The sequence below is a fragment of the Athene noctua genome, chromosome 4 (genome assembly GCF_965140245.1).
Source record: "Athene noctua chromosome 4, bAthNoc1.hap1.1, whole genome shotgun sequence".
Classification (NCBI taxonomy): domain Eukaryota; kingdom Metazoa; phylum Chordata; class Aves; order Strigiformes; family Strigidae; genus Athene; species Athene noctua.
The window spans coordinates 34,272,908-34,343,722 of NC_134040.1; the positions used below are offsets into that span (position 1 = coordinate 34,272,908).

General features: G+C 41.4%; 3 protein-coding genes across 6 annotated transcripts in view; 2 read left to right on the forward strand and 1 right to left on the reverse strand.

Annotated features, from left to right (window-relative positions):
* The first annotated feature begins 13,545 nt into the window (after positions 1-13,545).
* SPP1 (secreted phosphoprotein 1) lies at positions 13,546-17,998 on the forward strand. The gene is made up of 7 exons (XM_074903852.1): positions 13,546-13,665; positions 14,892-14,956; positions 15,055-15,105; positions 15,973-16,077; positions 16,225-16,269; positions 16,537-16,785; positions 17,266-17,998. The coding sequence occupies exons 2-7, from the start codon at positions 14,903-14,905 to the stop codon at positions 17,671-17,673; spliced, it is 912 nt and encodes a 303-aa protein (XP_074759953.1). The 5' UTR covers positions 13,546-13,665; positions 14,892-14,902; the 3' UTR covers positions 17,674-17,998.
* Positions 17,999-18,494: 496 nt separating this feature from the next.
* Positions 18,495-45,589, forward strand: PKD2 (polycystin 2, transient receptor potential cation channel). Of its 3 annotated transcripts, XM_074904974.1 has the most exons (15): positions 18,495-18,895; positions 25,574-25,687; positions 28,511-28,644; positions 28,999-29,249; positions 29,984-30,208; positions 30,763-30,991; positions 32,789-32,959; positions 34,111-34,292; positions 35,353-35,473; positions 37,895-37,993; positions 38,975-39,096; positions 39,914-40,031; positions 40,290-40,453; positions 41,215-41,362; positions 42,361-45,589. In XM_074904974.1, exons 1-15 carry the CDS (start codon positions 18,499-18,501, stop codon positions 42,592-42,594), a joined length of 2,709 nt encoding a protein of 902 aa, XP_074761075.1. In that variant the 5' UTR covers positions 18,495-18,498; the 3' UTR covers positions 42,595-45,589. The 3 variants fall into 3 exon arrangements, with proteins under 3 accessions (XP_074761075.1, XP_074761076.1, XP_074761077.1); XM_074904975.1 differs by lacking the exon at positions 25,574-25,687; XM_074904976.1 differs by lacking the exons at positions 18,495-18,895; positions 25,574-25,687 and adding an exon at positions 19,141-19,243.
* A 16,572-nt stretch (positions 45,590-62,161) lies between these two features.
* The window catches only part of ABCG2 (ATP binding cassette subfamily G member 2 (JR blood group)), a 16,753-nt gene continuing 8,099 nt past the window's right edge, over positions 62,162-70,815 (reverse strand). Inside the window, exons 9-15 of one of the 2 annotated variants that reach the window (XM_074903854.1) lie at positions 68,757-68,839; positions 67,600-67,689; positions 66,844-66,968; positions 65,538-65,692; positions 64,556-64,645; positions 63,836-63,881; positions 62,162-62,457 (exon numbers count right to left, since the gene is read on the reverse strand). In XM_074903854.1, coding sequence (XP_074759955.1) covers positions 62,270-62,457; positions 63,836-63,881; positions 64,556-64,645; positions 65,538-65,692; positions 66,844-66,968; positions 67,600-67,689; positions 68,757-68,839 — 777 coding nt within the window. In that variant the 3' untranslated portion in view covers positions 62,162-62,269. Of the gene's footprint in view, positions 62,458-63,783; positions 63,882-64,555; positions 64,646-65,537; positions 65,693-66,843; positions 66,969-67,599; positions 67,690-68,756; positions 68,840-70,815 lie in introns of both variants that reach the window. The other variant, XM_074903853.1, reaches the window with a different exon arrangement.

Sequence of the window (70,815 nt, forward strand, 5' to 3'; positions counted from 1 at the left end):
ATCCTGAAAACAGGTGGCAGGAAACTCTGCCTTTCTCCTGGGGAAAAAGTGATCTCTGTACCCCCTGGGTGCCCTCTGCTTTGTCACCAGCCATGGCTGTGGTGGGTACCAAATGCGTTTAAAGTGAGATGCTGTGATAAGTGTTCTCACCCTCTCCCAGCTCCCTGCTCAGGAGGATGTCTCCGCTCCCTGTTGCCACCCTGCACAGCCCCTCTCTGTGTAAACCCTGGATGCTTCCCCCTGCCCCCATGTTGTCCTGCCTGCCCTTACCCATGTGCCTTACAAAAGGGGCTTTTGTGGAGGTATGCTCGAGGGTGGTAGTTAATTTTTAGCTTCCTGTTCGCTGAGCCAGGAGTAAGATTTTAACAGGGACTGTGCTAGACCAGAGCTGTTTTGCTATTGCTTAACTAGTGCTGCCTGGCTCTGGGCCACTTAAAACAAAAGGCCAGACCCCAGAAAAGAGCAGAGCATGGCTACGGTCACTGGAAAACCAAAACAGGTCCTTTCTCCATGCAGCTCAAACATGCCCATGCCTGGGGTTTCAGAACTAGAGAAACCTCCCCCATAGTTGGTAGGTGGAGGCGTTTGTTTGGGGTGGGGGCTTGTGTTTCTCCACTCAGGGATGTGGAGGGGAACTGGGGGGCATCCGTGTCATCTGACAGAGTTTTGCAGTGAGGGAGAAGCTTTCTTCCTCTCTGCTGCAACCCACAGCCACAGCATCCGCTTCTCGGGTGGGTACGATGACCCCAGGGACTGAGCTCTGTGGGCAGGCACTGCCCTGGGCTGTGCTGTCTGGACAGTCTGCTCTGGCACACCTCAAGGGCAGGGAAGGTACTAGCTGGGTTTGGCAGCCCCAGGCTATGCACCACCCTTCATTCCTGAAAGTCCTGTTCCTTTAAAGGCATGAATGAAGTCTGAGAGTTCATGACTAACTAGAAAATGAGATTAAGTTAACAAGGTATGCATTAGGATACCAGTGAGATTAAATCTCTCGATTTTTAATGACAGCAATAAAATACTCCTGCCTCACCAACAGCTGCTGTTAGCCTCAGTTTCTCTCCTGCTCAAAGAGCACACTGTCAGGGACAAAATGACCAGTACACAACTTCATGTCAGGGTTTTATCCAGGGCACTGTAAAGGGGAAAGCGAAGGGACCCCTTCCCAGGGATGCCCAGGTGGCAGAGCTGTGCAGGGCTCTGGCATAGACTTGCTCTGTCAGGCTGTTTTCAAAACAGCTGTTCTGCTTCTCAGAGTTTGCAGAAGATGTCTGATAGCCATGAGGACCGTGGAGAAGGTTTTTAAGTGCTCAGAGATGTAGGAGGTGCAAGGGCACAGGTCAGAAGCTAACCTCTGAGACAAGGGCCCCTGGAGAGATAAAGCCCTGAGGCTGTAAACAACTCAATTTGGAACAGCTGGCTCTGTGTGCAGGTGACAACCCAAGTACCTAAAGCAGCTACTGTGATGTGCTTTTCCAGGAGATGAGAAACAGCTAAAAAAAAAAAAAAAAAAAAAAGGTATTTTATTTGTTTTCTTTCTCTTTGATCCTCCACTGTCACTAACCTATCCCTTGGTGTGACTTGTATCAGAAAGGCAATGGTCATGTTGTACACTTTCTGCATGTAGTATCTATATTTCCAGAGCCTGGTGCAGGCTCTGACCCTTAGCAAGGGCTGGTCACCAGTCAGCATGCCAGGCATGAGGGGAAGGTTTAGCTCAAGCTATGCGGCATGGCATGCTCTTCTTACACCCCCTTCTTGCAGAAACCATAAAGGAATTTATTTGCAGTGTTGGTAGCAAAGTGCTAGTATAATTAAATTCCGTTTATATATAAGTACCTACTGATAGCTACTAGTGTTTTCCTAACACTGCTGGATATTCAGTGTTTGTGTGCTTGAGAGAGACTTTTACTTGGGGTTGCTCTTTTCATGTAATGTCACGCTGTCATTAAAGACCCCCAGGAAGGCAAAGCTTGTACTGGAGAGATACTCATACCAGCCACACAACATCTTCCTCTTTCTTTCAAGAGAGTAAGACACCTCTCAGCCTGGGAGCCTGCTCTCATTAGTGTGAGCAAGGAAGAGCTTTAATCCCCTTTGCTGCAGGAATTGACACACCTTGCTGATGTGAAAGACAAAGCATAAACCACCAGCCTGGCACTGGAAGGCTGCTGGAAAATCCCAGATAAAAAGCCTTACATGTTACCGAAACAAAGCAGTCTGTCACATCTGTGGACCGCTCAGAATTGATTTGTATTTCTTTGTGGTTTTTATACACAAAAGAGCAATGCAGACCTCAGGTCCTCCTGACAGTCAGGGTTTTTTTCTCCAAGGCCTGCAGGTGCAGAGGTGTTTGGTCTGAGGGATGTGTACCTGCAATAGGCTTCAAGCAAGCGGAGCCTGCAGATGGGGTCTCCTGCAAGCAGAGCTCCTCATGTGCTGTGCACAAGGCAGAACCCTTCCAGTGGCAAACGCACGCAATGGTTGGCTTAAACCACCTCCCCACGGGTTGACTGGCTCCATGATTTGCCTAACAAAATTTCTGTGCCTTTCCCTCCTTTTTCGTTAAGAAGCCTCCAAGCCTTTTTGTACACCCTGACGGGCCACGGGGAGGCATGCTTGGGCTCATGACCCTGCGGCAATTGCAGAGATCATCATCAGCACTGGATGAATGCTAAATCCATGCTGTGCCCCACCCTCCTTGGACCTGTTTGACTGTGTTATCCCTTTGGCCAGGCAAGAACCAACCAGACCACCACAGCCCTGGGTGTTATGGGTGCATCCTCTGCTGTCAGTGCAAAATGCAGCAGGACCTTGAAGTCTTGCTGAGTAATGGGGCTGGTTTAGGATTTGATGCCTCGTTCGTGTGGCTAAGGAAGGAAGTGACTTATGTGCTTGTGACTGGATTTTCCTTGCAGGTTTGTGCTGGCGGGCAAGAGTGAAATGTGTCTGATGCCTCAGGCTGCACACAGGTCCATGGCACTTGCCCAGCCGTAGGCAGCCAGAGTTGGGGTGGGCAGGAGGGCACTGCTTGCAGCAGCACCCTGACGGTGTTTCGGGAGGGTAGGGGTGTGCTTTGACTGCAGAGGGAAACAGGCTCAGCTTCTCTGTCCTTGACATCTGCCCCCGAAACACAAGGCTAGACCTGTCACAGGCTCCACAAACAGACCTAGAAAAGTAATCTGGTGCTTGCTGGAAGTGTCAGGTCTCTGGGAAAACCCTTGCTGAGCCACAGCTGTCAATGTTGTGTTGTGACAAGTTGCCAGACCTAATGGGCCAAAAGATTGTAAAACACATGTGAGGGGACACCCTTCAGATTCCTGGCTTTCAGTATGAATTTGATTCAAAAAGCTCTTCAGGCTTTGTCCAGTGGCCTTTGTGGAACTACCTGGAAATCAAAATATTTAGTCTTTCCACCTTCCCTTCTTCCCTTCTTCCCTTCCCAGGCTCTGACAGCGCAGAGGGATGGCCAGACAGGCTCTGCAGAGAGAGGAGAGGGCCACAGCAGTGCACTCCTGTGTTCCAGTGCCAGGGGAGAGCAGCTCTCAGGCAAATGAGTATTGCTCCCATGTGGTCCCTGCCAGACCAGCCTTGTTCCACTTCACCTGATCTATATACAGTGCAAGGAGTTTGCTTGTGTGACATTGCCTGCTTTTGCCCAGCGGTTTACTCAGCCATGCCACTTGTGCTGCAGTGTCTTTTCTTATGGATGGAGGCCAGAGTATTCTAAATTCCTGCAGTGACTTAAGAAAATAAGATAAGAAACAGCTGTTTGGGGGTTTTTTAAGGTACATTGGCCCAGAAAGATTTATAGTAATACATTATAGTATTACATTATAGTAATACATTACATTATAGTAATACATTATAGTAATACATAGTAATACATAGTAAAACCATTCAGCCCAGATCTGAACAAATTCAGAAGTGTATTATACCTACACTAGTAAGGCTTTCCACTGACATTTTTGTTTAATGATTGACCTTGTTTGGAGATCAGGGGAAAGTAAATAATTTGTTATTTCAGTCCTCTATTTCCATCTTGGATTATACGTTTTTTGCATGTGGGAACACGTTGCAGGGAATTACCCATCTGGGTGAAATGACCTCTGGCCAGAAGGTGCCTTACCACTTGCTTTCCTAGGCTGCAACTGTGCAGCCACATTGTGCTGCACTCTGCTTCTCTCAAAAGCTCTAAGGGCTTGGTTGTGTATGTGTTTAAATGCTTCGCCACCTCAAGAGCAATTGCAAATACACAGTGAAATGTCGAAATGGTCCCATGTTTGGTCAAGTTCTTCCATGGTTAGGAAATGCTTTTGCAGAGGAAAGTTTGACTATTTGACTTTGAAGGAATATTCCACATCTTCATGTGAGCTGTGTATGAGAAAGTGTACGTATCAGGTTTGTCAGAACTGAGTATTTCTGTGTAAATTTTAATATTACTTGAGATCGGAACAGGTTTTGCCATGTCAAACAGGATCACAAAGCATGTGCATGTTGTGGCATATGTTCAATCTTTTGAAAACTGCATTTATAGATTGGGGGAAACAAGTTGCTTTCGGTGAGCTAACCATCATTATAGGTTAGGGCAGCCCTTCCCAGACTGCTGGCTTAAACAGGAAGGGAGAGAGACGTCTGCTCCGACTTCAGTTTGACAAACCAAACTTGTCACAGTATTTTGATGCACAAACCATCTCCCAAAATAACTCCATTCTTCTGCTTCAGTTTATATTTGCAATTATACTTTGCAACAGGAAGAAAACTACGTTAATTACATTTCACAGAAGAAACATTTCTCTTCTGCTTTCCTAGAACATTCTGTAGGGAGATTATTACGTGGAAATAAAAAAACAAGCAAATAAACCAATAGCTGTTTTCATTGGAGAGCCTGATTTCCACCTTGCTGCTCATTAGAGTAGGGCCTATGCTGAAGAGATTTCCTGAAGAGTAAGAGCTGGATAAACTGCATGAAGCATGACTAGTTGCTACCTATTCACATTTTCAGATGCCTTTTTAGGAACAGCTTTGGAAACTGAAGAAAAAAAAAAATATTTGAGAAACTTCCATATACATCTGTGGCCCACAAATCCTGTAGGCTGAACAGCCTCAGTCAGACCCCAGCTTTCACAGAGCCGAGTGGCCGCTCCTGCTACAGCATAAATACAGTCCAGCTGTCTGTAGCTTCCTAAAATGGAGCCCTACTGACGTTTTCTCCCTTGGCTTTTACAGCCAGCTAGAAAAAACAAAATTTCCAGATCTTTTTTTCCTGTTGAAATTCATGTATTTTAATACCGAAGGCCATGGAGCAGCAGCAGGAGGAATTCAACCAGCACAGAAACCTTATGCTTTTTTCAGGTCATCATAGTTACCAGTGTGAAGAGCAAAGCACCAGATATTCCAGTGCTGGTTTTGTGGCTGTGTTTCAGCTCTGAATTGACAGAAAAAGAATTGCATTTGTTTCAACTGGAAAATTTAATAGATAGTCTGAACTACTATTAGAAACAAAAGCAACTAGTGAAAGTATATGTGGTGTACATCATGTTTTCATGACCGTGCCATTTTGTGATGTATGCAATCCTCAAAAAGCAATTGTTTGAGAAAAGGAGGATCAGATTTTCAGCAACTCAATGGGAGCTGAGCTCAATCCGCTCTCTTAAGATGCTGGTTCTGAAGCCTGAACGCTGCTGCAGAGATAACACTCCAGGATCAAGCAAAGCACACAAAGTGCATGTGCTTAAATCACCTCACAGGAAAGCAACCATCAGTTTGCCAGCTCAGGGGTCATAGTCTGAGTACTGAGGAGAATTTGATGGTAGGAAATAGCTTTGCAGAAGATTGTTTTTTAGACAAGCATTGCAAAAACTTTGTGACAAGTAGTTTCCCTCCCTCCCGCCCTGCAATCTCAGTTCCCTGTTTCCTATCCTACTGCAAAATTTTGTCCTACCAGTGAGAAAGGACACATCTGAATGGAAACATCTGAATGGAAACATCTGAATATGCGGAATAGGCTTGGAAAGAACAGCATCTTCTTGCTCTGCATTGTGAAACTGCTGGAAAGTCACAAGATGCCTGTTCCACCTAGTGCAGGGACTTATGGCAGGGCACCACGGGAATGATTCTGCACATCCAGCACCCCTCGGCTTGCATCTTCACTAAGCTCCACTGGCGAAGCATGAAGAGCCACTCCTTCACTGTAAGAAGCAGAACTGATTACAGCACAGCGCGACAGAGAAGAGGTGGACAGGGAAGATGATGGGCCAACTCCTCCTCTGCAGTCACTTGTGCACCGCTTCTGTGTGTAACTGAGTGAAGCATTGCAACCCCGTACTGCACAACAGACAGAGAGCCTGAACTGTGCTCTGGTAATCCTTGTCACATAGCAGCCTTGATTTTGCATTCCACATATACCATGTCGAGCTCATGTCCTGTTTTCACACAAAACCACACCAGACTCACAGCATGAGGAACAGAGTCCAAAAAAAGGTTGTTACCAATCCCGGAGACAAACCTTTTACAAGGCACACTTTTCCCCGGAAGGGACCAGTACAAAACAATTTGGAGAAGTGCCGGGCATTACACAACGCAGGATTGCAGCCTGCATATCTGTGGTTATCTGTATGCAAAGCATCTTTTCTGCAGCCTGCCCTGACTTTTTCACTTCCAGAAGGTCTGGGGAAGGTGAAGCATGTGCTATACAAGCAGCACAGGACTGATAGGATGGGTTGTGACCTCAGCCCCAAGCTGGGCTACACACCAGAAACCCTTCAGATTTCACATGGCTTCAGGTTTTGTTGTGAGCAGTTTTCTTAACACTCGGTCTAGGGCTGCTGTGGTCTGAGGTAGGACGAATGTAGAACTGAGTCAGTGTGAAAGCAAACGTCTCCCAGGCACTGTGTACTGGGGTGTGGAGCCTCTGCTGGTGGAGTGGGAGGAAAACCCCATCTGTGGGCCTGATGAAGGGAAATTAGAGGGTTGAAGACTGGATTTGGGGAGGAAGTTATTTGGTCGAGAAGCTGATTTGATTTTGTGGGGGAACCAAAAACCAGCAGGCTAGGGTCAAGGCCTCTGCCGCCTCGACTGAGTCACAGAGAGATTCTTCACAGCTTGCTCCGGCTTGGAGGTGATAAGGCTGTTTTCCCTCGAAGCCCATCCAGGCAGGAGCTTTGCAGGAACACTGCAGCAATGGATCATTTTGGTTCTGGCTTGGAAAGCTGCGATATCTCCTGCATGTCAGGATATTTGACCTTAATTGGTATTGAGGTAGCCACTCTTGTACAACAAGTGTGCCAGCAGAGAACATCATTCAGACCCAGCAATTTCTCCTTGTGTTTTGCATATTAAAATTGCATTAATGCTTTAAATTTTAAAAAATTGAGGGTTTTTTTAATGGAATGGGAAGTAGTAACTCACACCTGACAGGTATTACCATCAACAAGTCAAAGGAGATATTAATTTTCTTAGTTGTATAATTTTTCAAGTAAATAGGATAAATCAATATACTGAATAGTTCAGATGATGGGTAATATAAGTGTCTGGGAAAAAGTAAAAAGGTTTCTTTTCATTATTTCATTCCTTGCCCTGGCCCCTCCTCCCCCCAGCCTTGTTCAGTCGGTTTTCTTTTCCTTCCTGCCTTCCTTTTAGCAGGACTGGAATGCAATTTTTGTTTTGTTTTGTTTTGTTTAAATAACCTGTGTGCTATTTGCTGAACTGGCAGCTCATGTAGGCAGGGCATGTGCCATTACTCCCCAGATTTGTCACCTCCTGGACTGGCCAGTCTCTGGTCCTGTCCAGCACAGAGGCAGACTGAGCTTGGATAGCCAGGAGGACCAACAGTCTGTGAGGTATGGGAGCACAGCAGCACAAAAAGTTCTGGCAAGCCTCTGCCCTCCTTCCTTGCTTACCAGCTTTCTTTGGAAGGGAGGTGATTTTTCTTTCTTTCTTTTTTTTTTTTTTTTAAATACACAGTTAAGAGATAATCACATCCAGATTTAGGAAATAACATTTTGCACATAATTCATACTGGCTACCTAGAGAGATTATTGGTTGAGCAGCATGTAGCTATAAATTTGGCAGAATAAATGGCAAACTGTGGTTGGCATATGGATACAAAGCAGGAAGCAAACTGAGCTATACATTAACTAGAGGAAAGGCAAGCCTAAGAAACTGGTAATCAGTAGGCTCTGAAGCAAACAATAAGAAGGGGCAGCTGACAGGGCAACTAACTCTTGAGGAGCATGTGCAGCACCAGGGCTCTTTGCATGAGGAAGGACATTACCAGTCAATAAGTAACAAGCCAGAACGGCTGTTTTCTTCACTGAGTTTTGTTTATCAAAAAGTCAAATGACTTCTCCTCACCCACGGAAAATGTGAACACAGAGGGTGACAAACAATTTTGGGAAGCAACATCCGTTCTGCATGGAGAAACTTGATCTGCCATACCCAAAATAACTGATGTTGAAACACAGACTAAATCTCATCTAAGCAATTGATTAGACAAAATAAGGAAGCACAACTTGGAGCTGTGTTGATTTCACCTCAGGCAACAGGGCAGTAACAGGCCAGAGGCACATGGGCTGAGCCAGACTGGAAATCAAAGATCTAAGGAGAAAGGTTGTCAACAGATAACTCTGTGCCCTCAGGAAGCTGCTGAAAAATGTTTATTATGGCACTCAGTCCCTAAAGGAAGTGCTACAGAAATTCTGGCACTCGTACTTTCATCGGCACTGATGCAGTCGCAGCCCACGGGAGTCTGAGCCCTGCAGGACCGTGCTGCTGCCCGCATCCCTGACACTTCCTACTCCTGCACTGCCTTAATAGTGCAGGCAACCGCCTATTGATTGAGCTATTTTTTATCCAGGCTCCCTGGCTGTGCTAAAACAGTGTGGCAAAAAACAGAGCTGGCTGCTTAGATAAATTACTTCTGCAGAATGGGTTCTGCTATATTCACCTTTTGCAAAAAGAAGCTAACTTTCCCTAGGATAGGCTTTGGTACAGAGAGACGGTGCAGTGTTTTGTCTCTGTGCTCAAGCAGAACTACATTCCAGGCTGAAAGTCTGACCAGAGCAGGCTTCCTGCAGCACTGCTTCACTTCGGCTCAGCCACAGCAATACACACACAGAGATGCACATATATAGTGCTGGAGCGAGCACAGAGGAGGGCAACAAAGCTGGTGAAGGACCTGGAGAATAAATCCTGTGAGGAGCCATTGAATGAGCTGGGGCTGTTCAGTGTGAGGAGGAGGAGGCTGAGGGGAGACCTCATCACTCTCTGCAGCTCCCTGAAAGGACACTGTAGAGAGGTTGGTGCTGGTCTCTTCTCACAGGGGATTAGTCACAGAACAAGAGGGAATGGCTTTAAACTGCAACAGGGGAGGGTCAGACTGGACAGTAAGAAAAAATTTTTCCCAGAAAGAGTGGTCAGGGAGTGGAATAGGCTGCCCAGGGAGGGGGTGGAGTCCCCATCCCTGGTGTGTTTAAGGGTCGTTTGGATGAGCTGTGGGGGGATGTGGTGTAGGGGAGAACTTTGTAAAGTCGGGCTGAGGGTTGGACTCAATGATCCCAAGGGTCTTTTCCAACCTGAATGATTCTGTGATTCTGTGAATAGAGCTCGCCTTGCCAACTAGTCATCTGAGCTGCACTGCAGATCAGAAGTGGCAGAGGGAGTGGAAGGTCACAGACCCCACCTTGTTCTGAACTGTCCTGTCACTCCACAAGAGGTTTTGCTTGGGAGAAACTCGCTGCTGCTTGTGTGATTGCTGCTTTGGTTTGGAAATGCTCTAAGTGATGCAAAGCAAAAGACCCACAGTTGTGTTTCACAGCACAAGTTATTGAGGTGCTCTGCTCAGACATGTAAAGAGCAAATCTCTGCTGTAATTTCTTTATCGAACAGACCTGACACCATATCCCTTCTGCATGCCAAGTACTCTCCTAGGCCTGCACGCAAATGCTGTGGTGGTCTGCATAGTCTATTTAAGAAGCAAAAGGTTTTTTGAAGCCTGTCATTTGCTGAATATAAGCTTTTCCCCACTTTTGAAGGCTTAACTGGGAAAATTGAAGAGCTTTTGGGAATATATCAGTCAACATGCAGAGTTTCCAAGGTACTTTTCAGAGTATTTTATGGCAGCAATGCAAGAAAATTTTGGTTTTCATCTGTTTTTCACAGAAACCACTGTTTACTAAGTCTGCTTCTCTTCAGGACGCTCTAGTTGCAAAACACTGCCAAGCTGGGGTTCCTTGGGGCTTTTACTTGATAGAGTTCTTCATGCTGCTGAAGAAATTAAGCTCTCCCTCCCAGTCTTAGTCTTTGCCACCTAGAAGATGCTGCTCTGGTCTACCCTGAGACTCGTTTTTTGGTGAATAAATCTAAACAAAAAACAGCTCTCCTGAAAGACTGGGCATTACAGGTCACTGCAGGCAGGCTGGGTTTTCTCACACCGGCCAGAGGTATGGCTGGGCATCATGCTGATGTCTCAGCTCAGGATCACGTCAGTACACATCAGAGGTTGTACAGGGAGGCACTGATAGTGCTTCTCGACACGAAACAGCAGCCTAACCACATGGAAGAAATTGTGGTCAAAAGCTTTGTTTGACAGGATAGGCAAGTAGAAAATGTTACCTACATGCAACAAATTACAGCCTGTCGTGGTCACGCTCTGCACAGACCCTGACAGCTGTTAAAAGCTGAAATCATGTACCCTCCCACTTGTACAAATTCAAGCAAGTTGCTTCTGCTGTGCCACTGCCAGCTGAGTGCTCTCTCCAGAATTAGGCATTTCAATGTGAGAAGCAAAAATGGTGAAAGTTCCCCCCTTTCTGCCCTGCTTGTTCCATATCACTGAGAGGGCGAGAAGCACTATCTCCTAGCAAGGCAAAGGATGCCTCAGCTAGATGAAATGATTTACAGGATGAATAACCACATAATGATGGGCATGAGGCAAGTGCTAAATTTACTACAGCTCTGTACTGACTGATCTTGCATAAAATTAAGCCATTCAGTACTAACTGTCACTTCATGTCCTTCTGGATTATGGCAAAACATCACTCTTGTTCCTTAGCTCTTACAAAACCAACCATATAGCTTTAGCAACAGTACTCAGAAACGCTGCCATCTCCCAGCACATTGGAAATATCAGCTATTTGCCAGAAAAAACTCCCTGGGGCTCACATAGTGTCTCTTCTGGGAGACAGGTGTTCCAGGCACTCACAAAACTTTTGCCTTGAAAAGCCGCAGTGATACTGATCTGTACCGGAAGGTCTTTAACAAACTGCAGGAAAACTGTTGTTTCTAATGGCCCTGGGCTTCTCCATCAGCATGACTGATAACTGCTGCTGAAGTTGATGAAACTTGTTTATAAGTCCTGACATAATTGGTATTTTCCTGAAAGTCTGACAGACAGCACTATGCCATTGTGCAGACTGCAGGTGCTGGAAGGTTCTTGTTCTGGCCAGAGAACAGCTCTATGGAATTTATCAGTATAATGCTAGTTTTCAGTTCCACGTCTCTTGATGAGTGATTGGTAGAGAAAGTAGCTTTTTGCAGGCTTAAAATCTGATCCAGCGTGTGTGGACAGGAGAGCAGGACCCATCACGCCCTGTCCCACATTCAGTGGTATGAACCACCAAGCTTCTCTCTGTCTCAGTTTCTCACTCTATCAGATAGAAGCAGTTTTTTCTTACCCGTCAGTGCAAGTTGCACTGTGCATTTGTATTGGTGGCTGGGATCAAAGGTGCTCAGCTACGGAAGGGTTCCCTGGAGGCAACAACAGTGGCCTTTCGAAGCAGTCCTACTTACTGAGTAAGAGTGGAGTATTATAATCTGGATGTATTAGCTACTACATAACGATCAAGCCCAAACTTCTAAATAGCACCCACTTACAGCTCGAATACTGCATCTGCATGCAAGGGCTTCAGTAAACTAACCGGTTTCCAGAAGCACTGAGCTGCAGATATAATGGGAGATGATATAAGCTGTCCAAATCTACAGAAGATCACGCTGCTGAAATCCTAGTTATTGAAGGCTTTTTTTTGCTTGCAAAGTCTTTCCCGAGTGAGTAAATAATAATGGTCACAGAGCTCCAAAAATAAAAGCTAGGATAGTCCTTATTCAGGTGGATGCATATGTGGGTTTATGGCCATGCATAACTATTAATTATGCTATCTTTTTATCAAATTCTCCTCCTAGGATATTAGAATATTAAGCAGACTAAGTTAAACTTCTAGCTGTTGCTGATCTCAGCTCAAAAATATGTGTGATGATGTGATGGGCAGCTTTTGAGCTAACTCGGGTACATTTCTCATGATGTTTCTGAACATGCCACAGAAGTCTTAGTAAGCACAGGATAACTGGTAGCATGGGCTGGTGTGACAACAACATGTTTATTTCATTGCAGCTTGACTAAGGACACATCAAACATTAACTGGGTATTAGAAAAGAGAAGAAAGGTAACTGCTTTGAAACAATTATAGATATTCTGCCCTTTTAAAAGGGCTGCTTGGAATGTTTTCCTGTGTTTGTATGACATCTCATTGTCATTCTAAAGAAACACCAAATGGAAGAGGGGCTGAGTGTCTTACAGCACATCACAGATGAGGCAGAATCTATCCAAAGCTATGACTGTCCAAGCCAAGTGCTGCCAGAATAGATCTGTTGCCCATCAGCAGGGTTGATGCACTGCTCCACGGCAGACATGGAATTTCATCCCATTATGTCCCTTGCTTCCCAATACTAGCCATGGCACTCCCCATACTGAAGCTATAGCTGCCTTTTTTTTTTTTTTTTCGTTTTTTCAGCTTGAAAAATATTCGGCATCTGGTCCCTGAAAAGGGTTCTAGAGCAGGTTTGGGGCAGCAGACAGCTGTAGCTGGTGACTCAAGAGAAACATCTGAGAGAGTGAATGAAACTAGAAACATCCAGGAGGGATACTGATGAATAGAAAAGGAGTGAGAAATGGTGCATAAACACTTTTTAATTGGACTATCAGTGGCTCTTTTATACCTTTACAAAGAAGTTTCTGGATGCAGAATGCCTATTGAGACACACTTTTTTTTTTTTTTTTTTTTGACCCAGGTCAGACCAAAAAGGCAAAAGACCATATTCTGCACCCTCTCTTTGTGATTCCCGGTGCAACGTGTACCCTGGAGAATAAATCTCTTAACTTTGTGGAAGCATCAACAACTTTTGGGGGACATTTATGTTTAGATCTCTTTCTTCCTGCACACATTAGACATTCTTACCCCCTACAGAACAGGGCATGAAAAGTTTCTGGGAAACTGGGCTCTGCCTTTTCGCAAAAGGAGGGCAGACATGCCCTGAAGTCCTCCTACATGATACCAAATGCTGTGCATTCAACAGACCTGCCGGTTAATGATCCTGCCCATAAGTAATGTTTTAACCATAGAGTAGCTTTTGTTTGCTTCAAAAGCCACAAAACCAAAGAGGAAGTGTAGGAGAACGTGGGCAGGACGGTGGCCAGGAGCCTCATGACCTCATCTTTTTCCGCCACATGGGGATTGGTGGCTGTGCCTGGGACAGGGTTTAAATTCCCCGAGGTTGGAGATGTCAGGCAGTTGGGGATGAGGGGAGAAAGCCAGAGCTGCTGAGACCCAACTGGCTAGAGCTGCTGCTAAGAGTGCCTTTGTCACAGCTGACTCCTCCAGCACCAGAAAAGGTAAGTTTTTGCTTTTTTGCCTGACATGTGCCATTCTGTCTGCAGCTTTAGTCAAGGAAGAATTGGGCAGATCTTTGAAAACTGCTTTGCTGGGCAGAGATGCTGAATGCTTCTCTGTGGAAAAAGGTATGCTTTTGTAGGAGCCAGACTGCTTCAGTGATGCAACTTATTATACATAATCACAATTTTAAACCTGTGTGTTGATAGATGTCAGGAGGAGGTTACTGTAAACCTTACCACAGAATCAAGTGTTGGAAACTCCAAGCTGGTACTTTAACACAGAAAGCTTCCTCCCTTGTGAAACCACTGCCTGGCAGTGTCCCTGTTTCTCCTGGCAGGTTTGCAGTTTGTGCTGCACACTACTGAGTGGATGGGACATGCACCCTGATCTGTGTAACTCTTGAAACTGCAATACCTCTAAGAGAGTGTCCAGTGTCAGGGCCAGCCTTACTAACATATTTTAAATGTGCCTTTAGTAGCCTTTCTTTCCTGCTATGTTTTACTAAAGTTTTAAATGCCTCATTCATCAGTAAATCAGTTTAATTTCTCAGGGATGTTCCTTATTCTAGGAATTGATCTGTCAGCACCTAAATTTACTCTCCTAATTTCAGCAGGTATCACTAATTTATCAAATTGCTAAAACTGCAATGTGAGCAGATGTTTTACTTCATCTCTTGCTTGGAAGCACAGGTTATTCTGTTCAAACTTCTGGAGGGGGAAATAAACTGCTTTTATTGATAGGCCTTTATGTTCATATAAACTGAGTTTACGCACAGCGACTCCAGTTAATAACTATTTTTAAAATAACTGAAAAGAGAATCCAAGTTCAGTTTGTCTTGTCTTGTCTCTTCTGACAAAATGACATTAAATGAACAAAGATAAACCAAAACTGATCTTTACTGCACTTTTTCATGAAGCTTTTCCTTTGCCTGTGCAAATCAATAGATGACAGGAGTCTGCTCACGCCTTCTCAGTGCGCCTACTCTCACCACTGCTCAGTGTTTCTTGGTACCTGTTTTTAAGGTACTTTGAGTTGCCAAGTCATTACAAATCCAGCTGGGTGGGGAGTGGTGATGGGGGAGAGAGGAAAAAGATTGTCATGGGCAGGTTGAATCCTTAGCAGAGAGCTGGTCTCAGCACAGTGAAGTACCCCAGGAGCAAGAAAAAGCCCATGGCATTTTTGTGGTATTTTACCTTGCTGACTCACTGTTCCAAAATATTTTCTAGGAAAACATCACAATGAAGGTGGCAGTACTGTGTTTATGTCTTATCAGCATCACCGCTGCATGGCCAGTGAGTAAATCACAAATGCATATCAGGAATCACTTGTGTATTTTCGTATTAACAATAAATTAATACTGACAAATGCTTTTTCTCTTTTTTCCCTCAAGGTGAGTAAATCCAAGCAGCATGCCACTTCTGCCAGCTCCGAAGAAAAATATGTAAGCTCTTTTTGTCTTTCTATTAATTTTCTTTAATAAATATTTTTGATTTTTTTTCCTTGAATACACATTGTCCGATACTTGTTTTATGATTGTAGCCTGCAGAACATGTCCTCACTTGGCTGTTATGAGCCAGTTTCTCAGGTAGCTGAAGCAGAGAGCCACTGATGTCACTAGACTTTTGCCATGTTAAGTGTCCTGGTTGTGGACTTCTGTTAGTTGTGTCTCTGGACTAGCACCAGAAACGTTTTTTCTAAGTGAAAAATGTGTAAGCTGTCAGTTAAATGAGAAAAGGATTGTAGCATGGCACAACCCACATTCATTAGTATGGATCAGATGACAGTATTTGGTGTTGGAAGTGCACTTTAATCCAATTCCCATAATTTTTTGTAGAGGTGAGAGTGAATTGTATTAGTCTTGTATATGATTTATACTCCATAGCCAGCTACTACCCATGTAAAATCGATTCTTTGCTCTGAGAATCAGCTACTGCATTTAGTTGAGAGTCTTCATGATGTGGGAGATAAACCACTCTTGGTAAAAGGACCTGAGAATTAGCAGAAATTATGGTCATTAGATATAACTCCAAATTTCAGTCAATAAAAATGAGCTGGAGAAAATGATCAGAAATTCCTCAGTGGGAGAGGCACATCTTCTGGATTATACTGTTTGGGTATAATGTTCATCTGGGATCATGGCTTGTTCTGAGTCCTCTTCCTAGTGCAATGAATTGCTGAGGACACATGCTGTACAAAAGGAGTATGTATTGCAGATGCCACATCTGACTGGAAACAGAGTTTGTGATGCAGACACACTCTTGCATGCTCCTTTGTGGATTAAAACCACCTTTTTGTTTTTTTCTTCAAGGACCCCAGGGGCCATCACTCACATAGATATCACCACCACCGCATGAATTCTCAGTCTTGGGAGAGACTGAAGCACCCGCAGAATGACCTGGCGTCACCTCAGCAGGTATGGGAAACTAACTGGAAGAGAAAGCAGAGCATCTTTCAATGCCAAGATTTGCAAGTCAGGATTAAGTGCTTAAAGAACAGTCAACATGCTGATCAGCTCTACTGTATAGACCTTTGTATGCTAACAGTTTTATGTTGTTTTCAGACTCTTTACTCTTCAGAAGAAAGCGTGGATGTCCCAGAACAACCAGTAAGTGTTTTGAACAGCAAAATGTCAGTTGAATGCTGCAGGGCAGCCCGTGTGTAGCAGCACTCATTTTCCTCAATCAAATGCGGTTCTTGTGGTAACATCTCTCCCTAAATAAAACAAAGCTTCAGGCAGGGTGAGATGAATTCAGAGCAACTCATGCACATAGCTCCTCAACAGTGTGTAAGCCCTGGATGAGGAGGACAAATACCAGTCTGCACAATCTCACAGATATGTTCATTTGCCTGATGCATAATAAATGTTTTCCAGCACTTTCCTGATGTGTCAAGCAAGAGCAATGAAGATGTGGATGATGATGATGATAATGATTCCAATGACACGGATGAATCTGATGAGGTTGCCACGAGTTTTCCCACAGACATTCCAGTAACTGTACCCTTCCCTCCTTTCCCTTTCACCCGGGGAGACAATGCCGGCAGAGGCGACAGCGTGGCCTACAGGGTGAGGGCTAAAGCCACAGTGATGAAGTCTAGCAAACTCCACAAAGCTGCAAAAAAGGTAAATAGCGCTAAGCAGTGGTACCCAGGTTTTTGGAAAAGGGTAGTGAACTTAAAAATGAATGTATTACTTTAGGGGCATCAGTTTTGAAAAGGATTGGTGAGAGGAAAGTAGGTGTAAGTGAAGGAATGTATTTCCTTTTTCTGGAGACCCCAGATCAGGGGGTATTGATGGCTGTTGATGTGCTGGATGTTGATTATGCAGGAACATAACCTGCTGCCACAAGCTATGCAATGCTGCAATTTGTCCTTGCACACATGAAATCTGAGGCCAGGATCAAACTCGAGTTTCTCGTAATGCAAAAGGTTCATGTAACTCCATAAAAGACCACAGTGTTTTTTTCCAGGCAGTGATGTATCATGCAGTCTTTGAGTGTCCCTGCAGCCTGTGCGGCTTGCTTTGGTGCAGTACAGCAGTACCTGTTGACAGAGCAGCTCCTCAGGAGTGACAATGACTTTCTTGTTTTGCTCTCTAATGCAGCTCATTGCGTACGATGCCACTGAGGAGGACGAGAGCACCCTGGATGCAGACAGCCAGCAAGCAGGGCTCTCCCGGGAGGATCCTGCTGCCCGTCGCTCCCTGATCAAGCACGCCATCAGTGGGGAATGGGCTGACAAGAGCCATGCACAGGACAGCAGCGAGCTGGACAGCAAGCAGCGTGACCAGAGCATGGAAAACGACAGCCGGCAGAAATTTGATAGCCATGAGGCAGAAGGAGATGATAGTAGGGCTGGTGTCAGAGGGGAGAGCCACCAGAGTGTGGAAAGCAGGGAGAGCCAGGTCCACGTTTCAGCTGAGAACCGCGACAATAACAGCAATCAAACGTTGGAGAGTGCAGAGGATGCCCGAGATCATCACAGCATTGAAAATAATGAAGTCACCCTTTGAAGGGAGACACGTGTAACGTTTCCCTTCTTTTTCAAGTCCTACCTAAGGGGAGGGGGGCAGTAGCTTCATTTCGTGTAACTGTAAATGTAGAGCACGTGGTGACTTACTGGGTTTGGGGCAGCTTGTTACCCGGTGGCCTCCCCTGGGCCACCAGCCCTCCATGCTGCAGGTCCTGCCAGCCTCACGGGGTGCAGCGGGCAGCAGCGTGGGGCAGCCAGGCAAACGCTGCCGGCTGCATGGAGCCAGCATTACCTCTCTGACATGCTGCTCTCTCTACTGCCAGCCTGTATTTTGCTGTAACTGGATTTCAATAAAAAACACAAAACCCTGTACCTGTGGGCTGCGGCACTGGTTTTGCTGGGTTGGGGCAGCGGGGGAGCTTTTGGGCTGCGTGAGGTGCTTTTATACCTCTCCTTCTTAATATTATGTGAAATACCTGTTCCCCCGCCATTTATTAAGTGGGTAAATCCCCTCCGCGGGGCCTCCTCCCGCTTTTACCGAGGGTGAGCGGTGAGCTAGCCTGAAAACACCCGGCGCCGGCCGCTGCACCTCTACCACAGAGGCGCCTCGGGGCTTCCTGCTGCTCGGCTCGGCTCGGAGCGGGGAGGAGGCGCCGACGGCCGCGTCCCTCTCTGAGGAGACGAGGGGGGACGAGGGGGTGGCGGGGGGGGAAGGAGGCTCCGGCCGCCTCTCCCGCGGCGAGGCGGCGCAACTACATCTCCCTCCGTACCCCGGGATTTCCGGGCCGGCGCCGGGGGGCGGGGAAGGGGCGGAGGCCGCGGCGGGGCCGGCGCTGGAGGGCGGGGAAGGGGCGGCGGCGGGCTGATGGCGGCCCACGGGAGCTGCCGGCGCGGGCGGGAGCAGCTGGAGCTGGAGCGGCTGGGCGAGGCGGTGCGGGCCGGCTCCTGCCCGTCGCCGCCGCTCTCCGCCTGCTCGCGGCAGGCCTGGAGCCGGGACAACCCGGGCTTCGAGCCCGAGGAGGAGGAGGCGGCGGCGGCAGGGCCGGTGCTGGAGATGGACGTGGAGTGGGGCAGCCCCGCGGCCGGCGCTTCGTCGTCGTTGGGCAGCGGCGCGGCGGGTCAGGGCGGCGGCGGGCGGCGGCAGCGGCGGCTCCCGGCGGGGCGCGGCGGGGTGGAGGGGCCGGGCTGCTCCCAGGTGCCGCCCGACGGCACCGCGCCCCACCGAGCGGCCTGGGCCAAACGCCTGGCGCGGCGGCTGCGAGGTGAGAGCCGCTGCCCCCCTCGGCCTCGGGCCCTCCTGCCCGAGCTCCTACAGCTCGGCTGCCTTTTCCTGCGGGCCGTCTCTGAGATGATGTTGTAGTCCCTTCTGTCCACCCACCTCTTCGCTACCTGTCCTCTTTTTTTCCCCTGGCCGTGTTCTTTTCCCGTCTCCCATCTTAACCCCTGTCTCTGTCCCCACCTCTTTATGCACATCCGTATTCTGATCCCTGCCCGGGTTATGCCGCGCCGCACGCACAAATGAAGACACACCTCTCAGCTGCTTTTCCTCTGGAGCTCTCAGCCCCCTCGGTCGTAGTCCTGGCTGCCTTCAGTATCACTCAGTATATTCAGTATATAATTTTTGGATGCATGTGGCTTTTTTTGACCCAACACCAGGTCTTTGGAGAGTTGGAGCAGAATACTTGTTTTTTTCTTTTTTCTTTTTTTCTTTCTCTCCCCCCCCCCCCCCCAGCATTCTCTGTCCTATTAAATAGGTGGTTAGGATGGTATTCGTGCTTAGAGTGGGGTTGTTGGGAGGGTGTTTTATTAATTATTGCTTTTCTGCAGTACTGTGCAGTGCCTTGGAGTTGCCCTCGATTGTTGAGAGCTGCCTGTTGGTGCACAGCTGGTGTCCAGGGACATAGTTTGAAGCACAAGTGGGAGCACATCAAATGAGCATTTGGAGTTTTGTTCTAAGCTTGCTACATTAGCTGTGTGCTGAGCTAGCCCTGTACAGGCTTGATTTGACACAGCAGAGAAAATGGTGGATGGGGAGTTCTTTAGGTTCAATATTGTGGGAGCATGTGCGAGGAAACCCCAGTTCTTTTTCAGAGAAGCTTAAAATGTCAGCATAAAATCGTGAGGATTTTAAACATAGAATTTGTTTAAATGTCAGACAAAATATTTATAGTTTTAAAGCTGTGGGAAAAGTAAACCATATTTAGAAAATAAGGCTTATTCATAAATGTGAATTTTCTGAAGTGATAGGTAGTACTGTTACAGGCTGGTAGAGCATCAGCAGAGGTTTTAAAACCAACTCAATTTTAAGCAGGGACTTGTAAATTAGGCTATCGTACATCCTGTATGTTTTCACTTTGATTTTCATGTGCATGCAAAAATTATTTGCTATAATGATTTCTCTGACTTAAGATGTCTTGCACCAAAATAAATCCCCCTTGATCATTGCAGTGTTTTACTTGGATGCAAGTCAGACTTGCCTAGATTATGGAATAGAGCATGTGTTCTTTTCAGCAGGTTTTATTGGAAGAGTGTTTAATGAACTAAGTCACTTCACAGCACAAGACCAGGATGGCCAGGAAAATATATCAGTGATAATTATTTGTTATGCATGATCTGGCGCTTGCTCTGTTTGGAGTCTTCAAGTGTGTGTTTAGTTTAGTCTGTCGCTGAGATACATAAATGCCTAGGAAAGGAGCTGCTTCACATGGGTAAAGTGAAGTCCTCTTATAAAAATTCTTATCTAAGTAGACTCTTCAGCTGCTCCCTTCATACTAGTTCTGGCTGAGAAGGAACCTCCTGTATGTGCTTTTTTAAACTGTGGTGAAAAATAGTGGTGTTTTGAACATGAGGTGAGTGTGAGAGTGACTTAGTGATGTCCTGGCATAAGTTGCTACTGTTTCATCTCTGTCATGGTTTCTGCAGTTAATACTCAAAAACAGGTTATCCACACTAGGCCTGATTTTGGTGCTGGTTTCTGAGCCATTTATTTTCACCTTGTTCAGCTGAGCAAGCAGCAGAACCAAGAGGAATTGGCTTTTGGTGAAGCTGCATGATGTGCTGGGCAGAATGAGTGCAGCTGAGCCTTCAGCAGCATCAGGATCTGGTAGATGTTGCCAGAGAAGATATTCTAACCATGTTCTGATAGATGGATCCCTTGCCTCTCCTGCTGCCTAAAAGCAATGTATCTTGGGCTAGAATAACCAGTTTAGGAACTGACACTTTAATTTCTGCTTTCAGGATGAAAGATGAAGGCCACCGTTGAAAGAATGCATAATATTACCGTGTCATATGGTGTGGTTCTCTTTACACTCCTTGGTGTGAGCCTGTTAATCAAGTGTGTGCTGTGTGCAGTCAAGTATTAATACACTGCATTAATCAAGTGTGCAGTGGTGCAAAGTTGCAGTGCAAGAAAGCAGAAATAAATGTTTTCAGTAATGGCCATGGACCAAGCTGCCTCTTGCTGTTTTGAGACAGTCAGTGTACACTGGTAGTATTCTATTTTTAGCTGTAAAATGAGAAGTCTTGGTTTCGTGTTCTAGGAATGTGCAGAGTGGATTTATCCCTGTGGTTACTATCCACAGTTTCTGTTGATTTCTGACCTGTGTACATTTTGTGTTTATAAGCAAGCGTAGTTAACGTTAGTGGAGTAGATGGATCCTTTCTGGTTCTTCGGTGAGAATGTTGCCATTAATTCAAAGCCACAGTAAATGGCTAGGTGTGACTGTCATGCTGCGAAGGTACTGCAAAGTGTTGTACTTGCCTACTGCATAGGTATTGAACCTTTTCTGAAGAAAGGTGATTGCTGCGGGCTACATGTTGAAAGTGCCGATTTCAAGCCTGAAATTAATACAGGACACTTGAAGGATAGCTGAGGTTTTAATACTGGAAAAAGCACTCGGTTCTTTTGACATTTCATGGATAACTTTGAAGACTGGAAAATGGTGTCCTCAGTACTCACTTTATTTCTAGACGACCAGAGGAAAATTAGCATAGATTTATTTAATGAAATTACATTTCACTAGACAGAATTCAACAAGGTGGATGAATCATTTGGATATCAGAAGTGATAGTGTTACTATGGCTAAACAAGTTGTTACTCATCAACTGAAGGATAATGAATGACCGCTTACACCTTTCTTGCTGTCAGTTGTGAAATAAAAATGCTGAGAGGATTTAAGGTAATGGGATTTTGGTAATTGCAGCTATCGGGGAGATTGTAACAGGAGTTACAAAGTGAACAGAAAGTCATCTACTTCAGACTGACTGTGGTTTAGGTTCTTTCTCTTTGTGGATTCTTTTCAGATTCCAGCATGAATTTCTGAATTACCTTTAGTTCCTCTAGTTTTGCAGTTGTCTTCAGCAAACATCCCAGATGCCAAGGGGAGAGGCGGGGTTGACTGTTCAACTCTTAAGGAGAAAGTCATCAAAAGTTTGGGTGGGCAAAGCCCATTTCAAGAGCTAGGCTGGAAACATAATCTGTCCCTCAGAGCTGTACTTGGTCACCCAGTGCTACTATGTCCTCATGTGAGCATGTGTAGGGCATTTCTTGAAAGACTTTCTTAGTTACTGTTAAATGGAGCTTTCAAATATCATTCCTAGTTACTCATTAATTGTTACTTTTGTGTAGAATGCATCATGACATTTTTACTGAGTTGAACTAGTGCAGGCTTCAATTGTACATTACTAAGGATTGTGAGACAGTATTGTGGTGGTGTTTTGGGACAAAGCATCTTTGCCTGAGGGTCACTTTCCTCTCCTTCCCCCAGCCCTATTCTTTCTGCAGCATCTGCATTTCTGTGTAGGCAGGTTAGTTAGTGATATGTATCTTGGCTTGAGCCCTTCCAGAATTTAAGACTTCTACATACATTTGAATTGCTTTATGTGCATTCTGTACTTCATAAATTTGTCTTTATGTTTATGTAGGTATATGTGTAGATGTAAGTACATGTATTTATATAATACATATAATGTATATATATTTATATATGTGTAAACAAAGATTTTAATTTCCTGTGTTACCTAACAAGCTAGACTTTTTATTATAAGATGAAATTTCATCTATTTTTTTAATTTGCATTTGACGATTATTTTTTGACAACTCAGAAGAGTTCTTACACTCTTCGGGTAACCATTTGGGCTACAGAATGAGTATGAGAGAACTGTTGGTTGCAGATTTGTTTGCTAAATTAAAGAGTACATAGATTCTGTCAAAAAGTCAATGAATAGCAAATTTAAATAAGGAATGAACTGAAAATGACTAATAGAGGTTAGAAATGAAACATTTTTGGTGCTTGCAGTAGATGTCAGCTTAAATCCAGCACTACTTACCACCACTGTTCTTGATGCATCTAACCCAATATTCTAATAAGGCAAAAAGGGGTTATAATATGCACATCTCCTGAAAGTGTGGCAACTAATGAAAGTATTAAGCTGCCTGACAGTCAAATCTAGTATTTCATTTTAAATATCTTTGTGTGGTCTCTGGTGCTGGTTTTTTTGTTGTGTTGTTTTTTTTTTTCCCTTCACATGTAACTTTCTGTTCCTTGCTGACTGACTTCTAACATTCTAATATGACAGAATTTGAGCTTTCAAGTTTTCTGCTCACCACATTTCTTATTGGTGAGTAATGTGCTGACAGCCAGGACTCGTCTCTCTCGCCAGCTTAGCTCACTGGCTGTTCCAGCCTTTTCTTCCTCTCTTCCGTAATGTTTTCCTGCCTTTATTATGAGGGTTGCTAGTGCAACGTAGTGGTGTATTAGAGGGTGAATTTGTTGAGTTCTTTCTTATTAGTGACTCTGTAAATGCTTTTGTGTTTCTGTCTTCAAGAATGACCTAATGGTGAGGATTTGGCATTCTGTGTAGCAAAGGTGCAGTCTTTATCTGTAAATTTTCAGATTTAGCCTTAAAGAACAGCTTTGAAAAAGCTCTTGTTTCAGGGGCTGACACTAGTGAAGATTTTAGATTACTAATTAAGGAGTGTGAACAGAGATTAATGCTAAGACTGTCAGTGCTTGCTGTGCCTATTGAAGAGAAGTTTCCTTGTTGACTTTGTGGTTAGGTCACAACTTAAAAATGTGGTAGCTGAAAGGCTTCTAAAGGCATCTAACTTTTTCTGAATACACCTCGTATATGCAGGTAGAGGGAAGAGCCTCCTTATTCCCACCTCTTTGTTAGCAAATGAGGTTCTGCAGCAGGCAGATTTGTCCGTTTTAGTCTTACAGCAGTGGTTGCAGAGCAGCTGAACTGTTCTGGCTATCCCTTGTTGCTGTTCCGTTCAACTTCAAATTACTGTGGTATGTTTGATGGATCCAAGATTTTTTCCTAGGGAGTTTGAGGTTACTTTATTTTTACCTACTGTGAGCATAAAGGATGATTTAAAAGGTTGGTTGTTTAAAATACCTGAAAAAGAAGTATGATGTGCTTCTGTAAGAGTGAATTTTTATTTTGATATGCTTTCTCTTCCACCATAAAGTAAGGTAAATTCACCTTACTGTGTTTAGGCTTAAATGAAGAGAAGTTCCTTGAAGGTAGCAGTTCTGGTCTGAGTATCAGCAGCTGTTCCCAGATTTTTTTCTGTTCTGTATTAGGCACAGGAAATAATTATTGTGGTTACTAACTGCTTTCTGTTCTCATCTTTTAAAGACTCCATTTAAAAGATCCTTTTGCTTTTCTGTTACCCTTTTGGAAGGGATCACCAGAGTTCAGTAACTTCCCTTACTCTGTCTTCAGAAAATCAAGTATAATGTGAAATGGAAAAAAACAGACAGAAGTAGTTCAGTTAATGAAATTGCCCAGTTTGACAGGTAGACATAGGTTGCTCATTTAGGCTGCTACTAATGTTTCAATAATAACTCTTTTGTTGTGCAGGGAAAGAAATCATGTATACTCACCAAGATCCCTGCTGTGTCTCTGGTGGACATGTCTTGCCTATTTGAGTTACAATTTGTTTCTTTAAAAATGTGTTTGACTGACATATCCCCCTTTCAGGTAGAAAGTTAAAGGCTACTAATAAAGATTCAATACTGAACCTGCATTTTCACTCATCTAACAATGCTTTTCACATTTAGAAAAAACCCAAAATACTGCACTTCATTTCTTGAACTGTGTGAGTCTTTGTATACTTGTATCTGGTTTTATACCTTGTGGGTTTAAGTGGCAACGCTTTGACAAATCTGCAGGAGATGCTGTTAGAGTTCTGCTGAGCTTTTACTGAAGTATTATGGTATCTCATTAATAGCTAATATGCCTCAGGCCCCATTCAGCCTACAGAAGTAGTTGTTCTGTCTTGGAGTTAGATCAGTTTAAAATCCATAGAAGAACCTGCAGCAGGCATGACATAGGTTAAGCTTTCAAACCACTGAGTTCATGTCACTTGAGTATCTAGTATCAGACACAGAATCACAGGATGGTTTGGGTTGGAAGGGACTTTAAAGACCATCCAGTCCAACACCCCCTGCCATGGGCAGGGCCACCTTCCACTAGCCCAGGCTGCCCAAAGCCCCGTCCAACCTGGCCTTGAACCCTTCCAGGGAGGGGGCAGCCACAGCTTCTCTGGGCAACCTGTGCCAGTGTCTCACCACCCTCACAGGGAAGGATTTCTTCCTCATATCTAATCTAAATCTCTCCTCTTTCAGTTTAAAACTCTACCCCCTTATCCTATCTCTACACCCACTGATCTCACCTTTCCTGTAGCCCCTTTAAGTACTAGGAAGCCACTCTAAGGTCTCCCTGGAGCCTTCTCTTCAGCTGAACACCCCCAACTCCCTCAGCCTGTCCTCACAGGGGAGCTGCTCCAGCCCCCTGAGCATCTTTGTGGCCTTCTCTGGACCTGCTCCAACAGGTCCGTGTCCTTCTGATGTTGGTGCCTCCAGAGCTGGACACAGCACTGCAGAGAGGGGTCTCACATCTGTGTACATCTTTATATATGTTTTCCTTTTAAGGTTTGTGGGGGACGAGACTCATGGAAGAAAGCAACACCAGCAGAGAGCGATATCTAAAAAGTGTTTTACGGGAGTTGGTTACATACATGATTTTCCTTGTGGTCTTGTGTGTCCGTAAGTACTGTTCAGCATTAATGCATCCATTTCCTTACTATCTGTTTTCTCTCTGTGATTCCAGAATGAAGGTTGTTTCAGTGATGTTGGAGAAGAATTAATGGGCAGATGTGTAGGCAGATATTTGGAATTAAATCTTCCTCCTGATTCTGCACGTGGATTGTTGCTTGAGATTGAAAATACTGCAACTTTCTGTGCCTTAATAAGTTTTGAACCTTTAAGCAGGATGATAATATACTTTTTGTTTTAAGGTAGCATGTTTTTTTAATGTTTTACCACAGTGTAATGGTTCTGCTACACATTCTGAAATCACTGAAGAGAACTGTTAAATGTGAAGCATTGGTCATCTAGGACAAAAAAATTAAATTAACATCACCAAATTTTGGATTTATCACCAAGCTTATGTACAGGTCATTCTAAGAATAGATGTTCTTGATAGTAGCTGGAAAGGCAGAGATAATGCTAGCTACTTAGGAATATCTGATAATCTGTGTTTTCGTGGTGCTGGATGTTTTAAACGCATCTGTAGCCTATATACACTCAAGTGTATATGGATCATAGCTGGAGACTTCCATGATTTGTTTTATTGTCTGTGATATCATGTGAAGTATTGTAACACTACAGAACACAGAACAGAGTAACGTTCAACCTACTGTTTTTTTTAATTATTATTTTATTTGGCTTTCAGGTAGGTGGCTGCTTTGAGGTAGGTGCTCTAGAACCAACTCTGAAGATAATATTAGCAGATTCTACTAAATACAGACTTAAGTGAGGAGCTTTGATGGATCTCTAGCCTCATACACAACAATGTTCCTGGACTCAAACAGAGTTTAAGAAAGCAACCTGAACTGAGTTTGCTCTTTTTTCAGAGCGAAGAGCCTTCGTGATGCTGGAGTACAGATAGTACAGATGTTTGTCACAGGCGTCACACAGTTATGGCTGGTGTAATGTAATGGTTCTGAGCACAGCCGCCTTTTCTGGCCTTGGGAACTTGAAACTGTAACACAATTCTGTTTCAAGATCTAAAGGGGTTTTTGAGTTAATAGTCAAAATGAGGCATGTTCATATATTTGCATAAAGATTAGCAAGACAGTGCGAAGTAGAACTTTCTGTGGAGATGTGAAGTAGATGTTTTATTTGGTTACTAGGGAGAATGACAACAAAATCTGTATGTATTAAGTTAGTGTATCTTTAGAAAGCTGATATAGAATCACAGAATAATTCAGGTTGGAAAAGACCCTTGGGATCACTGAGTCCAACCCTCAGCCCGACTTTACAACCTTCTCTCCTACACCACATCCCCCCACAGCTCATCCAAACGACCCTTAAACACCCCCAGGGATGGGGACTCCACCCCCTCCCTGGGCAGCCTATTCCACTCTCTGACCACTCTTTCTGTGCAAAATTTTTTCCTAATGTCCAGTCTGACCCTCCCCTGTTGCAGTTTAAAGCCATTCCCTCTTGTTCTGACACTAATCACATGTGTTTCAATCCTCCAGTTTTAGCGTGGGCAGTTCTGTTCTTTATGCCTGTAATGTCAGTGACACTTAAGTTGTCGTTTATGATCAGTTGTAATAGAACAAGGCGATTTTCTTATTTTTTGTGAGAGAGAAACTTGGAGTAGAAAAGCAAATGCAAAACCCCATTGGTAGACTGGCTCCAAGAGCAAGCCTGCCTTGCTTGTCTGAAGCAGAACTATTAATAAACCCCAAAACTTTGTACCATTGACACAACTGTTCTCGTGTTGTACTGCAAGTATGGTTATATACTAAATATCATGTTTTTTTTCCTTCTGGAGTCCTCACTTAATGGACAAAGTAGTTTCAGACTGCTTGTGGCCGGTATGCTGTACAACCAGGAGGGGTGTGGCAGAGAGGGACTGGAAGGAAAATAAAGTTGGTTTCAGTGGGAAAAGTTTACAGGCTGTTAACAATTTGTTTTGCTATAGAAAATGATTTTTGATAACAGAATAAAGGAAAATATAGTGTATTAAATATCTACAGATATTGCCAATTCATTAGTATTTTTTTAAAGTACTATCCTTTTTGATTTTACACGTAAGTGATAACTATGGGGCAGACTGTGCTGTGTCTTGGCGTGTCCTGGGAGAGAGCTTTCCAGTGCAAGCTAAATGCTACGGGCATTTCTTGTACTCTTGTGTTTCTGAGATTACATATTTAGAGAGAATCCAGGTATTGCATAGTCATGCGATACATTCCATGTGTCACAGCAGAAGTATTAAAAATAGTTCTTGTTCTCCAGTTGCTACAGAAAACACATTGCTTTATGTGTTTATGTTTTGTTGTCTAATTGTCAGGGGCTAATGTCATTCACAGTGCCCCGTGATATCCTGGTTGACCATCATTATCTGCTCAAACAGGGCAGTTTTTCTGAGGTCTTGTGCCATCTGTGCCAGCTATCTATGGATGTCTGGGATAGCCTAAGTCAACTAATAAGGCACTAGCTGCCTTTCTTCAGGATGCTGAAACATGCTTTTGTTTTTCTTGAAGTTAGGTTTTGTATAAGCATTAATAATAGAATGAGGTGTTGGAAGGAGTACTTTTAAACTTTTTCAGGAGTGTTTTAAACTGATTGATCAATCTGTTCTTCACTGATTTTTGTATTTTAATTGCAGGTGATAGGCAAATGCTGCTTGATGTGTTTGGGGTTTTTTATTCTGAAACTTAAAACCTTTCAGTGCAAAATCTGTACAAATACAACCTAATGTATTCACAACAAGCAAAATACTCTTTTTCTTTCTTCTTTTCTTCTCTTCTTTTCCCCCATGCCTTTACCTCTCACTCCTTGTTAAATCTTTTGCAGTGACTTATGGGACAGTGAGCTCCAGTATGTACTATTACACAAGGGTTATGTCGCAGCTCTTCCTGGAAACACCTGTATCAAAAATGGAGAAAACTGATTTCAAAACTTTGTCCACAATGGATGACTTCTGGAAGGTAATCTAAAACCAATTTTTCTCTCTGTTGCTGAGATGCATTTGTCCTGTCATGACCTGTAAATTTAACCTGCAGGAACTTTTTTCTAATGCTGTAGTGTTTGTGCATGAAGATCTATATGCATGGTGTCAAAGCTATGGAACAAAGCAGGCCTCTAATATGCGAAAGTTTAGAACCCAGGTATTGCTAGTGGGTTAGGGTAGGGCAACATTGTGAGATGTCTTTGGAGGACAAGTAACAGTAAGGACTGAGGTTAGAAAAATTATCAACTACAATTCTGACACATCCATGGAATGAAGACCTATAAAAACAGTGCTGGCAACATACAAACTAAAACTCTGTCTTCCTCCCCAGTTTACAGAAGGTCCTTTGCTGGATGGTCTTTACTGGGAGATGTGGTACAACAACAAAACCATGGCAGAAAACAAAAGCTTCATTTATTATGAAAACCTGCTCCTAGGAGTGCCTCGCATTAGGCAGCTGAAAGTGAGAAATGGCTCATGCTCGATACCTGAAGATTTAAAGGATGAAATCAAAGACTGCTATGATGTGTATTCTGTAGCTAATGAAGATACTGCTCCTTTTGGACTTCGAAATGGAACAGCGTATGTAGTATTCCTGTAAACAAATACTTTTTTTTTTTTTTTTCCCCTGACCTGGGTTATGCTGAATTACACAGTAAGTCACTTGGCAGAGGCAACTCTGCATTTGCTGTGTGTTCTGTCTGTAAAGCCAGGTAAATCCAAAGCAGCTGCCAGTTCTGCTCGTGGAGAAACCTCACGGAACTTAGAGAGGACTGTGCTCTTGATCCACTGGAGTTCAGGTGCTGTGGTTGTGCCACTGGCATCTGTTACACATGGGAGACACACTGCGGTCTGAGTGCAGCACTGCAGCTCATGAGCACCTGTTCTGTAATTCCAGATTGGTTTTACTGCAGTGGGTTTCACTGAGTTGTCTTCCCTGGCTAAAAATGGGTATAGCATTGCGTCTCCTGGAGGACCATGTGTGACTTGAACTGTAAAAGGTTTTGGAGGTGGAATTTAACTATGTAACTGGCAATTTTTGTTTCTTTTCCTGAGGACAGAAATTTTAAGTGAGTAGATAGATATGTTTTCTTTTCACAATTAATATACTTGTGACCAATCTGCCTGTCTTAATTTTGTAATGTTAGTCAAAGGAACTTTGTGCGCTCTTTCTCCAGGGTATATCAGAACTTTCTACAAGTACCTCTTAAATGAAATCAGAATTAACAGAACAGACAGCAGCAAAACCTAACAAAAAAAAAAAAAGTTGAAAGTGGAAAGACTAATGTGCTCTGTTTTACTTACTTCTGAACTAGCTGGACGTACACCAACGAGAAGGATTTGAATGGGAGCAGCCACTGGGGCTTGATTGCCACATACAGTGGGGCTGGTTATTACCAAGACCTCTCAAGGACCAGAGAAGTGACAGCTGTGCAGATTGCTAGTCTTAAGAAGAACCTGTGGCTGGATAGAGGCACCAGAGCAGCTTTCATTGATTTCTCTGTATACAATGCAAACATCAACCTATTTTGTGTTGTCAGGTATGAACAGAACCACAACAGTGTTCAAATTGCATAGCATAGGTTGTAGGGTTGGGGTTTTCTTGTGATGGCTTTGTTTTGAGGATGTGGGTCAGGGTATGTTTTGTATAAAAGTGACAAAGTGGCATGCCTTGCTGTCAAACAAGTGGGACTCCACTTAGCAGCTGCGCTCACCAGCTGGAGGCAGTTCTGACTTCCCTGGTGCTGCAATGCCTTGGGTGCAGTTTGTGGGCAACTGCTGTAGTGACTTGGCTTATTAAAGTAAATACATGAATATACAACATCAGTCTTTAGACAACATGGAATAGATGCAGGTGAAGGTGGTCTTTCTGTCTCGGTTTTCTCGCTGTTCCTGAAATGCTTTGCATTTTAGTCAAAACTGAGTGAAGTCAGGTTTATACCTGTTCTATGTAGTGTCTTCTCTGAATCATATGTGGGCTTTTCCCTGTTCTATTAAATAATTATGTAAATATATCTATATGTCTTTTAATAGTGATTTTCATCAATGCTGTGTAAATGAAATTTTTTTTCTTTGTCTTTTTTTCTGAACGCAGGTTGTTAGTGGAGTTCCCAGCGACTGGAGGCCTTGTTACATCTTGGCAGTTTCAGCCAGTGAGGCTGATTCACTACATCTCCACTTTTGATTTTTTCCTGGCAGCCTGTGAAATGGCATTTTGTCTTTTTGTTCTTTATTACATGGTGGAAGAGATCTTAGAAATCCACATTCATAGACTGCACTATTTCAGAAGTCTCTGGAATTGCCTTGATGTCCTTATCATTGTGGTAAGTAATTTTTATAATATGGCTAAAATCTTTCTGAAATGTACTTTGTGGGAGACATTAATGAGTCGGTATTCCTCTTGTGGGTTCAAGGGATAGGGCTATTGTTAGGAAGGATACTTACAGACTATTGGGCTGTTCAGTCCAAATAAAACAGTTTTAGTCTGTGTTGTAATGTTGGTGTGTTTTGCAAATTTGCTTGTTCTGTCTTCGGTGGCTTCAACCTTCACATCCAGGTGAAAAGTTAAGAGTATTTGTTCAGTATACTCTTTCAGTTTTTGTCTATAAGTCTATAGGGGTACAGCCATTATGGGTACATAATAACAAACATACATAACAAACCCACCGTCATTTCTCTTCTCTGTATCTGATACAGATCATTGCAGTGGCTTTCAAGTAAGCAAATCATCTGCTTTCAAGTAGTGATTTGCACTTGAATGGGACTGGGATTTGCATGTTTAAAAGAACCACAAAGATTTAATGTGGTATTAAAATACTCACCAGCTAATACAGAGTTTGAAGAAGTGTCTAAATTGTAGAGCACTAGCAATTATCAGGGATGCCTTCCTGGTTAAGTGGACAATGTTGCACATCAGTAATCCTGGTGCAGCAGAAAATCTGAGCTTTGAATTTAAAGCTGCATAATACAATTCTCTCTGGACCTGTATCAAGATGTGCTTACTGAAAGCATGCAAAGCCAGCAGTGCTGAAACAGTTCCTGTTGCACGCACATCTTCAGGCTTGGACAAATCAAAGCTTTAAGTCTTGAAGTTAGTATCTGTAATCTAGAGAAATCACAGTTCTTTGTAAATGAAGGACCAGTTAGGAGGATGTTTGTGTGCCATTTGTTACACTTAACAGCGGTGCCAGGAATAAGATGCTTTGCTCTTGCAGTCGCTGGAGTGCGAGTGAGTATAAAATTCACTTCACACAAAGGGTCAATGTCTGAGGGACATTGTTTAAATTTAGGATTATGTACTTTGTGACTGTACACGTGGTTAAGTGTTCACTTACACTAATATAAAAGCATATTTGCAGATGTCAAAGCAAAATACCTTACCTGTATGGCAAAACTAGAGCTTCTCTGCCATTGCTTTTCTGTGCAATACTGGTCAGTCTGTACTCCATAGAAACTCTAGTTCCTTTTAGGCTATTGCTTTCTTTCTGCTCTTTACTCTTGTTCACCTTTGTCTTTTTGAGTTGTCATCTGTCTTTTCTTACATTTCCTTCCCTGACAGCTTCATTTTTTCTGAGCCCACTAGGCTTCGCTATCATCTTGCTATTCAACTGTGGGAAGGAAACGATTTCTAAATCTTCTTGCTCACAGGTATTTGGCTGTAGTCGAGGAGTTAATGGTGGTAGTGTGAAATGCATTTCCTGATAGGATCTAAATTAGAGTTTCTGAACATATCTCAAACAGCAGCCACTGGGCCATTAAATTACTTCTGAGTGAAAGGTGGGGAAACCAGGCCACCTCCAGTCCCTGTAACCATCTGGCAGTGATGTGATCAGTGGCCATTGGGATTGGCCCTGAAGGACTGTGAGAAGCTTGTATCATTGACTTTTTTCTAGGCTCTGTGCAATCTTTAGCTGTTACTTTCCTGTTTGAAACTTTAGCTTTATAGTCAGGACACCCTAAAAACAATATATTTGCTTTTACTTAAAGCTCACATTATTAGTAGTGTTATAAATAATGTAAAGTTCCTCATATCTTAAATTTATTTGGTGTATGTGGCTAAACCAAGTTGTTTTAAAAACCTAATCGACTTTCATATATTTGTCTGTTTCTTTTGTATTCAGCTCTCTGTGGTAGCTATAGGAATTAGCATCTATAGGACATCAACTGTTGATCTGCTCCTGAAGAAGCTGCTGGAAGATCAGAACTTGTTCCCCAATTTTGAACCTCTGGCATATTGGCAGATGCAGTTCAACAACATTGTTGCAGTCACTGTGTTTTTTGTCTGGATTAAGGTAACTCTAAGATACACATCCTTATTCTAACGTTAGAATGTAAGCAGTATTCGGAGTTTTGCATGATACATTATTTGAGGTTTAGTCATGTTTCTCCTAAAATTGATCATGTGAGAAAGTCATGACCACAGAGCACAGGAGTAACTTCTTGCAGATTAAAAGCAAGGTTGTAATTTGACATAGGTTTAGTCAGCCCTTGTCTAAGTCTGGAAGACGTAGTCAGTACTAGTGCTTTGTCAACAACAGACACATAAACAAATGTTTTTATTATTGCTGAATTAATGAATTAATAAGTCAGTAATTTTTACTGGGTACTGCTTTTTTTCTAGCCTGGTTTAACTGTGCCCATTTAGTCCACTTAAAACTGCTGAGTCATTAGAACAGTTGGTAAAGCTAGTCCAATTAATTTAAAACTAGAAACATTACTTTAATTAAACTTAATTTCTGTTTTACTGCCTCCTTTCCAGGGATACTTCTTTTTGCATCCATACTCAGTTTTCCTGTCCTCTGTATGTATAAAGTTGCAAAGGAACGTTTAGTTAATAAACTATCTAATGGGGAAAAATAGGAGATCAATAATTGAATTTCCACTCTGATGCTCTAAACTGATACTTAGGTTTATCAAGCAAGTTAGGTAATCTCTTATTGTTTTATAAAACAAGGTTGCATCTATTTTTTGTGTCATGGTTCTAGCAGTAAAGTGGCTCATTATAAGAATGGTGAACTGTAGAATAACTGAATGATGCAGGTTGGAGGGGACCTTGGGAAGTCTCTGGTCCAAGCACCTGCTCACATCAGTCAGCTGCAAGATCTTTTCTTGCATTTTACTACTTCATAGCTAATGCCTTCATTTGAAAATAAATAGGCTTTTGGAAGCATTTTGGTAACACTGCTCTGCAGCCAGGGTACCAAATAGAGGACTGAAAAAACCAAACAAAACACCACACCAAACCAAGACCTTGTCATTCTTACTGAATTTTCTTCACATTTCAAACTGTTTTTAGGAAGTGATGTATTTCTAAATGTAAATTAACTGACTTTGTCTCCAGTTAAATTCAGTAAGACATCTCATGCGTAAAAGGCTGGAGAGTGATTGTGTTAAGAAATTGTTGTCTTCCTTGTCTTTACAGTTGTCGTTTTTCTTTTAACAGCTTTTCAAGTTTGTTAACTTCAACAGAACAATGAGTCAGTTATCCACCACCATGTCTCGCTGTGTCAAAGATGTCATTGGCTTTGCTATTATGTTTTTTATTATTTTCTTAGCATATGCTCAGTTGGCCTATCTTGTCTTTGGCACTCAAATCGATGCCTTCAGCACTTTCCAGGACTGCATGTAAGTACAAGAATAAAAAATGCAAATAATTTCTCAATATATTAGTAAATGGATTTGGTTGCCTCATCGAGAGACTAAAATTGTATGACATCCATCATAACAGAGAAGCTGCAAACATATCGCTGTTGATGCAGCTCAGTAGCAAATGCATTTTTTGGCAACATTTTTAGTTCAAAAACTCTCTTGCTGTGAGATTAAAAATATGTTAGTTAGATCAATGAGCTAAAAAAGGCAGGTTTTGGTTGGTGGAAGTGACATAGTTTTTTTTTTTTTATAACAGCTGGTCACATTCCTAGACAAAGCAGTAACTGTCTTCAGCAGTTGAATGATTATATGTTTACTTCTGTTTGTAATGCTTACTGTTGTATGCATAATAATGCTGTGTTCCTGATAGTATGTGTAGTTGGTAGACTCACAAATGGAATCTGTGTTAGCCAGCTAGTAAATTTTTAAGTATCTGCTGGAATCCAGGAGAGGGATAGGACTTAATAGAGGGTCATTAATCAGTTTTCCGTTTATTGATTTGGTACAGCATAACCTGATTCTAACTGAGGTAATTACCAGGTTGTTAGTTATCGACTTCCCCCCACCCCTTTATGTTGGGGCAGGGTCACAAAAAGCCTAGAGGATCAGAGAGACTTGAAGTGTGCTGATGGTGCTGTGTAGTGCTAAGCCTCTTCTGTACAGACAAGCTTTAGAGGGAGAGACGGTTGGGGCTATGCCTATACGAAAGGCAGAAGGCATAGGAGAGGGACAGGAGTGGGACTTAAAGCTTCACAATGGTAATTGCTGGTTTGCTCTGCTTCCTGTTGCCCCCATTATCAATTGTGACTGAAAGCCAGAAGTAAGCACCCTAGTTTTGTTCTGTGTGTGTGGTGTCTGACTGCAAGTTTGGTTATGCCTAGAGAGGGGCTTGAGGAATTTGCCTGATAAAGTATTACGGTAGTGTGGACCTCTCTGCTGCCCATCAGTCAGACTGGTAGGGTAAAACAGTTTGAGAATACTTGCACAGCTCCAAAAGTGGTTTTTTTCAACTCTTGGATGTGTTTTGTTTTTTAAGCTTTACTCAGTTCCGCATCATTTTGGGAGACTTCAACTTCACAGAGGTTGAAGAAGCTAATCGAATTTTGGGACCAATTTATTTCACTACCTTTGTGTTCTTTATGTTCTTCATTCTTTTGGTATGTACGTTTTTGTTTATGCGGGGTGGGTAGGTGGCTATTTTTGCACCTCTTATTCTTTGATTCTTACTGCTACTTGGGGCTTTTTTTGATAATAGTGAGTGTGCAGTCCATGTAGGGGCCTGACTGTTTCAGGGCCAGTCACTACACTCTTTCATTGTTTCTTCATTTAAAATAGATTTGCATGGTGTGTGTGTTGTCATTCCCATATAGTGCTCCACATAGTGTTTGGGGGTTTTTAAAAAACTTCTATTATTATAAAAAATTTTTTAGTTCTAAAATCTGTATAGTGCCTGGTTGGCATATACAGCAAGCCCATATCTTTTGGTGAAAAGTAACTGTAATGTTCCATACAGGCTTTTAGTTTATAAAGTGTTGTAATGCATGGCTGGCTGTGTTTACAACAGCCTAGTTCACACATACAATACACAGCTCGTCTGCTAGAAGAGCCTTATTTGTTGGCAGTGCAGCAGCTTTCAGATATGCAGGTTTGCCTGAAAAGGCCTCTTTTCTGTCCTCTTTGCCTTCTCCAGGGTAGAGCCGGGCCCCATGTTTCTTATCTTCCCAGCGCAGACTACCTGTACACTTTTTGTCAAAGAGTATTAACAGCTCAGCTTATCTGAGAGGCAGTATGTAGACATAATTGTCTGACAAATAAATTCAAACAGTATATTGTGAGTGCTCATCTTTTGTAGACTCTCTGTTAATACTAGTATTGAATCCATATGACAGTCTTACTAATAATTTATATAACAAAATATAACAAAGTAGAGGGAGGAGACCTCTATTAGAAACCTAGGAGACCAAGTAAATTTTTTTATGTTGATAGAAGAGCCCAAGTATCTGCTACCTGGGTGTAGTTTTCAGTTAGTTAGGTAATGACATTAATATACAGTAACTTTGTTTCTGATGATACCACCAGGCAGAAGCTGTTATGTAAGCAAGAAATCCTCAGATAACTCCCCAAACTGTGTGTCTTTTGGTGATTTGGTAAGGTGGCAAGCATTAAACCAGGATTTTACTAACCTTAAAACGGTACAGCAGTCCTGTGTCATTTTAGAGTTATTTAATGACCCTTTGACTTAATGAGGTTTTTAATTAGTCTTTGAGAAGAGGAGAAATGGCATTCAGATATAATTGTAGGAGAAGACTTCATCTTGGCTGTTCTCTAGTAAGGAAGAGAATCTCAAGTGTTCAGTGAGATGGACCAACAGTCAATAGGAAAGTAACATATGGGTCACTCTGGCCGAAGAAGCACATGAAGTGGGTTTCGTATTTGCTTTAAAGCACTTCACAAAATACAGAGGAGCAGAGGTAGTGTCCAGCAAGTGAAAGAAATATTTTTTTCTAAGGTGTAGCAGAAAAGCACTGTAGTGTGAAGGCACAGCAGGTTATCCAAATTATTGGCTGTAATTGGTGTGCTTATTAATATCTGCACATCCTGTCATTTGGCTGGAGTGAAACATTGCTGTAAGCTCCTTGAGAACAGCCTGAGACCTGGATACTAAGTTAGGAAAGATGTGCAGAAAGTACCAACTCTTAATCTTGGGCAGCTGAAAGCAGAAGACAGTAGTCAAGTTACCTCTTCCTTCTCTGGTGTTGGGCAAGAATGCATAAAGATACAGCATTGGAGGATTGCTCTCCTAAAGCATTTTAAGTCCATGAGGAAATAAGAGACTAACACTGCCTTTCTGCATAAGAGTGCCACCTTGAACGTGCCAGTAAATGGAGTAATTCTTTTTGAACTTGCATGTCCAGCTTGCGGTTCAGTCATGTTTACTCCATGTTCAGCAGGAGCTTTTCAGTAATGACAGTGTGGTTCAAGTAAATTATATGCTTGGCACAGGGGTAGTGAGACCAGGTTTTTTTTTCTCTTTTGTCTGAACAAGTGACCGAACTCTTTTCAGATTTGGTGGCATACGTGCCAAGTGTCTGATTTTAAGCTGCTTTTGTATTTACCTTTAGTCTGAAATGCAAGCAGAGCTGTAACTAGATAAGAACCTTGTGTTTGTGCTGGTTATTACAGGATGAATAGTTAACTTGATTCCTCAGGCATCTTTGTTGCCAGATGTGTTGCCTAGATTAATTCACCGTTGTTATCTGTGTAAGTTTGGTCTTGCATGTAGAAGGCTGAACTCAAACATATCGTGTTAAACAGGCATGGTTTATTGCAGCTGCTGTGTGTAGGCATGAACCCTCTGTGGAAAGAAATTCTCCAATTATGTTAATAACCAGTAGTCTTGATTAAAAGTTCTTATTGAAATATGATGCACTGGCATATATCTTAAGTCCCTGATGCTTTTTGAACAGTCCCCCATTTTCTCCTGGACCTTTTAAAAAAATTAATATATAGTTCATAGGAGTAGCAGGGCTCAGAATTGTTGAAATTTTTAAGTGGGCTTATTTTTTTCTCATGAACAGAACATGTTTTTGGCCATTATCAATGATACATACTCTGAAGTCAAATCGGATATGGCACAACAGAAGGCAGAAATGGAACTGTCTGACCTTATCAGGAAGGTAAAAGTCATGTTTTGTTCAGGACATCTCATTCCCCACATCTGCATAAAATGCTATACAAGCTGTGCAATGTAAAGCTGGCAGCAGCTGATGAAAATACACATCTCTTAATAAATGAATCTGAGCCGAGTGTAAATTAAATTAATTCGAATTTTCCATTGTGATGTGTCTTAGTCATCTGAGACTGCATTGAATGATCAGCCTACTGAATGTGACATTAGGATTTGTCTGTCTAGATACATGCAGAAATACTGAACTGGTGAAGCTACACTGCTATTTCGTTTGGGCACAGAATTCGGAATTACCTTGTTTCAGGCACAGTAAGATGAGGCAAGTCTTGGATAATGTGTTAGGAGCTCCCAGGGGCAGCTGCCAGTAAGGTGAACTTGACCTGAATCCCAGTTTAGGGAAAACATGTGCATGTCCATGCACTCTGGCATGGATGTGGTGCTGTACCATGGTCAGAAATGTCTAAACACATACTTGGCATAACCAGTAACTCAGAGTTTAAACATTAGAAACTGGTTATTAAAACAGAGCAGAGAAAAAATGAAAAGCAGTACATTGTGGGGATGAGGACTTTTAAAAATAAAAAAGTCATTCCTACAACTGAAGATAAGCAAAATGACCACAGAAGGTTGTACCTGTTTTGTCAGCATTGTTTAAAACTGTCACTTAACTGCCAGTAACTGCCAGAGTTGTCTTATTGGGACAAAATACTCCATTCCTACTGACCTGCAGTTCAAATTGAATGATGAAAGCCTTACTTCTAACAGTGAAGGAAGGTATTTGTATGTTGCCCATTTAAATGCTGAAATAAAAGATGGATAAACTGGAGGAAAAGACAAATTCTTGCAGGACTTTTGGAACACACTGAATGATAGTGTGCGCTAGCTGATTTTTGTAATCAGAAAAGTTGTTAGAAATCAAGTGTTAACATTTCATGACAAGTAAAACACAAAATTTCACTTTTTCTTTTAGGGCTACAACAAAGCCATGATCAAACTTAAATTGAAGAAAACTACTGTCGATGACATTTCAGAAAGTCTGAGACAAGGTGGGGGAAAACTAAATTTTGATGAACTCCGGCAAGATCTAAAAGGGTAAAGAAGCTGTTACTTCTTATCTTGAATAGTATCCCTAGAGACATGTAGTGTTCAAAGTCTTTGATGCAAGCTTCTCTCATTTCTGTGATTTGTCAAGGGTATGCTAATATGAGTAAAGGCAACACAGCTGAGTTCTTTTGGTTAGTGGGCAACAAAGCAAGTGCTTTCCAGTGTCTGCTGGGAGGTTTATGTAAACAAACAGCCAATCTTTACATATGGGTCTGCAGGCATTGCAGAAAGGAAAATCCAAACTCTGGCATGGAACTGCAGAAGGAGAAGAATGGGAAAAGAGTGGTCAGTTTGAGGCGGAAGTGAAGTCTTAACTAAGGAGGTCTACTGAGCTCTGGCCAGTGGAGTCTGCACTATGGCTGGTGTTACTGCAGTGGGGCAGCATCCAACACCAGAGAAAGGATTTGGTGCTCTGGGGCCCAACCTCCTTGAGTTGCTGTGTTGTGGGGGGAAAAGTGTGTGAGGAAGGAGAGATCGAAAGCCTCTGAGGAAGTAGTAATGTTTATGAGAGCTACCACAGGACAGTGAACAGACAGGAGTCCCAAGGAAAGGGGAACAAGGAGGTATAAAAGAGGTGGTTGTGAAGGAGCAGGGTGCAGTCTAGGAGAGTTTTGTGATAATGAAAGGTGAGGGCTGAGCTTTTTGTCATCAGTGATGTGAAGTTTATAGGCAGTACTGGGATCAGTCGTGCCTTTGGCTTGGGGATGAAAGTCTGTTTGGAGGAAATTGTTTTTCTAATACTTTTTAAGTTCATTCAGCATCTGAAAAATGGACAGTAAGGGAACTGGTTTTACTGCCTTTTCAGGAAGGGACACACAGATGCAGAAATTGAAGCAATATTTACCAAATATGACCAGGATGGGGACCAGGAATTGACAGAGCATGAGCATCAGCAGATGAGAGATGACCTGGAGAAAGAGAGGGTGAGATCAGCGTTAGGAGTGGTATGCCACCAGCGCTGTCTGCCAGCCTTCTCCCCGCGCTGATTGGCTGCCCTAGAAGAGTCTTCTTGTTTCCTTTCACATTTCCGCTCATCCCTGGCCAGTTGGCTGAGCCAAACTGTAAAAAGACAAGGAGGAGCTGATGGAGGTCAGGAGGTCTCTGACCTTGATACCTCCATCCCCCATGTACAGGTGAAAGTCTTTACATCGTATCTGTCTGTGCATTGTGTTTTCACAAAGGAGGATCTGGACATGGATAGGAGCTCTCTGCCACGTCCTCTGAGCAGCCGCAGCTTCCCCCGGAGCTTGGATGACTCTGAGGAGGATGAGGATGAAGATAGTGGGCACAGCTCCAGGAGGAGGGGCAGCAGCTCTAGTGGAGTTTCCTATGAAGAGTTCCAAGTGTAAGTTTATTCTTCTAAGGGGAACGAATCTGCATGGTGGTTTGTGGGTTTTATTTTTGCCTTGTGGGTTTTCTTTTTTCAGTTATATAGTAGTCTCTCCTATAACTCTGAATATTAATCAAATTGTTCATAAAAAGCAAATTATGTGTTTTTAAGGTGCTTAAGTCACTCCTTTTAGTAGCTTTCAAGTATTATCTGAACTAGAAGTACTTTAGAGAGGGTCATGGGAATTGGTTAGAAAACCAAAACCAAATCAAAACAAACAAAACCCAACAAAAAACCCTCTGTCCTTAAAACCTAGTCATTAAAAAGACAAAGAAAATGGTCATGCTACAGTAATCCCAGAAGACTTTTCTAGGTTTTTTACTAGTAAAACCTTGAGGTTGTTTTAGCCTCAGTGAGAACTTCAGCTGTTGTTTTTAGTAAGATTAAGTTACTTGTGAGTGTGTATTTTGTCTAAATTAGTTCTCCATATTAATTAATTATAGCAACCCTAGGTGAATGAAGAATTTGAGTACCAACAAATTTTGATGAGGATGCCCAAAAAGCAGGGAAAACAGAGTGGAATATGTACTTTTTTCCCATCTGCTTTGCTCCTGTGTTACCTTCTTGCTCTTGTGTACTTTGCCCCTTCCTTGGCTCATTTGTGGAAAGTCGGATGTGTGCTCAAATTTAAGTGCTGTCTCATCCTTGTCTGCTCTGTTGACGAACTAGAAGTCAGAAATGTCAGAGTCACTGAAGCTCACACTTGTTGCCCTCAGACTTATGAGGCGGGTCGATCGCATGGAGCATTCTATCGGCAGTATTGTCTCCAAGATCGACGCAGTTATTGTAAAGCTTGAAGCAATGGAGAGAGCCAAACTGAAAAGGAGAGATGTGTTGGGAAGACTGCTGGATGGAGTGACAGAAGTAAGAAACCCACTCTCTCCTGTCTGGTCATGACCTGCATGGCTTGATTACTGTTAGCACTACCTCGTACTGCTTGGCTTGGGAGGGTTGAGGGAGTGGTGGTGAAGATGAGGTGGGTGCTTTGGCAGTGGCTCAGGGTTTTCAGCTTTGTGTTAGGAAAACAGGAAAATTAAAATATGAAATGTTAGGGACATGATGCAATTTTCAGGTATGACAATCCATCTTATGGCAGACCTGTGTTACACTGAGGGCAACAGAGCACCATTTAAACCCCTGAACTGGACAGCAGTGGTGGTTGTTAGATGCTGAAGCAGCTCATTCATCCCTTGGTGTCTGTTGGGATTAATACAAAGCTTTTTATGGACTAGTCTGGAGTCTAGGTGACCCAGCCCAGCAGGCCCGTGCAGCCCGCTGTTCTCCCGTGTTGTTTTTGGGATTGTATGTGGCAGGTGGAAGCAGGTTGCTTCTGTCACCTGGGTTATATAGTTTCTATTGCCTCCCCTCCCACCTCCTCTTTCTTGAGGGGCCCTTTCGAAGTGGCCAGTGAGATAAATGTCTTATTTCTGTGGACGCTAAAACCTGTCAGGCTTCCTGATGGGGCAAGAACAGCCAGAACAGGGCTGTTAAGGGGTGAGTGAGGCAGACTGTCTTGGTGGGTTATGTAGGTCAGACTTGCTGCTGCCCTCTTACGGTTGTTCCAGCCAATAATTCTGCTTCATTTTTGAGATGGGGCTTCCTTTTTGGCATGCTCTGCTCAGTATATTTTACATTTCTGGAATGGATTTAAATATTAGACACTGTAGTACGAATTGTGCTTTCATAAGTGAAGGTGACAACCTGGGCATTGCATCACTGGAAAGAAAACAATTTACTACAGTAGCTGTGTTTCTCTACTAGCCTGCGGAAGTACTTGAGCGGTGTAAGAATTTCCCATAGGGTTTTGCTTCGACTGTGGTTTGGAAGCTGCGCTTCCAGCTTCTGTCTTTTAATCTGTTTAGGATGAAAGACTGGGTCGTGACAATGAAATCCACAGGGAACAAATGGAGCGACTTGTGCGAGAGGAGTTGGAGCGATGGGAATCTGATGATACGGCATCCCAAATGAGCCATCGGTTGGGAACGCCGCTGGGACTGAATGGCCAGCCGCGTTCCAGGAACTCTCGGCCATCTTCCTCCCAGTCGGATGGTGTGGATGGGGGAGGAGGAAATGGGGGGAATAACATCCACATGTAGAGTTAACCTTGTAGGTGATTCTGAACACTTCAGGTCAGTATTAAGCCAACAAATACACACCGCTCCACTGTTTTCCCAGCATGACATGGTCATTGTGATCAGACCACTAAGGACAGTTTTCACTGCTGGGCTAAAGTAAATATTCTCTTCATAAGGCATTTTCAGACCTATGTAAGCCATGTGTCACATTCAGGTTACCAGTGGTGAGACTGTCAGCCTTGGAAATGAAAATGAAGGAGAGAGAATAGAAACCAGGTGGGACAAAATCTGCCTGGACAGAATTTTGATTCCATGCATGTATTATGGGGGACACTTTCATGAGGGCAGCAAGTCTCAGACAGAATAATGTGCTATGGCTAAAACGCTCAAATGAAGGGCTCTAAGTTTTCTGCTTTCTATTGGAAAATGTGTTTTTAAAATACTTTTAAAAGCAATTTTTGAAAGAAGATGGCATGAGTTTATTGTCTCATTCATTATAACAGCTGACACTTTTTGAAGTGATAAAATAGCACACATTTTTACTATGAGATTCTGTCTATTTTTATGAGTTATTCTTGGTGTACTAACATTTTAATTCACTTAAAGTGCTAATTTTTTCCTGTTTTTGAGAAACACTACATTTTTTTAAACAGAAGAAAGTGCACTTAGTTTGTACAACTGTAAATCACATTATTCTCTAATAGAAACTGTACACTTTCTGTGGTTTTGCATTTCATTAGCACTTCAAAAGTAACATTTAAGGACTGCCTTTTCACACCCAACTAGCATAACCACTTTCAGCTTTTGTTGCAAAGTACCCATCTTTTAATGCTGTGTTTTCATGATCTAAGTATTCCTGGGATAAACAATCCACAGATTCTTCATTAAATATAATTACTTTGCAGAAAATACATTATTTAAAAGCACGCAAAATTGAAAAACACTAACTCTCTTCCTTGGGTGTTACAGGGAAGGGGGCAGAGAAGTTGCTGACAGTTGGGAAAATCTGATCACGTGCTCTATCAAGTTCTAATCATGTCTTGACTATGTAGCCTGTATTTATATTTAACAGAACTGCATGTAAAATTATTAGATGTATTTCTACATACGCTTTTCTGCTGAGGTGCAGCACATGATTCCTTTGGGAAGGTGTTTGTAGTGTAATCACTGATTTTTAGTATTTAATTTCCTCTGTTTTTCTGTGTCATAGGAGCTTTGGTTTTTGGAAGTAGATGCAACACTGACATGACATGGGTTTTCTATAGAAAGCGTTGAGGCATAGTGTTTGTAGTTTTGCCTGGTGAGATTTTTCCATACATGGAATGCTGGTGTAGGAGGGAGGTTGTCAACTGTACTTTTTTTTCCTGAAGATAACAGTTGTCTTGAATTTAAAGACTTAGAGCTGGCATAAAGGAAAACATAACGCTACATAATCAAACACGTCTTAGGTATTAGTAGGGTATATAGAGGAAAAAAATGCATATTTAACAAAGTATAAGTAGCATGTATATGTTATGTTGGTGTTTTTTATTTCAAAAAGCTGTTATTGCCAGGGGTCAGCACCTCATTCTGATGGTAGTACTGCTTAAGCAAAGCGTACATCTTGCATATGTTCTTACCACTGCATTGCTTGGATGTGTAATGACTCAGAGCCTTCCCTCTAACCAGACAACTTGTTAAAACTAAATAGACTTCATGCCTTTCCCTATTTTTTAAGTCTAATTAAAGTTGCTGTGGATATGCTTTCTCATAACATAAGTTGGAGCTGGAAGCAGTTCAGTGTGGTGATTGGAATTTCTTAGTAGCTTTGGGCTTGAGAACAGAATGACGTGGGAAAACAGGTAGTGATTCTTGTGAAGTATTTTTTTCTTTCTGTGGGTTATTTTGTCCTGTCCTAGGAAGAAATTCATACTCTTTCACAAGAGACCCTGTCAGCTTCCCAGAACGGCACACAGCGCAGTGGTTAGGGCTTTTGTGTAAAATGAGAGACGCATAGACTAAGCTTTTTCTTGCCTTGATTGAAAGTTTTTGGACCTTGGAAACCTTCCTGAGGAAAGCTTTTCAGTGTTGAACTGGCATTTCTGACTTTAAACAAACCAAAGCAACACTAGCTGTACCCGTGGCCAGCTGGTGTGCAAGGAAAATAAAAAATAAAATACAAAGCAATTTAAATAAACATGGATTTATATTAATATTCAAAAAGTGTAGTGTGTTGGTATGTGACATTTACAGCTTAAACTTTGAGGCATGCTAACTAATTACATGTGTGTAATGTGTAACTGATGTTGAGTTTCTGGGGTCAAGGGTTATATAAATGCCAAGATAGCATTTAAATTAATCAGGTGCTTAAAATCAATGACTTTGGCCAAGTGACCCAACTTGAATTGTCCAGTTATCAGCTGCGTTAAGGTTTGTGCCTGTGGTCTGTAAAGCAGGTTGCATGCTGAGGTTTGTGGCAGCAGGGACTGGGGGAGTGTGTGGAAGTGATCTGGTGGTCATCTATGTTGGTGAGGTCAGGCCTTCTTGGCAAGAAAGAAAGCAAAACTAAGCCTGTTAGCATGGTTTTAAATAGTTTTCCTGTAAAAAACCATGTCTTTCAAAATGTAAATGCAGTCACACAGTTCATGTTTTATTTGTAGTATATGTTTATTATGAAAATGTTGGTATTCATAGCTGTATTTTTGGAGGTATATTTCTGTAACGTGTCGTTACTTAATGACAAACTTCATCTTGAAGTGCAGTAAGTTTTCATGGGGTACCCGTGTGTGCTGACAGTGGGCCTTTCAGTAAGTGCGTGGCCGCTTGACAAATGTTACAAACATTTTATTACTTCATTTTTCAACTTTAGATTATAATGTTATTTGTCATTTATTACAAAGGTAAGGTTTTTGCATAGTAATGTACAGTGTTTGGTCTTATTAGGAAGCTGTTAATTATGCAAGTCTTCTACAATGATCAAGAATGTTATTGATCTGTAAAACTGAGCACTTTACTTCCTAATAAACATTTTATATAATCTGTAAAGCAAACGTTGTGCCATAAACTTGGTTTGTTTATAATGGAACATTAAGAATCCTACATTTTTATTTGTGTGTGTTACTTCTACCTCATACCTTATCTCAGATTACCTAATAATGTAAAACCAGAGTACAGGGTGTAAATGAACTGGGCTGATCCTACTGCTTCATTGCCCAAACAGTACTTTTTTTTTTTTAACACTTTATTTCACATTTGCATTTGGGCAAATGCACAGGTCTATTTTCTGCTATTTCAGGTAGCAGTTCCGACTGCTAGTAACGCTGTCCCTTTTATTACTTCACAGTTTTGCTGTGTAAGTTAACTTCTCTACTCCTTTTCTTTCTTCCCTTTTATTTTTTTCCCCTCTGTTTCAGGTAGTCCTACAGCATCTAGAGGGTTGAATGCTCCTTGGAAATCCCAGGCTCGCATATAAGCCCTGTAGTTCTGTCTGGGCAGCTGTCTCACCACATCCAAAATACACCTTTTTAATAAAAATTCAATGCTTGATGTAAATCCATCTCAGTCTTTAATGAAATACATGCACACTGAGTTTATTAAGTATATCGAGCCTTTAGTGCACTATAAAAGTCACAGTGTGTGCAAGTGGGAACCTTTTTTATTTAAAACTCTGTGCGTGCTGTAGCATTACTGACTTTTGAAAATTTCTTCAGGAAGTGCAGTTTGAGGTATGTGTTTGAAGTAAGGGTCGCATAATTCTTCCATATCCCACAGGCATTGCTTGGATGCCTTGTGTATTCAAATACTCTTCTCCAGTAAATCTAAACAAGAAAAAAATCTGAGAAAAAGGGAAAAAAGTTAACATTATGATAAAATGTCTGCAAGGATTGTATATTTAGGCACCAGTGGGGCTTTTTTGGTTCCCTGCTAATATTGCACGCACAGTGTGAGTGAAAAGGAAAAGGGTAGGAGGTGGAGGGGTCCTTCTCCAGAGTCCAAGCATTCCTTCAGGAGAAGGTTTGTTGTGTTTGTGTCGCTGGCCTCTCCCCGTACAGCATCTCTGGCCTTGCTGGGGTCCCCAGGGCAGTGACAAGCCCCCTAGGAAACACGGTTAATTAGTGGTGAGAAGATATGTAAGCAGCACTTTGAAGAGGGGAGCAGAGTCTAACATTTCAGAGACACTTAAGTTGTGTCTGTCTCTTCTGAATGGAAGTGCTGAAATTCTGATGCTAACAAACCATTCTTCCCTTTCTGCCCACAAACTGAATTGAGCAGCACAGCTGTCTCATGTTTTGCTAAAATGTTTTTTAATAGTAACTCAGACTATGCCCTCTTTATACTGAAAGACACTGTGGATGGCTGAAAGAAAAAACAGTTCTCAATTGCTAGCAAACAAATGATGAAATACTATTTATTAAAGTATACAAAATGGAAGAAAACATTACTGCTATATCCCCCTTCAGTAACAGTTTAGTTCATGCTTTGGGTCTTCCAGAAAAGACGGAACATTATATTTCCAAAGAAAATAAATAGTTTGCAAAACAAACCAGTCTTCTATAATGGAGAAATGCAAAAAGGGTGTTTGAAACTTTTTTTTCCCTTTGTGCAATCTTAAAAATAGCAGCGTGGGTTCTGACTTGGTTTTAGGAATGTAGAAGTGCATTAGAAGATTCTGATTCACAATAAGTGTATCGTAATGGTCCTTCCAGATTTTAAGCACTAATCATGCAAAACAGGTACAGAAAGGCAGAGGGACAGCTTAATGGTTTGGGTAGTAGACTGATGTTCAGAAGGGTTGTCTCTTTTATGTGTGTTTCCTCACCCTGGTGCATTATATACACAAATTCAACTGGTCCTAGCTAGGTCCAAAACTGCTATAAACACACTGGTGCTTAAGTGTCAGTAACGCTAAAACAGCAGTGGGATCACAAGCAAGATTTCTTGGGCTGGAGATTTCTCACAGCTCTTCTTGTTTTGCCTCTACTCTCTCAGGTAGGCTGAAACTGCATCCCAGGAAGTAAAAAGCAGGCCCGAGGGCAGCGAAACTGTGGCTTTTGTAACAGACCTGAATTTAACAGACTTAGTGTGAGAGCAGCTTTCCTGCAGCCAAGCCTTCAGGTATTTTGGAGCAGGCCTACCAGCAGTGGGATGCCAGGAAGAAGCAAGATTTTTGAGACTCATGGAGTATACTAGGCTTGTGTGGCTCTCAAAGTTATTAGTAGTAAATGCAGTACTTAGATTGCCAAAAAACTGATGGTGACAATTTACATGAGCTGCTGTTTTGCTGGTGACGTTTTGACAAAAGTTTAAACCAGTAAATTCTTTTTCAGAGCTTTGAAATGAGTGAAAAAAGATAAGCAGATATTTACAGCGGCTAAATGCATATCAAAAGACTATTCATGCAAAACAAATCATCAGTATTAAACTGTTACAGAGTTTAATTAAAAAACAGCACTTGTTTAATAGCTGTCTGGATTTTGAGACTTCTACTTTCGAAAAAAATAATTCTGAGAAGAGTTGAGCTTTGTGTTCAGGTAAGTCACATTTAAGGTATTTAAGGCAGAAATGCCTGTGAGTGCCTGCATAGGCTGCTGCTTTTCACTGCTGCATGGAGAGCGGTATGATGAAAACTGAGAAACACTTAAAATAAAAAAACCCAAAACACTCCTTTCAGGCTAAACTTGCAATTCCCAGTTCATTCTGACAGCTGAGGTAAGCACACTTTTGTACTGCTATAAACTTTTCCTGCAGCTGAGATGGATGCTGTAAGCCTGAGTTCCCCAACTCCCCAGTTACGGACAACTGTACACTGAGAGATGCGGTCCTGAGAAACCTTAAGCTGCAGGAAGACAGAGCCGGCGAGCGCTGGAGACGTTCGGCATTTAGCTGTGAGCTGCCGGGGACCACTGATGAAGACCCAGAGCAACAGCTGACTCCAGCGAGTGCCATGGCCAGGGCTTCCCAGGCAGCCTCCCAGCCTCTTCGCTCCCTCCCAACCATCTCCGGATGCAGGAGGAGACAGCCCCAGATCTGAAAAGCTCTCGGAGGAGGTATTCATATTTATTGTACGGAAATGGCATGCAGCTGTTCTGGTTTTAAAACTGTTACCAGCTACTGAGCTTTAAATACTGTAAAGAGGCTAGCCCTGCTTGGCCAATTACTCCTCCTAAGCCAGGTAAATGTCAAGAGAAGGAGAATTCTTTTAGCAGGAATTCCTTTCCCAATAGGACCCATTTCATCATAGTAATGCTTATCAAGGATTGAGGTGGATTTACTCTAGTGTGGCTTTAGAAACTTGAGCACAGATAATCTGCTTAAAATTTGTGACACTTCTCCCCCTTTATTTCTAAACAGGCAGTAAGTCTCCTTGCAGGCATCTTCAACTTCCATTTTGGAAATCTGATTGCTTTGCCATTGCAACACCCAGAAAGCAGGGAAGGAATCCTTGCGCGAGATGTGCATTTCTCCTGGTAAGAAATTTCTGTTTCTTCCAATGTTCTTATGATGTTAGAGCTGTGTAATAAAGACCAGTTGGGTTTCCTGGCTTAGTTAAAACAATAAAGTGAAGAAACAGGTTTGACAAGGTTTTTAACTGTCTAACTGGCTGTTAATTCATTGCTCAGAAAGCAATAGGAGGGAGACTCAGACTCAGGGAGGAAAAGCATTTATGGTATGTTCAGAAGACTTTTTTTTTTTTATAGGTAGCAGTGAGATGAATATAAGCTCTGTCTGACAGAAGGAGAACTCGTTAAAAAAAAAAAAAGAAGTATTTAGATTGAAAAAAGTCGTTTATGTCTGTAGGAACTATAATCACAGACACATACTATTTAGAAAATAGAACTGTGTCACATGGAAGATCCAGGAGTCTTTGTTGGTATTGCTGCTATTTACATTATCAGACTGTACTCTCATCCTGTGCTATACCTTTTGTGTAAAAATACACAGCTAAACACAAAGTGACTGCACTTTACTGAATGTTCAAGAGACAGCAAACTGATGGTTATGAAAATAGCATTTACCAGTTAATATAAGAAAATCATTGCCTTTTTTTTTTTTTTCCAAATTAAATGATGATCTATTTTGGAAGATTATTCAATAAAATGTGCAGAAAACCTAGTACTATTAGGGTGTAGAGAGGAATACTGAAATTTTTCATTCAAGAAAGACAAAATATGAATACTTGTAACATTTATCAGCATCCCAGAGAAAAACTGCAAACAAAATATGTAACTACAGATCCATAACAGGGATTGTTAAAGAGGCTTGACTCACCTTGGACTGCTGCCAGCTCGTGTCCAGAAACAATTCTCATCACGTTACCTGAGGTGCCAGTCTGCAGTCATACAGAGCAGGGTATTGCATCATAAGCACTTGATTCTGTGCCCACTAGGTCAATGGAAATGTAATCAATGCCTTAGAGGAGGCAGGGGGCTATTTCATAATACTGGGAGGGAATAATTGCAGTGTTGTGTTCTTTGAATAAGAAGAGTGCCTAGAATATTGGCAAGGCAGCTTTCTTGAGAATGAAATAATCTTCACAGACAGCATGACTCAAAACCCTTTGGAGGTAAAGATTATTTCCTCAAAATATGAAGGAGACACATGGGACTGGAGAAGCACGATTTATTTATTTTAACAGTCTATGGTTTTGGATTTCTGCAGTAGGAGCATAGAAGCAGGAGGCAAGAACTGATAGAAAATGTCTGGGTCTATGAACACGTTTTGACCTGTCCTTGAGTTTGAGCTTGAGGGTTAATCAGTATGTCCCTTGACTTGATTATTTCAATTCCGTATAATACCTTTATCTTTTTGGATAAGCATGGTTTTCAATACTGTGGCAGCACTTCAGAAATTTCACAGCCTTGGTGGTAGAGTTGTGAAGTGCTTTTCTCAAAGACTGAAGTGTAAAAAAAACAGAGACTGAAGAGGCAGTAACTAGGCCTGAGCACTGAATGTTTTCTTCTGCAAGAGGCAACTTTGTGAAGGAGGATGCAACTGTGGCTTGAAACCTTTAAAATGAAAACATCAGTTGGTCTTTCACCAGGCCAGAGCTTTCTGGTTTGGCTGGCAGTGTTGCATGTTTTTGTTGTTGTTTACACTCAAAAAATTACTTCTAGTTGAAGCTTGTGGAGAGACAAAATTAAAATGGAAGGAGGACTGCTTCTGTGTAAGGAACGGTAATTACAATAGCGTGTGGTTGCTCAGAACTGTCTGCTGGATAGGTAAGGATTATATTGATGCATTTTACTTTTGCAGAATAGTTGTCTATTGTGAAATAATTTATCTGTGTGAAGATGATGTTTGGCAAAGTCCTGTTGGGTATTAAATCAGCCAGTATCTTAGAGAAGAAATAAGCAGTGACTCTGTAATACCTACATATATACTTATGGCTAGAACACAAAAATAATCATATGTTAGGATTGTATTTTAGAGGCAAAGTAAATATGCTTGGTAAGTAAATATGAAGACAATGATTCTCAGAGAAACAGAATCATTCAAATCCTAAAAAGTTTTTAAAATTACAGTGACTATATTAAAAACTTGTTAAAAGAACTGCTGAGACTGATCTTACCAGGTAAGCATAAAAATTAATTTATATTCCCAATACTGCTTCATAAATACATTAGGACTAAATCATCCCAGTCTGTTCAGTCTATTAGTATACCTCATAGCCTTTCCATGCCTCAAATTCTATTGTTGTTGCTCTTGCATTTTTGAAACTGTGAATTTGTTTTCAGTCCTCTTTAGCCATCTGTTGAGGCACTATATTGCCTTTTTACAGTTTTTAATTTCCTTGTAGCCTTGTGTGGAATGCCTTGAAAATAAGTCATTTCAACCACATTTTGAAGTCAAGAATTTGTTGATACAGAATCAGAGAATCACAGAAAATTCTGGGTCAGAGGGGACCCATGGTTAAGGAACTCTGAAGAGCTGGACAGAGGTGCTTTTCCTCTACAAGGGTGGTTTGGACTTATTAATGCTTTAGACTCTAGAGCACAGTACATTAATTCAGTTGAACAAAAAGTTTCACTGATCTGTCATTTCCAGAAACTGTGTAACTTCTGGTTTAGCTATCTGTGCATCTCCATTATGACTCTTCCTCTTGTCTTCTTGCTTTTAGTAGTAGTCCATACGTTCTGTACTTCAAAATACTTGCCTGCCATTATCTAGTGGAGGCTACTTGCTGCCTTTATACTTATCCATCTGGTCCCACATGTAAAGAAACGGTGTCGTTTTGAGCTCTTAATCTATAACTATTTAATCTCTGTGATGAAAAGAGATAGATGTACATTATTTAATCTTTTTTATGATGCCGCTCTCTTAATTGTTTTATTTCTTTATTCTCTAGCAGATATATTATCTTTATTGACTGTCAATGTCAATTGTCTACCTGACATAAATTATTTGTGGCTTTTATGATAGATTTTTTTATTCTTTCCTCAGTGCTGGAACAATCTCCTGAACTGTAAACCTCTTTAGTGATTTATTTTTTGGATAAGCGTACATTCACTGGTAGTAAGGAAGAATAAAGCACTGATTCTAAAGAAAGAACAAATAAAAGCCACAAATTAGTTGTTTAGGCTTTTGGTATGTAATTTTTTTTTATGAGGCAGAAGATACTGCAGAACATGTTTACAGTAGAATAAAATACAAGAGATAATTGTGCTGGTAATAACAAAAAGATCTCTCTGACTTGTGATGAAAAGGCATCTCTGTCCTGAAACCAGACTAGAGCCAACTAACTAGTTCTATACCTTGTGTTAGGATTTGGCTTCAGTGGCTTACGTGCTTTCTTGTACTCCAAATTCCTTGTGGAATGGGTTGTCATTCTCTGCCTCAGTAGGATGCTACTCTGATTCCTTCAATGCCTCCTGGGAAACCCAAACCTCACAGGTAGTGAATCTGTGGCCTGCAAGGTTTTTATTGTATCTACCAGCACATGAGGAAGATGCTGATGCTCCTATAGCCCAAAGCAGGCAGCCAGCAGTAGTGACTTCATCAGCAAAACACGTAAATCTGTAGCAAGAACTACTGAGTTGCTTTGGCACTTGTTAAGTGTTTGCTTGAACCAATACGATTTCTAAAGCCTATGCACACTGTGAAAAATAACAGGCCCGATTCCTGAGTTGGTGTAATTGTGTAAAATAAAAGAGGAGGAAGTCGCTTCCCAAGCAGCACTGGGGCAGCATGCTTGGAAGTATTAGCTGTGTCTAGCCAGTTAAATATCTGTTCTTGCCTGTTGTGTAGCAGCAACATCAGGTGCTTGCTAGTAACAGAATTTATGGCTGAGAGATTATAACATCTGATCAAAGATGAAAAAGTTGCAATTTAGGCATTGAACAAAATAATGCTCCTTCTGAGCAAATTGGAAAGGAGTCCCTCACATGACATATGCAGGTATTTGGGGGAAAATCACTTCTCGCTAGATCCCTAGTTTGCTGAGGAGAGACAAGGTTACTAAAAATATCAATCCCCTGCTATTAAGCACCACTATGCTGTTAATTACAGTAAATAGAGTATTCATTACAAGGAACAAGGAATTACTTTCAGTTACTGACACTGAAAATATAAAAACCTTACCTTCTGTACAGAAAGTAATAAAATTTAAAAGCAGTAGCTTGTAAGATTATTGTTATCATAAATCTTCCTTCAAGCTAATCAATTCAAATGAATTATAGTACCTCTTTGGAAAGTAACAAACCTTCAGCTTGTGATTTATTTTTAATTACTTTAAAGGAGTTTGGATGGAGGATTTAAAAGAAAAATCTTCAACCACACTGAATAACTTCACATAAAACCTAAACATAAGTCTTTTAAAGTTTCCTAGAGGCCAGATTAAATCACTTAAGCAAACTGAAACAGGAAATTTTCATACACAAAAGCACACTTTCAATCGAGTTAGTGATATAATCAAAATGATTAAATTCTGTACATCACAGTTTTTTAAGACTAAGTTCAAATGACAAAAATCTTAGGAAAACAATGGTATCAGGCAGTTCTGTCATTTTTAAGCCTGAGCAATGCATGAGTCTTAACACTATAAACCACTTGATCCATGGTACCCTGTGGGTAAGATCCTGCCGAAAGGAGCAAACGTCAGGGATAATTCAGCTCCTAAACCAATTGCAGTGGAAAGCAGGGATCGTATCAAGACCAATTTGGAGCAGATTAATGAGAAAAGGCTTAATGAACTCTATACCTCTGAAAGAATGCTTGCAAAATCCATCCCTAATGAGGGTGAGTAGATAGAAAAGATTGTGAGAAACAAGTCAGGACCATTAACCTTGGGCTATTAAGAGATCCTTGGGAGTCTAATTCTTGTCACAAGGTCAAGCTTTTACAAAGCAATTATTAAGGATCTCCATAGTATCAAGATACAGACACACACACATACTCAAAGCCTTTTAACCTTGGGGATTCTGGACCCATTTCTCTTTTCCTGTTAATCACCATGGTGGACCCCCCCTTCCCCCTCCTCAGCTTTCCTTGTTCATAAATGCACGTCGTAGTACCTATACAGATGATGTATCTCCTGGCTCGTGCAAGTGATCTAATTGTACTAGTCAGTGGCCAAACTAAAGGGGAGAACCAAGATTTTATTTATTATTTCACTTCTGCCTTTCTCTCATCTTGATTTGTGTATCCCTCCGTTGGAATGAAGAAAGCAAGTGAAGTTCTCATCTCTGCCATAGTGGGCCTCCTGTTCTAACTCAAATCTCGAATGAGGATAGGTTGGCCTTAGTGCCCACTGCCAATTTGAATTTTTCCAAAGTACAAGAAAATAATATGCCATGAGTGATTAACTTCACGCAATTTATTAGTCCTGTCTTCTTCTGATCCAGATATATATGGAAAGCAGAATGCTGAATGAAAAGAGAAAAACAGAATCTTAATTTAAAGCCTATAGTGTGACAGTGAAGTCTGACATGACTACTCCTGTAATTTCTGCTCATGCAACTGAGGTATAGAATAAATCTCATTAGTTGCAGAGCTCAGCTAACAGTTTGACAGCTAGATTGTGCTGCTGCCAGTTCATTAGTCTGTGGGCATTCTCATTGAAATCACTGAGTGCAAAGAAGCTAAAAAGTGATGTGTTTAGGAGTAGCAGAGTCTGTCCTTTCATTAAGATGAATAGAAATTCTTCCTGGGCAACAACCCTGGGAATATTGCTCTGGTCACATGGGCCCCTTTAATGGCAATGAAGTCATACAGGCAGTATGTTAACTTCTCTGCAAAGTGAAATACAGAGTTAAGTGTTGGACAGTGCAGGAAGAAATATTTGTTGTATCATGTAAATACATTCTTATAGATGGTCAACTGCTAAAATCAGTAGCAAGAGAAGTTTAGGAGTTTCTTGGTAAATATTCTGTGCAATACTGTGTCAAAGTCTGTTCAAAATGTGAGTAGTTTAATTTGATTATTTCCTTTCTCAGAAGCCACTGTTTTATACTGCAATTTATTTTATTTTCTGATTGGAACACAGTGTGTGTGATCACATTTATAACTCTTTAAATGTTAAAATGTTAAGGACCAGCTTACAGCTACCTGGGCTGTAGAGTTCTACAGTTTTAAATCTGGGCTGATGGATTTTTTTTTTTTTTTTTTTTTCCTCCAAAGACAGCTTCCTGAATTCCACTTCCGTTTCTGTGTATTACGAGGACCTGGAGTACTACTTCTGCTGATTTCTTTGCACCGAGCACATCACTGTTATCTCTTCACTCTCTCCTGCTTAAAATGGAAAAATGTGTTGGTAAACTAAAGGTACAGAACACTTTCTGCCATTTTTTGTACTCAAGGCTGCATTTTCCTCAGCAGCACTGCATCTTACTATCAAAGCAATACAATAATTAGTGATTAGGTCAGCAAGAATCCTGAATTCATATATATTAAAGTGTTAAGTTTAGAACATACTGTGAGCTGCCTTCAAGCTTAGATCCTTTCATTTACTTATAGGTAGCATCCCAGTTCTGAATGTTCTGGAAAGATAAAATCTGAATTGAAATCAAAGATCAATCAAATCCCTAAATACAAGACACAGCTGAGAGAGATGAACAGATTTTTATTTTGCAATCAGAATTCTACCACCTAGAATGATGGTGCATTCTCAGAGATGCATGCTTCAGCCTCGAACCACAAATTCTAACTAATTTCATTCTTAAGAAAGTAGTCACGATGGAAAGTTGTACTCCTGAAAGCTCTGTTATCTTTCTTGATTCATGTCACTGTAGCCTTCTGCACAAAGGAATCGAAGGAGAAATTCATACTGGGGTAATTCCGTGAGACAGAAGCTTAAATGAGGCACGAGTAAGGAAATCATAAAGCCATGTTCCCTTCTCTGTGTGCCTCAGCTGTCTGTGATTATTGCGGCTACCAAGGAAGTGCACAGGTAAGAAATTAAGTGTTTTTATTTAACACAGCAGGTATTTCTCTTTAATATCATCAGATATGATACCTGACATAGTTGATAGGATGAACACTGTGATTCAGCTTCCTAAAAAAGCCCTAACAAAGGGCTTCATACATTCATGATGTGAAGAAGTTCCACTGAGTTCTTTAGGAAGTTAAAATACAGTGTTATGTTACAGTCTTAGCAGCTCTGAGCTGAGCAGTCAAGCCTTCATTGTATCCACAAGTATTCATGAATGCAAGCTGTAAAATATAAACTTGAATATCTGCTTCAGTTTAATTCTTTTAATAATAACTGGCCCAATTCTTGAATTAGTAACATCATGTTTTAATATACTGAAATATTGTGCAGTATTCCAGAGGAATACTGTAATGGCAAAGTGAAGATTTTTTTCAAAGTTTTTAATAAAAATGTTGGGATTTTGAAGAGAATACAAATATAAAATGTCAAAAATTTCAAATCTTAAATGCAAATTTTCTCTTTTCGTGAGAAATGTAGCAGCAGTTGACATGCTGGAAGGCTTTTAAAAACTTGCAAACGTAAAGCAGAGGATAAATCTTCAAAAAGAATCCTCTAACAGGTCTCATCTCTTTATGTGTGATACTTGTCTGCTGTGACAGTTTGTTTACAGCTGTCTATATAAATCTCATACAGATTTTTAGAAGTATCCTCCTAAATTTGCATTAAAACTAATCTAGCCTCAGAAATTAACAAAATAGTGATTATTATAATTCTATTGAAGTAGGTTACCGTCTTGCAAATAACATATTATTGTTGTTTATCCTCAAGCTATGAGATGTTTGCTTGTCATAAAGGAACCATCTTGTCATACTGCAAGGACTGTCACATGTATTTTTCAGTGCCATAGCAGCTGAGTATTCAGTCATAATACTCAGGAAAAAAGAACAGGATTGTTGCATGTCTCACATTTGTAACATGCGAAAAACCTGAAACAATACTGGGCATCAAAAATGACTAAGGTAAGATTTAATAAAAGGGTACAGAATGCTGTAAGACTGATGCTTTGAAAAGTCTTAAAAGAGCAGTAACACAGGTACTATTAATAAACCATAATAGCCCTGGCACTGCCACAGATAGAAAAGGGACAAAGTCTTCAGGTCAGGATTGGATCTAAAGTTCCTGAACAGTTTCAGCATGTTGGTTCATTCCGTTAGAGAGATGACAGTTCAGTTATTACCAAGTTCAGATATGAACGGAGATGATATGCTCCCCATATATTCGAAATGTTGACATTAAAATAGGCTCTTGACTCAGAAACTGAACTCTCAATACAATAAAAAAAATATACCTGTATGTATCTGTTCCCACTAGCTGCAACTCACCTTGGTGCTTTGGCCATTAATTCTAACTGGAGTCCTACTAAACCTTGAAGATGGAGGCAGGGCATTCTGGCTGCAGAGCACGATTCACCGGACCTTTCCTACCCCAGGAATCAGTGAGCGAGTACCAGGAGATTTCAGTAAATCACTTTCTGTAAACTGTTTCATACTAGAGCTGGAGTATCTGAATTAAATGAACAAAAAGTGTGTTGTCATTTAAATCCAGAGTACTGTCCTATTTTAATAAAAGCAGTGACTCCTCAAAAACTGTATGGGAAGCTCTTGTCTTGGGGATAGGCATTTTACACAGCAGTGTAACATCACAGACCTTACTGTAAGAGGGAGCTACAGCTTATTTAAGTAACAGTTATTTTGAATAACCGAACAGGCTCTAATGAACACTTAACACTTTTTTTTCTTTACAAACATAGTCAATATAGTGTAAGGTGAAAGGCTTAAATCTGGTTTAGTCAGTGCCTGTGACTGACCAGAATCCCTGGTTGTTGACAGCTCATCAATCTCTCTGAAGTAAAGGATGATGAGGAGGGCCATGGTACACCCGACCTGCTGTCAAACACTCTGAATATGGAATAGTGAGGTGGATGAATGGAAAAGATGATTGTCTTCCTTGGCCTTGATGATCCTGAGTATAAAAGAAAAAACAGAGCTGGCAGTCAACTTCTGAATTTAACCTTCCCCCACCACCCTTCTGTGAGAAGTTGTGCTGTGAATAACTAATAACACTTATGCATGCGAAATGGAATAGTATGGAGCGTGTCAATATGAATTCTGGTGACTTCTTCCATGTTTAAATAGCTTTCATGAAATACATTGCCATTGACTCTAAATGCTTATGTAAAATCTGAGCAAAAGGGTAGGTTAGGATTTAATGCTTACATGATATTTCTTGAGGATAAATTCTTCTGACAGGATCCTGTTTATGGTTTGATTGCTAAAATCACACTATAAATATTGTCCCAAGAAAGATTTGTAGAAAATACTGCTTACTCTCAGGTTTTTTTTCCTTTCCAGAAATATTTGGGATCTCTTTATTAAGAAATCATGTATATTATTTACAAAATATAATGGTGTAAAGAAAGCAAATCAAAATAGAGATTGGCTAAATCCTATAAACAAAGCAGAGAGAAAGCTGGGTAGGGTCACATCTCACAGAACAAGGTCATACAATGACTATTCTCCCAAGTCTCAAACAGAAAAGACACTTCGAAGAAAAAGCAAATAAGCAACAACTTCAGGACCCAATGAGGCTATTCTAAATGATTAAGCCTAACATTTAAGCCTTAAACCAAAGCCTTTCCATGAAATTATGGAGTGGGAGACAGGACAACAATTCCATGTACATAAATTATACATATATCAATATATGGAAATCTATTCAATATATATTTGTATATTGATACCAATATATGGAAATTAGTATACAGAGGTTTTATCACACTATACTTGATACCTGATTATCTGAGTGCAAGTTTGCATGGAATGATATGGTTCATTTTAATGCAGAGTATGTCCCTTAGGGGAAATAAACAGCAAAGGCAATTATTTACCTCTACTGCATATCCAGAACTACATTTATCAAAACGTTTCCAGAGAGCCCATCTGCATCCTCCCTTGCAGCCAAAATATCTTAAGAGCCAAAGAAACAAAACTATTCTGAAAGGGATCTGGAAAAGTAAATGAAACAAAATAAGAGCAAAGTAAAAATTAGTTTGCTTAGTTAATGTAGATACTTCTAGCTTCTGTGCTGAGTGGAATTATCTCCACTTTGAAATTTTATTCAGTCGCTAAGTACAGCTGTAACAGCCATTTTGAGAAACCCGGTTTTCATTTAGCCAATCTCTTTTAACTTTGTACTCTTGCAAAAGTCTTGAATTTAAATTTGTACCACAAATAATATTTCTGCTCTACAAATCATGTCACTGAATGTCAAAGGGCATAATCTGAGCAAAGAAGTACAATGAACATGGAATATACATGTCCCAGATTCTGGGCTTGAACAGGAGCAATGCAGAAATCTTAGGGTTATTACATCTATTCATCCACAGCAAAATCATATAGTCATATTGTGCTTGCTGACATGTCCATAGATGGTAAATACAGCTAATGTGGAACAAATATTTTGCTTGAACACTGAGGAATATTTGCCACGCCAGTGCATCCCAAGGTTATGTTAAAACTGGATCACATAATTCCAGTGCCAAACAAAACCAGCATTACTCTGTATATTGTATATTTTTATTATACTATATATATTATATATATACACTTTATATATTATACTCTGTATAGTTTGTATATTCATTTCGTTAATTTGAATGTCTGTCCATTTTGATATATTCTAAAATGAAAATCTGACAAGAACCAATAAAAGGCCTGAGTACTACAAAACTATGGTTTTGTTCATATTTAGTTCTAATTGTTAGTTACATGCATAGAGGTCAGACTTACAGTTCAGCCATAGCAGTGTAAATGTAGAGAATCTGTCTGTTAGTATAGTTTTAAGGTGACCATTTCCTGATAATCTAAGAAGAAATTTTTATTTTCAGAAACTTATTTTACCAAAGTATAAATTGTGAACTATTTTGTAATGCAAGTGTCAGGTAGATGGATTTTAAAACTTAACAGGGTCATAACCTATTTTCTGAAAACTGAGTACATTCAAATAACTAAATACAGAAATACTAATGATCGAGCAAATTCTTTACTTCCTCAGTTTTTCAGGATGTTGAGAATTTTGTGTGTTGCCCTATTTGCACATTTGTAGCCACATGTGTTTTTCCCTAAAATTCAGTTCTATGTCAACACCTTTCTGTACAAGATCCCCTTCTAGCTAAACTGGAAATTGAAAATTTAACTTAGTGTGTGCTGTTATGTCTGTGAACCTGTAGTTTTATCTGTATTACAGTTTCACCTTCTACTTTTCTGTTCATTTGCTGGATGCTTGTGTAGTTGTGACAAAGCTGAATGAAAAAGGTGTAACTTAACCCACAGTTAGATTTGGGACCCTGTTCTACAGTGGCCTGTTTCCTCTTGGGCAGTTCAGTTGTGAATTAATAGTGTTTGATTAAAATGTTATTCTACAGGACTAGTTGTTTCAAAACTCAGTGAAATACTTCAGAGCCCAGCTACAGATTACCATTGTAGTGTTCCATGATACTCGTTGAAGGCTTGCAAAGGGAGGCTGGAGAACAATGGTGGGGTTTTTCCTGTTCTCCTTCACCCTTGCTGCTCTGCATCATGTCATTGCCCCAGGATACACTACTGCTTCCAAACCAAGTATTTCTTACAGAAAAGGGGAGCATGCACTCATTCTGCTTCTCCAGTTCTGTTGCTCTGCCTTGAATAATTTTTGGAACAGATGTAAAATTGCAACCATCCTGGAAGGAGCGGTGTAAGGGAAGTAAGGTTGAGAAAGTTTCTTGAAACTATGGTTGAGGAAAAGATTAAAAGTACTTAAGTACAGGGAAGAGAAGGCAGAAGGAACTCAGCTATGTGTGTGACAGCAGCTAGTCCTAGCGTTACTAAGGCACTCACTGCCTTTGGCAGGAGCTGGGCTCACCGATGTTTGCACAGGGAGAAAACATGCAGGAAAATTGGCAGAAGTCAGAAGGATACCACACTTCACTGGGGGGTAACTTATTTTAATGCGCTGTAATTTAAATGCAATGCTAATAAATTTAGAGATGGAAAAGTGCAACAATAATTTTTATCATGGTTCACTTTGTGCTTTGTAGTAGCATGAAAGCTGGCCCAGTTAAGATCAGTTGATATAAAAACTAACAAAAGCCAGACAGCACGAAGTAATTTCCACGTCACTGTGTGTGACCCCTACAAACTAGGGCAAACATTGCAGAAGCAATATATACAAGGAGAAAGATGGGTCAGCTACAAGGTAGAGGATAAGCCATGTATGTGGATTTTTTGTGGAAGAGGGCAGGTACGCTGGTGGAGTACTACAGCTCGGCAAGTGTTCCCTTATAACGTCACTGCACTGCACCTCCTAAATCAACCCAAGGAGGGGTGACAGTGAAAATTAAGCAACTGGTCTTTAAAACAGAGCAAACTTTATTGGATAAAATAATAATGAGTGATAAGGGAAGTTAGAAGTGTTGCTGTGTGTGTAGCAAGTGGAAGGAGAAAAACTACCCCTGCTGTGTGTGGTCAGAGGAAAAGCTGGCCTGCCAGGAAAGGCTTCCTGCAACCTACGGGCTCTTGTAGATGTGGTACCATCCTGATTAGCTGTACACGTGAAACGGGTCACTGTAAAAAAGACTAAGAACTCTTGACAGCAACAGTAACAGCACAGCAAAGATGATTCGCAGTTATGCAGAGAAAAATGCAGATTTTGGCATGAGGATTATGCAAACAAGCAGGGTAAGAAGGTACGTGGCTGCCTTTATTTTAAAAAGTGTTTCTACCGCTCAAGTTTAGTAAGAAGAAACTTCATGGCATCAATCAAGTAGACTCTAAAGCAGTAATAATTCCCAAATAGAAAGAGGCATGAGACGTGCACTGGGATGGAGAGGATGTTTTTGTCACTGTCTCACCGATGCTCACTTGATGGTGTCCTGATAAGCAGCATTTTGGACTGAATTACTGGCAAGTGAATCTACGTGCTAATTAAAGTATGGAACCATTATTTTTTTCAGGTTAAGGCGTTAAATATTAGTTTCACTGTTTAAGACATCCAAAGCTAGAATGAGGAGAAAGACTGAACAGCCTCCTGAAGAAATGAGTAATTGATAATTTTTATGGCAGAGAACTGAGGCATGTTAGACATTTCAGCAAAACACATTAATACTAAGTATTTAATATACAAGGATGGCATCACATTGTTGACTTGTATAATCATAAAAGTAAAAAGGAAGTTGTCTTAAAAAAGAATCAAGTCGGTTGCAGTGTCAGCTTATCAAACTACTGAACAGTGGGAATGGCTTTTTTCGTTCTGGTTTTAGGAGAACTTCTTCATGAAGTGCAGTTTCAGGTATGCAATGATAAGGAATATCACTGTTGTGCAGGCAAGGGCCAGGTGGTTCTGCCACAGGCCCCAGCTACTCGCATCAATACCTTGATTTTTTAGATATTCATCTCCAGTACACCACCTGCAGATAAATACACACACATTTATAAACTTAGACACTTTGAAGTATTTAGGAAGATCCCTAGAAGTTCTAGTGTGATTTTATGTCTACACTAGGCCAAGCAAACACTAGCTATATGTTGCTATTTTATTTTCTATTAGTAAGTCTGGTTTTCTTGCAGCTACAATCAGTTGTGTGCAGGAAGCTGAAATGGGTTTTCTGAGGCTGTATAATTGTAGTGTATGTGTATATGTTTCAGTAAATGCAGTTTAAAGAAAAGCGAGAAACAAAACACCAGACATTTCTAGTAAGTACTAAATATGACAATAAACAAAACGTTCTCTGCAGGCAAAATGCAAAAATCCAGTCAAAACTTTGTTTTCTGTATAAAAATTCACAGATTCTGCTGGTCATCAGCGAGTATCTCACAGACTAATGCTGTAGGACTTCGTAAGTGACTGGTGGTGGGATTCATTTTAATGTACTGTGGTGGTGCAGTTCCTCCCCTCCTCCTGGGCCACTTGGTGATGAGTGTCATTCTAACCCTCTCCTGGGCCACATACCAGCCTTAGGAAATAAGCACTGATGAGGACAGTAAACCAGTTTCCTGGCTCCTGCTGTCTCTATCAATTGAGAACACCAGCAGAACTGACACCCATCAAGTTCTTGTGCAGCTGGTGCAAGAAACCAGAATGTCTCGTTGTTTGATCTGGGCCAGAGTGAAAATTACCTGATGGAAGTTAATTATCTTGAACTCTATAAACAGTGACCCTAGGTGAGATGCTTGGAGCTCTTTGGACTGTAGCAGGCCTGTGACCATCATCTCCTGAGCTGGGATGCCTCTCAGGTACTAACTCCTCAAGGTACCATCTGCCATTAGAGCTGACAGGAGGCCAGGGCCAAGTCAACCCAATCCACTCGAGTCTCAATTATCGCCCACTGAGGAATGCTGATGCATTGTGAGTATTTACTCTAAACTCAAGAAGAGGGAAATTTTAACTTTGAGCTAGCTTCTCTTTCACCCACACTCGCTGCTTACCAGTGTTTTTGGGTATACACTGTTATTTTTATGAGTGTGGGCACATACTGATTCCACTGCATCCAAACATTTTTGTCTGTCCGTGTGTTTGTACGTCTTGTTTGTGAATGCACATGTATATATATATGTATCAATTTCAGGTACCGTGTAGTAGGTTAGTGTGAATCTTGTCTTCAAATCTGTAGTTAAGTTGCTATTTTAGTTATAACATATTTTATTGAATTATTTTGTAAATCTTTAAATTGGTTAATGATTAAGTGCTGCTAGACATTAATAAATCTTGATTTGCTGCTAAATCATTACCATGTTAATACTTTCATCCACGACATGTACCAAAATACTTACCGCTGCCTTATCTGTCGATAGTTATCGTTGCTGATTAAATTTGTTTTGTTACTGCTGCTGCAAAAGTTCAGACCAGTCAATTCATTGATTTGTAAAGCCTTTTAAAATAAAACAAAGACAACAGAAATTAGTAGGTAAAGGAATGATACACTAACGCGATATAATTAAATTCAAATGTAATCTAAAAGCATGATGGTATCACTATTTATTATGTTGGCCAAATCCCCATTTTTTAACTGAGCAGCACAATTCTTTTTAAGAGAGGAATGCATGCAGTCTACACCCTGTAATGCACCTGCGTCACCAGGCTTTAACACCTCCCCCAGGCTAAACTATTTCTGCACAGGTATATTAAAGCCCAAATTTCTATGTAAAACATCACCCTGGTTTAAATTATCAAAAAACAGGTGAAAAGTTTTAGATGGGCAAATTTTTGTTAGACAGATGGAGAAGAGCTAGGTTTTAGGGATTACATTGTTCTTTACTCTATTGCTTTTGTCCGGCGTTCCGGTGGAAGTAGTTGTTAGTGTCTCTCTCATACGAGGTGTTTCCAAGTTACAGAAATTAGATCTTCGAAACATTAGTGCCTGCTGGTTCATGAGAAGCCCTTCTTGTTTCAAGATGCTGCACTAAGTTCTGAGGTGGCTGTATTTAATTAGCTGACCTGTTGCTCATTAGCTCATGAAGTTTGGAGTTTTCTTTATCCTGAGTAAAGGCATTCCTTTCTAGCAAATCTTTTGCAAGTCTGTGCACAGGAAAATACAGCACTTACTGTCATTCCATATCGAGGGATGCTGAAGTATTTGAGCCAGGAGAGCCAAGACATGATGCTTGTGAGATTGACCAGCAACCCAGAGAAAATCTAGAGGCGGATTACAAAAAAACCCCAACAACACCACCACCAAATTATAAATTACATGCTGTTACCATGTGTTCTTCTCTAGCTCTTGATTCTGCTTCTTTAAAAACAAGTGGTGAGGCATTTCTAGAGGAAGAAACTCTTCCAGTGGAAGAAGAGGAAAGAGGGAAAAATTTCTGTTACCCAGCTTTGGGCCATAACCCCATGTGGTCCCTCTCCTGAAATGAGTAAGAGGGAATGCTTTCATCCACGGATTAAACCCAGATGCTTTCTGTCTGTAGAGCCCACAGGGGTTCACATGAACTGCCTGCTGTTACTCAGGTGTGTGGAGCTCGGTTTTGCTAATGCGCCCCGAGCCTGAGGCAGTGTGGTTTTTGGCCACTGGTTCAGTGCTGCCTCATTGTTTATAGTGTCTGTCTTCTAACTGTGGCTGTTGGTGTGTTGTCCGGTTCTAACATGCCCATCGGTTGGCTCTGCAGCTGAGGAGGACAACTACAGGAATGGGCTCAGAGGGCAGGAGGCTGCATGTCCTCAGCCAGCCGAATCTGTCTCTGGCAAAGGAAAGCAGAGTGAATGAAATGTGGCTCTTTTTTACTGGCTACTTTCCAGGCAGTATGCTGGCTGCCAAAGCCACAGAGAATAGGGCAGAGGAACCACACTCCCTCCTCACACCTGGATCCCCGGACCCCTGATTCTGGTTAGTTAAAAGGATGAATCAGAATATCTGACCCCACAGTATCAGAATATTCAAAGCAGACAAATCAGGGTATTTAACATGCTCAACCCCACAGTCTTTTTGCAGAATTCAGCTGAACTCTGTGCTAGTAGGATTTCTAGATTTCAGCATTTCTAGGATTTCAAGATTCAGTCTAGAAAACTGAATAATGCTACTCACAATCATAAAAACAAATGTGATAGTCATGAGCAGGTTTGCTACAGCGACCACGCTCTGTCCTGCTGCAATGGCTAGTGCCATAGAAGTGGCTGTGTAGGACACCATCATAAGGGTAAACATCATTGTAAAGAAGGCTTCTACTGTTGGTTTCAAACCTTAAAGATCAGAACAAGAAGGGTTTCAGTATGAGCCTGCCAAAAGTTCTACTGTAGTGAACACTATCCTGACTTATGTAGTGTATCCTGCCTACAGAACACCTTTTGTCTAACAGCACAGGCTACATCACTGAGACCCAAGATTGCAGTGGAGCTTGTGACAGCCCATATATGTGTATGTCCTCTCCACAGAGGACAGGATGAATAAGTAGTACACCTGTAACTGCAGTGACATTGGAGACAGCAGAACGGGTAGGAGTTACAGTACTGTACTCAACACAGACCAAGGTGAAGGCTTCACAGCGGCTTCAAGTTGTCTATCAAAGGAGAAGTTTCTCCTGTATTTCCAAGGGCAGAGTACAGCATTTCACCTGTTCCCAGCAGAGAGCTCTCCTAAGGGACCTAGTGGCCTTTGGGTGGCTATGGATTTGGTAGCAAGGTCTACCTCACTCCAGTTTCACATTTTGAGCATCTCTTGCTGATGCGGCCTTCTTTTCTATTCCTTAGGGAAAAACCTCAGACCAAAGCAAACTGTGATTATTTAAAAATTTTTCTTATGCTTTCAAGCTTTTGGGGCATCCCAAAGGGATGTCATGAGCTGAAACCTTACCCTAGGAAAATGGTCTGCTTGGGACACTGTTTTGGGGGTGATGTTTGAAGTTGTTCAAGGGTTGTAAATGTTGGTGCCAGCAATTTTCAAAGTCTGCTCACTAACCAGAAGGCATTTCACCGAAAAGAACAAGCTGATATTAATTCACACAATAATAAGTTCTTAAAACAAAAATTTTTCTTTGATAGGTGTTCTTGCAAGGATGGAAGGAGTATCTTGTAAAAGTCACTAGAAGCCAAGACGGCCATAAATGAAGAGAAATAAATCAAACCTATGTAGTAATGGTTATGGCATGCTTCCTTCTAGGGACAGTGGAGATAAGACATGCCGCGGATTCTAACATGAATGCTTAAATCTTTGAAAGTATGTCTTTTCTGTGATCAACATGGTATGCTAAAAGCAAGTGCAGTAACTGCTGCCATGCTGATGTAGTGCTTTAACCTATACAAATATGTATGTATACATGCACATATATAAAATGTGAGTGCCTTGTTGATTTATTGAGGGGGGTTGTAATGAAACTGTAGGAAACCATACTTGCCTAACATGAAGTAAATTATACAGGTGAAGATGATGCTCGGTATAGTCCTCATGGGTATTAAATCAGCCATTAGCTTTGAGATGAAATACGCAGATGTTCTGTAGTACCCACTGATATATTCATGTCTGGAACACAGAGATATACAGCATATTACAGATTTAATAATTAAAAACCAGTAAAATTATTTTCACTTGGAAACAAATTAATTCTAGCACTGACTGGAAAAAATAAGAGTTCTTCGTGGTTAGGCTGTGATGCAAATGTCCAGCAAGCCACACACTATAGTAATGGTGTCATTTTCATATGCAAATGAATATGGATTCTTGTGCCTGTAATTTTTTAGTAAGTATGTGTCATGTCATCAAAACAGAGAGAGAGGCTAAAGCTTAAATAATTTCCCTTTTCTGTGCAGTGTAATCTGCACAGCTTTAAAAGAATCCAGTTAGATAGTATTTACTGTACTCACTAGCAAATCACAAACTTGTTAATCAATACCTAAATTGAGTATTCAGGGTTTTTTTCCTACATATGTTAATAATTATAAACTCTGAGCTGTTTGCAATCATAACTACCATTTTGGGGATTTGCAGACGACTCACTAACAGGCTAAAAGAGTACATTTGCAATGAGAACTAACAGTGAAATAATTTGAAAACTGTGCCCTAGGTGTACTTAAATGACAATTAGCTGCAGCTGGACAAACAAACAAACTCTCTAACAGTAGTCCCTGATAACCTTTTTATACGTTTTACTTACATAAATATCTTTTTTTCCACAACAAAGAGTTCAATAGCTGAGATGCTGCTGAAACACTGGTTGGTAGTCAGAAAGAACATTGCACCCACTCTACAAAAAGCAAAACAGCAAACTGGTATTAAAAATGTGATGCAAATGGAGTGTTTCCACTACAGTATACATAAATCCAGGCGTAATGCCTGGAGCTTGTCAGTATGTGATGTTCCCATCCCTAATTCCTTGGGAAAAGGGTTGGCTACAAGTCTGAGTCTGTAACAAGCCTGAAGTAGATGATGTACAGGCAGTACTTGGTACTCACATGCAAGGATAGTATGTGCTCTGATGCAGCCAAAGGATAGGAAATGAACTGATTTTCCTTGTTTTTCTTTTTGTGGGATTTCCTGACACATTAAAAATTCTCAGTCTGAGGCATTTGTCTGATGCAAATGGTGAAGAACTGAATAAGCAATGTAAGAAGTTGTTTTCACCTCTGCCACTAAAATTCAAGGCTTTGCTTTCACACTTTCATATGCAGTTTAAAACTGGGCCATTATTAAGTAAATGCTATGAAATGTTTCAATACCAAGAACCCAGAGTTTTTTAGTTGCAAACCCATTTGTCAGGTCATGTACACAGAGCTGTCAAAATGATACACAGACCAGAATAATTTTAAAATCTAGCTTTAGGTGAGCCTTCTGACTTACTGCTGGTAAACTCGAGTGTGTCCATAAAATCAGTTGCAAGATCAAAGCTTTAGTTACCCAGATTTATGTAGCCAGGTCTGCATATTTTAATCTTTTTATCTTGGGGAAGTCTTTGTAGAAAAGAAGTTAAAATGCTGCCATGCTGAATTACACCTTTTTAATATGATGTCTGCTGTTCAGCGTTTTCAGCAACCTGACTGGTACTGAAAGGTGTCATCCTACAGCAGTAGCGTTACTCCATTTGGCCTGCTTGTCCAGGTTACAGCATGGCAAGGGCAGAACTGCCATCCCCCTCTCAGTTCTGCAGGGACCTTCCTAGAGGCAGAAGAACATCCTCACTTCAAAATCACTAACGTAGGCTCTCATAAAGAGCTTGAGGGTTTCCTTCTCAGCCACCAAGCTGTTCACCATCCTAGTGCAGTGATGAAGGAGCTTTATCAAATTTTTGGATATCCATTACCTAAATGGACTAACCTGTTCTGGAGTCCAGCAGAGTCCTCTTTAAGTCCAAAGAAAATGGCACCTACAACCAGTCCCAGGAAAGCAGTAACACACAGCTAAATGTAAAAAGGAAAAGAGGCAAAGTATTATTCTCATTGCTTTCAAAGCTTCAGTAATTTTTTTAAAATATCTAGCGGGTGAGTGTAGATTGACGGGAAGCATCTTCACAAAGGAGAAAAGTTATCCAAGCTAGGAAAGGAGTCAGTGAGGATGCTAGCAACCTGCAGCACAGCAGTACTTTGAGCCTTGCTTCGAGAAGGTATCCTTCCAAGAGGTATCGGTGAGACCTCGGCAGCTCCCCTGTGCTGCCTGCCCTCCCTCACACAGGCAAGGCACCGCGACGGCAAGAAAGGAGGGACAGCACAGGAGCTTCTCTGGGGTGGCGCTGGCAGAAGGCACATTTCTCCAGCTGTATCACAGCTTCTCCCTGACCTCCTGCCAGGCCAGGTCTATAACTTCAGGGAACTGCTCTGGGAGTGCTGGGAGGGTGCTAGCACCAGCAATTGGAGGAGGATGATAGCAGGGGCTTGTTGGGGCAGGTTAGAAAGAGGGAATAACACCCTTCCCCAGAGGAACCCCAGCATCACGTGCACCTCAGCCTCTCCCCTACCACTGTTTCAGCCATTCTTGGCTGTCACAATTAAGGTAATCGGTGATGCACTGCAACATTGCTCCTTTCTCCCTACTGATACTCTCCACCATTCATACTCCTGGGGACAGTCAGTGACTCCCCATCTGCTGTCAGTGACAAGGGTTAACTTCAGTTCTAGGGCTGACTCTTCAGTGCAGTGCTGCTGCAGGGGTTTCTCTAGAGCCACCTCAATACTATTTTGAGTTTGGCAACCAATAACCAAAAGCAGTCTTTCCTGACTGCCAGGTTGGGGATGACAGCTTATTTTCATGCTCCACAGCAATGATACTACAATCAGGCTATAGGTGTGCTGATATTTGCAGTCTGTAACACAACTTAAATAGCAAAGATACCAGCTGTCTTAAGGATATAATTTAAAAGACTAAAGTGTGTACATCACAGTTTTTTAGTGCTAAATGCAAATGACAAAAATCTCAGCAAAACTGATGGTATCAGGCAGTTCTGTCATTTTTAAGCATAAGCAATGCGTGAATCGTTACACCATAAACCCCTTGATCCATGGTACCCTGTGGCTAAGATCCTGCCGAAAAGAGCAAATGTCAGGGATAATTCAGCTCCTAAGCTAATTGCAGTGGAAAGCAGGGATCACATCAAGACCAATTTGGAGCAGATTAACGGGAAAAGGCTTAATGAGCTGTGTACCTCTGAAAGAATGCTTGTAAAATCCATTCCTAATGAGGGTGAGTAGATAGAAAAGATTGTGAGAAACAAGTCAGGACCATTAACCTTGGGGTATTAGGAGATCCTTGGGAGTCTAATTCTTGTCACAAGGTCAAGCTTTTACAAAGCAATTATTAAGGATCTTCATAGTATCAAGATACAGACACACACACATACTCAAAGCCTTTTAACCTTGGGGATTTTGGACTTGTTTCCCCTCCACACTGACCATTTGTTCACTCATTATATAAACCATGATGACGATAATTTATACCCCTGGCTCAGGCCCAGTTCTTCTATTGACTCCTCTAGAAATGCTGAGAATTGCAGTGGGAGTTTTGCTGGTGCTGGGAGTGCAGAGTTTGGCTCATGAACTAGGGATTGCTGAGGATTAGTCATTCTGCAGAGGCCAGCTAGGCATTCTTTATTTTTGAAGGCAATGTGCAGCTTTGAAGAAATCAACACTTTTGGTGTTGATTCTTCTGAAAAAGCAACACTAGCAGGGCCAGTCATGTAGAACATGTTCATCTTCCCTGGCAGGTGTTAAGACTTTATTGTAGTCTTCATCACATCTTCTCCAGAAGACATCATCGCCATTATGAACAGTCAAATGACCAAACAACACACACATTATGAGACACTGAAAACATTTTTACACTTGAGCCAACTACCAGCACTTCATTGTGTGATGAAGGTTAATTAAGTATGCAAGTATAGTCT

Excerpts from the sequence above, each read along its gene's own strand:
- SPP1 (XM_074903852.1), top strand. The coding sequence starts at position 14,903 with ATGAAGGTGGCAGTACTGTGTTTATGTCTTATCAGCATCACCGCTGCA. Across the intron at positions 14,957-15,054 it reads GCATCACCGCTGCATGGCCA|GTGAGTAAATCCAAGCAGCA; the intron begins GTGAGTAAATCA and ends TTTTCCCTCAAG. Across the intron at positions 15,106-15,972 it reads CCAGCTCCGAAGAAAAATAT|GACCCCAGGGGCCATCACTC; the intron begins GTAAGCTCTTTT and ends TTTTTCTTCAAG.
- PKD2 (XM_074904974.1), top strand. The coding sequence starts at position 18,499 with ATGGCGGCCCACGGGAGCTGCCGGCGCGGGCGGGAGCAGCTGGAGCTG. Across the intron at positions 30,992-32,788 it reads TTGATGTCCTTATCATTGTG|CTCTCTGTGGTAGCTATAGG; the intron begins GTAAGTAATTTT and ends TTTTGTATTCAG. Across the intron at positions 37,994-38,974 it reads TGTCTGACCTTATCAGGAAG|GGCTACAACAAAGCCATGAT; the intron begins GTAAAAGTCATG and ends TTTTTCTTTTAG.